At 42.7% G+C, this 72089-nt stretch overlaps 2 protein-coding genes and 2 long non-coding RNA genes across 5 annotated transcripts in view; 1 reads left to right on the top strand and 3 right to left on the bottom strand.

Annotated features, from left to right (window-relative positions):
• Positions 1-21670: 21670 nt before the first annotated feature.
• nppb (natriuretic peptide B) lies at positions 21671-23083 on the bottom strand. 2 transcript variants are annotated; one of them, XM_034590093.1, is made up of 3 exons: positions 22922-23083; positions 22253-22505; positions 21671-21965 (listed from the first exon to the last, which is right to left on the bottom strand). In XM_034590093.1, exons 1-3 carry the CDS (start codon positions 23024-23026, stop codon positions 21955-21957), a joined length of 369 nt encoding a protein of 122 aa, XP_034445984.1. In that variant the 5' UTR covers positions 23027-23083; the 3' UTR covers positions 21671-21954. The 2 variants fall into 2 exon arrangements, with proteins under 2 accessions (XP_034445984.1, XP_034445983.1); XM_034590092.1 differs by lacking the exon at positions 21671-21965 and having other exon boundaries at positions 22239-22505.
• Positions 23084-23593: 510 nt separating this feature from the next.
• Positions 23594-41632, top strand: LOC117764386. The gene is made up of 3 exons (XR_004614383.1): positions 23594-23606; positions 28554-28557; positions 41379-41632. It is a non-coding gene; the product is annotated as an uncharacterized LOC117764386 (long non-coding RNA).
• Positions 30455-41478, bottom strand: LOC117764385. Its single transcript, XR_004614382.1, has 4 exons — positions 41369-41478; positions 36491-36493; positions 32599-32604; positions 30455-30465 (listed from the first exon to the last, which is right to left on the bottom strand). It is a non-coding gene; the product is annotated as an uncharacterized LOC117764385 (long non-coding RNA).
• Positions 41633-69221: 27589 nt separating the features above from the next.
• LOC117764737 overlaps positions 69222-72089 on the bottom strand; it is a 4174-nt gene continuing 1306 nt past the window's right edge. Inside the window, exon 3 of the mRNA XM_034590776.1 lies at positions 69222-69584. Within this exon, the coding sequence (XP_034446667.1) occupies positions 69222-69584 (363 nt within the window). The remainder of the gene's footprint in view (positions 69585-72089) is intronic.

The raw sequence follows: 72089 nt of genomic DNA, 5'->3' as shown, positions 1-72089 counted from the left end.
CTCTCCATCATCAATGCTAATCATGCTATGTCAGACACAACAAGAAGGAATATTGACTCTCAAACATCATCAGTTGCTGCACCCTTGATGTTTTAATATGTACTCTCCGCTGCCTGATTCCATTGTTGCATGCCAGATCTCGGAGACCATCGCGTCTCCGCGGCTGGGGCAGTCGTGTTGTAGCTGATTTCTCATGAAGGCGTGCAGTTCGAAAAGGGTCTGTTTATTTCAGCATCTGCACAAGTATTTATGTCCTTTTATGTGAAGTGCGTCTCATCCTCACATTGTGTGTGTGTGTGTGTTTGCTTCCTGAAGCTCCAATCTCCCCAGCATGCTCTTATATGGAGTGTGTTTTTAGGTATGTTGTTTCGGTGGAATCACGATGCAAGAGGAAGTTGATCCTCCCCACACTACTGCCAAGTTTGGTCAAAACAAGGTACCCAATACTGTTTCTTCAGAGGTCAAGTTTGCCCCAATATAATCCCCCCTTTTGGGGTCCCTAGACCTCAAACTATTCTTAGCAAATCATATCCCAGCACTGACAACAAAACAACAACATTTCACTTAACAACTCAAATCTTACATATAGCTTAAACCTCTCTTAACACCAAGTGTGCAAATATATAATGTGCACATATCAAAACTTCAACATTACATTAACACAGGTGCATTATTAAAAGTAGGCAACACATAACCACAAACCCATAGAGATTATGTCTGTCCACCGTCCCATTAAATTATGTAAATCAAACAATAACAGAGGGAGAATTCTACACAAAAAACTAATGCAAATTAACACAACCTCTGCTACAACTAAAGTAACAAAGACTTTTAAATGTGGACTTTTAAACATAAGATCATTATCATCAAAGGCTATTTTAGTTAATGAACTAGTCTCAGATCAAAAAATGTATTTATTGTCCCTCACTGAGACGTGGCTGCATCCCGATTAATATTTCAGCCTAAATGAATCTACTCCCCCCAGTCATGTAAATTCATACGTTCCCTGAGAATTTGGCAGAGGAGGTGGAGTTGCTGCTATTTTTAACTCCAGTCTATCAATTAATCCTAAACCTAAACTAAGCTACAACTCATTTGAAAGTCTTGTTCTTAGTCTTCCACACCCATCCAAGAAATACCAACAACAATAGAGTTTTAGTCCTAAAAACTGATAAAATTATTATTGTCGGTGACTTTAATATTCATGTTGACAATAATAATGACAGCCTTAGCATAGCATTTATTTCAGTACTAGACTCAATTGATTTCAGTCAGTGTGTACACCTACCTACTCATTGTTGTAACCATACACTTGACCTTGTATTATCATACGGTGTCAAAATTGAACATCTAATAGTACTTCCACATAATCCAATTCTATCATATCATAATTTAATAACCTTCGATTTTTCATTAGTTGAGGGTTAAGGGCAGAGGATGTCACACCATGTCAAAGCCCTATGAGACAAATTGTGATTTGTGAATATGGGCTATACAAATAAAATTTGATTGATTGATTGATTAGCAGAATATATGCCACTAATAAAAAACTCCTTTTCTAGATGTCTACCTGAAAGTGCTGTAGCTAAATTTAAGGAAATAATTCCAATTACATTTAAACCCGTATTATCCGTCGATATAACCAACAAATTCTTTAAAAACCCTAGCTCCACTGAGATTGACCATCTTGTCGATAGCTCTGTAAAGTCATTACGATTAACATTAGACTCAATAGCGCCTCTAAAAAAGAAATGTGTAAAACATAGTAAATTAGCTCCGTGGTATAACTCTAAGACACATGAATTAAAATAAGCGTCAAGAAAACTAGAAAGGAAGTGGTGCTCCAGCAACCGTGTTGAAAATCTCCTAGCCTGGAAGAATAGTGTTAAAGCATATAAGAAGGCCCTCCACAAAGCAAGAGCTGCCTACTACTCCAAATTAATAGAAGAAAATAAAACCAACCCCAGGTTTCTCTTCAGCACTGTAGCCAGGCTGACAGAGAGTCACACCTCCACCGAACCCAGTATTCCTCAATCCCTAAATAGCAATATCAATACCATCTCCTGCCCTCAATTGGCACTAATACACCAAGAATAGAAATCTCAGAAACTGCTGAGAATCTTATCAATTATTAAGACAGCTTCTCTCTGATCACCCTTGATCAGCTGACCAAAATAATCTCATGTTCTAAACCAACAACTTGTATTTTAGATCCCATTCCTACAAAATTACTTAAAGAAATTCTGCCCCTAATTGATAGTACATTACTGAACACAATCAATCTGTCATTATCATCAGGATATGTACCACAGTCCTTTAAAATAGCTGTAATCAAACCCCTTCTCAAAAAACCCACCCTGGACCTGGAGGTTTTAGCCAACAACAGACCGATATCCAACCTCCCCTTCCTGTCTATAATCCTTGAAAAAGTTGTAGCCAATCAGCTGTTCGAGTTTCTCCAGGAACATAATGTATATGAAGACTTTCAGTCGGGGTTTAGAGCTAATCACAGCACGGAGACAGCCTTGGCAAAAGTCACTAATGACCTTCTAATAGCTTCAGATCAGGGATTTGTGTCTGTCCTCGTTCTGTTAGATCTTAGTGCAGCATTCAACACTATTGACCATCAAATTTTATTACAGAGACTAGAACAGTTAATTAGCATTAAAGGAACCACCCTAAACTGGTTTAAATCATATTTTTCAGATCGATTCCAATTTGTGCAAATTAATGATGAGTCATATGTGCGCACCAAAGTTAACCACGGTGTTCCACAGGGTTCTGTGCTCGGCCCAATTTTATTTTCATTATATATGCTTCCACTAGGAAACATTATCAGGACACACTCGGTAAATTTCCACTGCTATGCGGATGACACCCAGTTATACTTGTCAATAAAACCTGAACAATTTAATCAATTAACTAAACTCCAAGCATGTCTCAAGGACATAAAAACCTGGATGACCCGCAATTTTCTCTTGTTAAACTCAGATAAAACAGAGGTCTTAATACTTGGCCCTAAACACCTTAGAGATACATTATCTAATGATATAGCTGCGCTAGACGACATTGCCCTTGCTTCCAATGAAACAGTCAGGAACTTGGGAGTGATATTCGATCCTAATTTGTCCTTTAATTCTAACTTAAAACTAATTTCTAGGACCGCCTTCTTCCACTTGCGTAATATCTCAAAAATCAGACATGTTGTTTCTCAAAAAGATGCAGAAAAACTAATCCACGCCTTTGTTACATCCAGACTTGATTTTTGTAATTCCTTATTATCAGGCTCCAGCAGTAAGTCGTTAAAGACTCTGCAGTTTGTCCAAAATGCTGCAGCATGTGTCCTGACAAGAACTAAGAAAAGAGACCACATTTCTCCAGTATTAGCTTCGCTACACTGGCTTCCAGTTAACTCTAGAATAGGATTAAAAATTATCCTCCTCACCTTCAAGGCCCTTAATAATATGGCACCATTATACCTCAAAGAGCTGATAGTACCTTACCAGCTTCTCCTTCCTCTTCTCAATCCTGATCACATCAAAGAAATTAATATCTCATCAATACATGTTACTGACTTGACTTCTTCCCCGGAGTCCCTTTGCCTTATCGTCCGCTGCGGCCACATCGTGGATTATGATCTGTGGACCGCGTATCAGAGATCGTGATCGTAATGATGGATCCAATATGGCGGATCCTGTATTGTGTTGGCATCTGATAATGGTGGTGGACCACGATTGAGGTGGCAGCTGATGGTGGATCCGAATGGCGGCAGTGGACAATGACTGTGGACTATAGTGGCATCCGATCTTGATGGTGGATCATGATCTTGCTGGCTGCTGACCATAGACTATGATTGCAGCAGGACTGCTTGATATATAATATGTCTCCTCAGATACTCGACCATTACTGACAATAATCCATCAACTCATTGACCTTCAGTTATGCTTCAAAATGTTTATTCTTAGCAATGCTGCTAATACCCTTATCTTTCTGATGTTCTCCTTTACACGTGACATCTATTGTACTTCTGTCCGTCCTGGGAGAGGGATCCCTCACATGTGGCTCTCTCTGAGGTTTCTACGTTCTTTTTACCCTGTTAAAAGGGTTTTTTAGTAGTTTTTCCTTACTGTTGTTGAGGGTTAAGGGCAGAGGATGTCACACCTTGTTAAAGCCCTATGAGACAAATTGTGATTTGTGAATATGGGCTATAAAAATAAAATTGTATTGATTGATTGTTTGACTCAAGACCACCAGTGTAATTATTGTTATTGGGTATGTAAATGCCACATTGATCTCCAATCATGTGACTAAGGTAATCACTTCTGCAGGTTTAAGAGTAATTAACATAACTGGATCCACACGGTTCAAGGTAAAACTGTTGTAGTGGAAAATTCAACTGACCAGTGTCTAACTGCTGTGATACTGTCTACCTGACAGGATGGAACCCTTATTTGACGTTGTCTCACTGCTATGACCTTGATAAACAGGGTGCATGCCCTTATTTGGTGATGTTTTTCTTCCAACTGCTACAGCGGACGGACAGACACAGATGATCTCATGTCTTTCATGTCTTTTTTCATATTATGTTTTATGAAACGCCTCTTTGTATAAGTTCTGGCTTTTGTGAACTTGCGGCCAGTTCCATTTTGAGCACCCGTGCTTGTTGTGTAACCTCTGCAGAGCTTACTATTATAAAGACTCAAAGGCAACTCCAGTCTGAGAATTTCATTATTTCAAATCTCAAGATGAATTTCCATCACAAACTTGGCGTCACGAACAGGATCCCTTGAAAGATCGTCTGGACCTGAGAAGTCTTCGGTGGTTGGCCACCCAGGAGAAAAAAAAATCTTATGCCTCTACCTCCAACAGTGAAGAGAATAGAGGGCCGAAATAACTGGGGTTCCGGACCTTCTTCACAGGGATCCAAAGACCTCTCTTTGGTCATCTTATATCTGGTGAGATGTTAAAATTCTGATTTTCATGACTGTTTAGATGATTTCTCAAATACGAAATCAAACATAAGAAATAATACATTTAAAGGGTTTTATTTGGAACGGGTGTATTAGTCATTCTCTCTGGATTATTGTGGATTATTAATGTTAATCTGACCCATCTTGTGGCAATCATCCTTGTTGAAGGCATTTTTTCCTGTTTTTTGCTGTAAAGAGAAACAAGGATTCGTGGAAACATCCACGTCTTAAATTGAGTGTTCAAGGGAAATTGTGGACGTGCACAATTTCATACACTTAATTGATAAAGATGGGTAACAAGGGAAGTCAGGGACTTCAAAACCCAGAAAGTCCAAATGGTGGGCTTTATGGTTGCAAGAGTGAGGACGGGAAAGTGTGACATTTTCTTCCAATATGGTCCAGAGACTTTGCTTTTCCTCATAACGGGTCATTCATTGTCGAAAAAATTTAACTTTTAAGAGAGAAACTCCTCGAGAAAGAGGAAGAATTAAAAAAACAGCAAAAAATTAAAATTTAAGAAAAAAGAGAAAAAAATAAAAATAAATAAATCAAGGTTGCAATGTGGAAAGACAGAAGATAATAAGAAAGTGTCTTGAAATGTGGGAAAAAGAGGCAGAGTGTAGGGACAGAAAACAAACATTTAAACAGATGGCTAAGGTTGATAAGAAGGAAACTGAGAAAGTTGAAAAGAAATCATATAGATCTCTGTATTCTCCATTACAGGGTGTGGCAGTCCTCGCCTCGACGCCTGCCTTCCTCCTCACCTACGACAAAACCCTCCTCCATATGATGTGCAGAGACCAGACTCCACCAATCAACGATCAGGCCCATCTCAGACTCCACCCACCACTCTCCCAGTCTATGGAGACGGGGCAGCGGGAGGACTGAATGATGACGCCACCTCTTCCTCATCTTTAGGCCCCACTGACTTTGCAAAGATATGTCCGCACTGTGGGGGAGACCTCCGTCTGACTTCACCAGACTGGGATGATGCGGTTAATGCAGCATACGTCAACGCTCTCAACACACTCCTCAACGCCCTGAGGACCGCCTTCCCCAATAAAATTGACATGTCCAAAATAACGGGGTGCAAACAACAACCAGGCAAAACCGTAGGAGATTTCCTCACACGTCTGACCGTCCTGTTTAATCAACACAGAGGCATCCCCATACCTGACAACCTTGGCAACGAGCCAGGGGCTTATGAAACACATCTGAAACAGGCCTTCCTGAATGGTCTGCTCCCCCCACTACGGGCAGACGCAGGCCACACCTGCATTGGGCTTGAGGATGCTCGCTTGACAGAGGTCAGATGTCATGCTGAACATGCTGAACGTCAACACAAAGAAACCAAAGACAAAATTCACAGAAAAAGAATCAACAACTCCAGAAAGCACAGCTAACCATGATGCAGGCTGTGTCAGCCCTGTCAAGGCCACGCAGACAAGATAACGCTGAGAGCGGAGGGGGAGACGACCAATCTTCCCGCCGAGGATCAGAGAAAGGGAAGTGAAACACACACACAGAAGCTAAAGCAATGAAGAAAACGCTTGCAATTCTAACCGCACACACACACACACCAGAGCAAACACAACTTTGTGGTTCTTATGTTAAGTACAATAGTGATGCTTTTAAGAAAATGCCTCAACTCGAACTGTGTGTTAACGGTCACAAACTTAATTTCATGGTCGACTCTGGTGCAGGTTATTCTGTGGTTAGGATGTCAGATTTGCCCACATCTCCTGAGATGAGTGGTCGCTTTATATTCTCTCAAGGTGTCAGTGGTGCCAATGTAAAAGAAAATTTCACAAAACCTCTCAAATGTGCCGCTCAGTTTGACAAACATCCCATAAGGTTTGAACATGATTTTCTGTTGTCTCCCTGTTGCCCAATTAATCTATTAGGAAGAGATTTGATGATTGTGTTAGGCTTCAATTTAGTATCCTCCCCTGATGGAGTGACAGTTACGCACAATTCTTCTTCACAATGTCACAGACCACACATGAGCAGCTGTTTGTATATCAGTGGCAACTTCCTATAAATAACTCCACTGATCTGCTCTCCACGTCACACTCTTTCGTCACCCCTTTTTCTGATTTTATGCACATTGATTCATTGCACTGCACTTCACATGTGACAGACACAGCAGATCACATTTATGAATCTCTGTTTTTGCCTTTTCCTGATGATTCTCTGAAAGTGTCCAATATTTTTTGGTCTGTTTCCAGAAGTGCAGCTTCCGTCTCACTCACTGACCAACAGATGGCACTGTTTCGCGTCTCGAATTCCAGCCCTCACATCTCGCTCTCCAAGTCCCATGATGACCAGTGGCAAGGCTTAGGCCCATTTGTCAGATCATGCCAGGCTGCCGTTGATTGGCAACCCACAACCATGCCTGACGTAATGTATTCACCCAGTCTGAGTGCATTTGATCTAAAAATGTCTCCAACCTTCTGTTCTCCAGCCACACGCTCATTTGTTGTGACTGAAAATCACCTTCATTCTTATGCAATGTTGTCCAACCCCTCTGATGTTTCTCCTTTACTTTCAGATCTGCCTGAAACACTGTGGGCAAAGGACAAATATGATGTGGGCCTCATCAGAAACTGTGATCCACTCAAAATCACTCCAAAATCTGATTATAGGCCATGTAAACAACAATATCCACTCAAACAGGAATCAGTGGAGGGGATACGTCCTGTTTTTGAATCCTTTTTGCAGGCTGGTGTAATTGTCCCCTGCCCTGATTCATCGGTCCGCACTCCACTGTTCCCAGTTAAGAAGATCAGAGACAAAGGTCAACCTACTGAGTGGCGGTTTGTGCAGGATCTGAAGGTTGTGAATGATGCTGTAATTTCTCGATCGCCTATTGTTCCCAACCCATACACGCTGCTTTCCCAAATTCCGCCTAATGCAGCGTGGTTTTCGGTTGTAGACTTATCCAATGCTTTTTTTAGTGTTCCTGTCCACGTTAGCTTTTAATTTTGAAAACAAGGCCTACACGTTCACACGCCTGTGTCAAGGCTACTGTGAGTCTCCATCATTATACAATCAGGCTCTCAGGAACAGTCTTGAACCCCTCATCCTCACTCCGGGTTCAGCTCTCTTGCAGTATGTTGACAATCTACTAATTGCCAGTCCCACACAGGAGCAATGTGAAACAAATACGATCGCTTTGCTGAGACATCTGGCTCGTGAGGGCCATAATGTCAGCCTCAGCAAACTAGTTTGTTCAACAAACTGTCACGTTTCTGGGTCATGTCATCACCAAAGATCCCTGTCTGATAAGAGAGTAGAAGCTATTGTTAACATGCCTAAACCCTTGACGAAGAAACAACTCATGTCATTCATCGTAGAACGTTCATTCCTGACTTTGCTCTTCTTGAAGCCCCTTTAACGTGTCATTTGGACTCACGAGGCAGACGAGGCATATGTCACACTGAAGAAGATGCTGCAGCAATCTCCCACTCTTGCTCTCCCTAACCCTGACAAACCTTTTGTTCAGGCTGTGGATGAGAGAGACCGCTGCATGACTTCTGTCCTCCTTCAGTCTCATGGTGACAAATATCGCCCTGTTGCCTACTTCTCCGCCGAACTTGATCCGGTGGCAGCTGGCCTTCCACGTTGTTTGCGTGCAGTGGCCGCCTGTGAAAAAAGCCGTCCTTGCCTCACGAGACATAGTAGGTTACTCTGACTTGACACTCCTTGTTCCTCATGCTGTGTCTCTCATTCTTACAGAACAGAAGACCTCACATCTCTCTGCTGCTCGCTGGTTGAGGTATCACACTGTTCTTCTTGACATGCCCAACATCACAGTGAAACGCTGTTCAACTTTGAACCCAGCCACGCTTCTTCCGCTTCCGGATGACGGGGAAGAACACAACTGTGTGGCTGAACTTCAAGTCCAGTGTTCCCCACGACCTGACCTCTCTGACGAACCTCTTTCTAACTCTGACTTGATTCTGTATGTCGATGGGTCCGCCTCACGTGACCCTGTCTCTGGTACTAACTGTGTTGGTTTTTCTGTTTGTTCAGATAATGAAGTTCTCCTCTAGAGTTCTCTTTCTCATCACCAGAGCTCATTGCACTCATGGAAGCATGCAAATTGGCTACTGGTAAAACACTCACAGTCTACACTGACTCCAGATATGCGCTCGGTGTAACTCATGATTTTGGCACCCTTTGGCAACACAGAAACTTCCTCACATCTTCTGGTAAAAAGATAGCACACCACGGTCTCATCACAGATCTTCTGTCTGCCATTTTGCATTGTTAAGAGACATTATTCCACAATGGGGAATTCCTAGTAGAATTTCCAGTGACAACAGCAGACATTTCGTAAACGAAGCTGTCAAACAACTCGGTTCTCATCTAACTATGGATGTGCGAACACACTGTGCATATCATCCAGCCAGTGGTGGAGCTGTGGAACGAGAGAACGGCACACTCAAAACTAAACTTGCAAAGTGCTGTGAAGGCACAGGTCTTGCATCGACAAAAGTCCTGCCTCTGGTGCTGATGTACATGATGAGAAAACGAACCCCACATTGGTGTGGATCCTGCGTCTTCTCCGCTTCCATCCACAGACTTGTGTGATCATGATATGTTGTCCTATTGCTCTAACCTGACTTCTTCTCTTTCAGACATCAGGAAACAGGTGGCAAGGGCCCTAGCAGGTACTGGTCACAACCCACACAGCAGTGAAAGTTGCTGAAAGAGCCACCTGGATCCACGCCAGCCACTGCAAATGAGTACCAGCTCCATCTGACCAGCTGACGCCTTCAACTGAAAGCACACACACTGATACTTCCACAGGTTGAGAAGCACCGAGAGTGTTGTATGATTAACCACACGAGCGTTCTGCCACAACACAGAAGAAATCTGCCTGACAACTGAGACCATGGACAGGCCATGGCATCCATTTCGACATCCAGGGTTGTGTGGCCTGAGAGGCTCGCTATACGTGTTACTCATGATCTCCTCTATTATTGTTTTGCACATTATTCTGTCTAGATGCACTCCTGTAAAAGTCTCTGATGATCTAACGAACTGTCTTTTCCTATGGTGTCCTCTCAGAACCATCCAGCACATGCAAATTTGACTAGACACAAGAGAAGTGATTCAGGTCCCCTTGATCCGTAACTTATTCCCCATCCCTCCCTACCTGGACACTGACAGCACAGATGGTTCTGATGACGATACTCAATTTTAGGTTTTTTTATGTTATTTTCTCCCCCCAGATTGCTTATGTGTTTCTTAATGATTTCACTAGACAAAAACAGCTACTGCAATTATCCTTTCAACTTCATATTTTATGATGCTTTAATTTGAAGCTCTGTGAATTTTTAAGGTTGATGTGAGTTACTTTATGAAGTTTGTACATACTGTTGTGCCATAATGCATCAAACGTGATACCATAAAATGGTGTGCCTTTCGGCATTCAATAAATTTGGTTATCAAGATAAAAAATATTAAATATTAATATTTTATTATTAATATTAAATAATAACTTTAATTGATTAAAGTTACCTCGGGGCACCACCCTTCAAAGGAAGGGAAAAGATAGCCAATTTATTGATTAAGTCTCATAGATAAAGGTTCTAACTACAAATTTGGAACTCTGATTAACAATTAAATTAATAACTATAACCAAAATTACCATATAGATAGTTAGCTAAGTTGAAAGATATGGGGTTCTTGACAGTGTAGAGGTTGGCGAAATTCACTTATGCAACATTAATGGAAAAACATTTGTGAAAGAAAAACATTTATTATGAATATAATAAAGTATAAAAACACAAATTACTAACGGTCTAATTGCTAAACAAAGATAGGTATGTGTGTATACATGTGTGTGTGTCTGTGTGAGTCAGCGTGCTTTCAAGATGGTCGCTGGCCAAAGAGATAACACCCTTCCCCCACCTATTGGAATGTTTACGACCTGTAGAGATAATGAGGTGAAGAGTTATGCGTGTGTCTGTGTGTGCCAAATTAGAGGAATTTACTAGATTGGATACAACGAAAGACTGTGAAGAGCATAACAGACTAACATTACTTTCTCAATAACTTGTACCCAAAATATCACAACACCACAAATCAAACGTATAAACCTCACACAGAATCGAATAAACAGTCTTGCTTAGCCTAGTATAATTATTAAGCCCAGTTGTGTTACCAGTCCGTGGAAAGGGGAAACACGGAAGTTGCTGTGCAGTTCGCAGTTTTGTGTCGTCTTGCTGGTTTCGGTTGAGCGGTGTAGCTCAGTTGCTGGCTGAAGTTTGCAAGCAGGACATCGAGTCGCTGCTAGGACGTTGGTAGAGCTTGGAGGGCGAGGAGGTTTCCTTGGTGAGATGAGCTGGAAGCTGCACCTTTGTGCTCCTCTCAAAGAGTTGGATGGGAAGAGAAGATGTGAGCTGGAGAAGAGGCTCCACAGCCTTCCCTCCTCTGAGGGAGTGTAGCAAGAGAGGCTCCACAGCCCTCCCTCCTGTGGAAGGATTGTAGGAAGAGGCAGGAACTGGCTCGACAGCCTTCTCTCCTTGGAGGGAGTGTAGAAAGAGAGAGAAGAAGCTGGAGAACCTAGCTTATATTGACCCGGTGACCTCACAGGTCATGGGGTCCAGAGTGACCAATGGGAGTTGAAACCTGTGTCCCTGGGGGGGGTTTCCACCCCTCTGTGTGAAGTTGATGCCCTCTGGGACATTGAGTTCCTTGCTCTGGTTTTTAATGGCCCCTGGGAGACGGAGTCCTGGAGGGACATGCTGCTTCAGGCTTTGATGGCACATGTAGGCCGAAGTGTGGTTTCACACAAAACCATGGCCCGACAATACTTAATCAATTTTTACTTCCTAGCAAGAATTAAAAAAGTTTTTACTGCATATTTTCAACCTTAGATATACTGTATGTTGACATTTAACATTTTATTACATTTTAATATGAGTTACTTTTGCCAATCAATACAGTATGTTAAATTTTGATAATGGTTAATGAGTTGATGTTGTTTGACCTGATTTCCTTCCATTTTCATTTTAAATGCTTGCTCAATTACAGGAAAATAACTTTTTTCTTTCCACAAAAACAGCAGCGGCTACCTATTGCACCTCCCTGCCATGCATCGATGTTCTAGAACCTCTCCATGGTGGATGTGACCCTGTACGTACGCAAAGTACCAGGGTTGAAGACTCGTCGATATTCTTCTATGATTATGATGTTGATTATGATGTTTCTTGATTATTTTTCGTTAGTGATCATATTTTTATTGATGATCAAAGGGGGAAGTGTTGTGGAAAATTCAACTGACCAGTGTCTAAGGTATTGGAAATCCCCCTGACCAGGTGTCTAACTGCTGTGATACTGTCTACCTGACAGGATGGAACCCTTATTTGGCGGTGTCTCACTGCTATGACCTTGATCAACAGGGTGCATGCCCTTATTTGGTGATGTTTTTCTTCCAACTGCTACAGCGGACGGACAGACACAGATGATCTCATGTCTTTCATGTCTTTTTTCATATTATGTTTTATGAAACGCCTCTTTGTATAAGTTCTGGCTTTTGTGAACTTTTGCGGCCAGTTCCATTTTGAGCACCCGTGCTTGTTGTGTAACCTCTGCAGAGCTTACTATTATAAAGACTCAAAGGCAACTCCAGTCTGAGAATTTCATTATTTCAAATCTCAAGATGAATTTCCATCACACTGTCAACGTTGGATATCTTACCATTATAGTTAACCCAATGTCAAGATAAAATCATATTATGCTACTTGCCACTGAAGTTCTGATCTTGTCCAGACAATCCACTTGTCAGGTTTTTTCTGGAAAGTAACTGTACATTGGTCAGCCCCCATAATTCATCTCTTTCTGGAGCCTGATTTAAGAAAATACCAAACAACCTTCTAGAAAATTTAGCAACTGTAATGAAACTAAGGTTTTACCTTACCATCTGTAAATCCACCTTCTTGAGTGGAATAATAGCTTTCCATTATTCAGCACTGTTCCTGTCTCTCTTTTTACGTCTAGAATTTTGTGCCATATTGGTCTTAATCACTCTAGCTGGTGGAGTTGAAACCCGATCTGTTTGGCTGTTTGTCTGGTCTGTAATTGCATCATACTTATCTGATTCATGTCTCTCAGCCTTTCCTTGGAACATTCGTTTTATCAGCTGTTCCTCCTGGGTTTGTCCTGGCAGTATCCACACCAGACAGCCCATCACCATTAGCAGGTGAATCAATGACATCTTGTTCGTCCTTCTCCTCCGTTGGCACCGGCTGGCTTTGGTGCAATGGTTCAGTTGGTACCACGTGGTGCTTCCATCCACTTGGATGGCCTTGGGCGTCGCTCGGACCACCTTTCATGGACCTTCCCGTCCTGGCTGGTGTCACTTCCTTAATGTAGATCTCGTCCCCTGGTCCCACCGGGCTCTCCGCCACTTAGCTGGAGTCTGGAACTCTGCTCCTCTCCTGAGGATAAATAACTTTTGTACGGCAATTCATTTTCAGCTCCATATGCAATAAATCGAGGGTCCTTTGTATGGGCCCCTTAAATTCGGTGCAAGCATAGGTCGACCTGTAGACATTTCATGCGGAGTTCAATGCATGGTTCTGTTCGTGCAAGTGGTAGAGCATCTACCCAGTTAAGCTTTGTGCTAGCACAGAAATAACTTAGCTTGAGGGTTCTGTTAACCTTTTCTACCATCCCTTGTGATTGAGGATGATAAACACTCCCCAATCTCTATTTAAACCTTAGTTGTTTCAGGATTCCTTTTTCTATTTTTAATTTAAATCTTATTTCATCTTTTGATGGTACTGCCTCACTAATTTTATCCTGTCAACATAATCTATTTCAAGGTGTTTGAATTGTCCCTCTGACACTAGAATATGACCTACTGGTGTCTTTACGCCTTTTCTCACATTGTTTTGTGCACAATTTGACAAAATTGCTAATACAAATACAAATTTAACACCTTATCAACCATTGATTGCAAATATGGCGACCAACATCCCTGTTGTCTTATTTTCTTATCACCTCTCCTCTCGTACTGTGTCCAACACTGAGCGATCCAGATACCAACAAAGTCAACAATGCCACAGTTTCAAACACCAGACCTTGTGGGACCTCAAAAGTCCCTTCTTGTCCCTGGTTGCCCCCCTTTGCTGCCAAACACTGTGTTTACTAGTTCCTGCATCCTCGTATATTTGTAATGTTCACCTTTGTGTGTACCCTTGAGGCTTCAGCTCATGGAATGCTAAAAGATGGAACAAAATCATTATGAAAAAATAGCTTCAGGTGGCATATTACTGAGAAGCGTATGAGGGTTTGGAACAAAGTTTTAAGCTGGTACATAAAAAAAAACATCTTAAATGCTGGTGGAACCAAAAACAAAGATGCCAATCCTATATGTTAAGTGACGTGTTTTGTTTTTCTCTCTCTCTCTCTCCTCCTCCAGGTGGGTGCTCTTGAAGCACCTCCACTGGCACAGCTGAGGCCACTCTGGAATCAGGGTGTGGCCAATAAAACCCTGATCAGAGCGTCAGCTGTCGCCAGTGGGCCAAACGGCAGTTTGGAGAAGTCACGTGTGGACGTACTGGTATTCCGGTGTGGAGTTGTTTACAAAGTTCTTTTCGAAGTCGTGGATATTGTGCATAGTTAGGTGTTCTTCTGTGTTTCTTTTTCCCCTTCCGTTTTGGGAAGGGCGTTTTGTATTAACCCTATAGTTGGTTAATAAAATACTTGTTTCATTTAAAACGCATCCTACTGTTTTTTTTGTTTTTGGCCCGATTTATTTTCTAATTGTTTGTCCCTCATACCCTAGACGTCTTAGGGACGTAACACTATACTACTTCATTTACGGAACATAATCCATGTACCAACTGATATTTCGACTTTTAACACAGGTAGCAGGGGAGTGTTACAGTAGCTTTTGGTCTCAATTAGCACCACTGCTTTTATTAACCCTTCGATTGTTTTACTTATCCCTTGCTCTGCTTCAGGTTTTAGTGGATATTGAGCACGTCGCGGAAGATTCATATTTGGTTTTAACTCTATTTTAACTGGGTTAGCTGATTTTACTAACCCTAAATCAGTTTCATGTTTTGCCCACAAACAATCAGGCACATGTTTAAGCATGTCTTGCTTCAATGTGTTTTCTCCTTCTTTAACTAGTTGTGCTGCATTTGGAACTGCAGTTTTTACTTCCTGAGGTGTTGCAAGCATATACAGTATCAATCAATCAATCAAATTTTATTTGTATAGCCCATATTCACAAATCACAATTTGTCTCATAGGGCTTTAACATGGTGTGACATCCTCTGCCCTTAACCCTCAACAAGAGTAAGGAAAAACTACTAAAAAACCCTTTTAACAGGGTAAAAAGAATGTAGAAACCTCAGAGAGAGCCACATGTGAGGGATCCCTCTCCCAGGACGGACAGAAGTGCAATGGATGTCAAGTGTAAAGGAGAACATCAAGATAAAGGTTTTAGCAGCATTGATAAGGGTAAACATTTTGAAGTATAACTGAAGGTCAGTGAATTGGTGGATTAATGTCATTAATGGTCAAGTGTCTGAGGAGAAATACTATGTATCAAGCAGTCCTGCTGCAATCATAGTCTATGGTCAGCAGCCAGCAAGATCATGATCCACCATCAAGATCGGATGCCACTATAGTCCACAGTCATTGTCCACTGCCGCCATTAGGATCCATCATCAGCTGCCACCTCGGTCGTGGTCCACCACCATTATCTGATGCCAACACGATACAGGATCTGCCTTTATTATTAGTATGTTCCACACAAGCTTTTAATCATGTTCTCATCAAGGGGAACTGAAAATCAGATTATCTGTTTCTTTCCATTCAACATTTGTTGCAATTTTCATCATTGGTCCCAAATTTTTTTATTTAAATTTTTCATTCACCAGTAGCGCTATATGCGGACCTGATTCTGGTACATTAAACCAGACTGACAGGAAAGAGTTGGGATTAAGGTTTAGTGCTGCTCCCTCTTTTCCTATTATTATGTATCCTGTTGTTAGTTCCACATTCAAATTCTTGGTCGATGTTTCTCATTTTTCTTCCAAAATTTCACTTTGGGATCAATCATAATACATTGTACAATGATAGTCAGTGTATGGTTTCTTTGCTTCTGGGATCTGAGCATGAATGTATTTTTCCCAATTCCTGTACATCTCATTTACTGGTTCGGATATGTTCCCCAGCCAATAAATGTTAGCCCTCTCACCTGATGTACTCATCTGGAAGCCAGGTCCAGAGCTATCAGTGTCAACAAATGTTCATATTTAGTTTACACAAGGCATCTCTTCCTAACAAATTTATTGGAGTTTGATCAGATACCAAAATAGTATCGCCTTGATAGCCGAACTGGAGCTGTCATTGGAATCATCTCTCTTTGTCCCGAGAATCCTACTGTCTTTACAAATTTATCAAACATGGGGAGGTGTGTGGCATATTTGTAAGTAGGTCCAGTATCAACCATCATCAATGTTGGTTTATTTTCTACCAGAACCTCAATGGGTCATCTCCTTTGGCTCCTTCTCTGTGATATTGAAGGTGGCCTTCTCGATGCTGGAGCCTGCTGTGTTTTTGGCTGTTGGTTATAACCATTAGCAATGGGTGGTGCTTGGAGAGGTGGAACTTTAAGTGTGGGAGAGGAGCACTAATTTGAGTAGCAAATGCTTCCCCTTGCTCCTGCTCTCTCAGCGTCAGTTCATCTCAGAGATACACACAGTCCCGTCTGCCTGTGAGTTCATTCTATTTTCACTCATGCGCAGAATAGCCTCCATTTTTGGCACCCCCACGACTTTGGCCCATAGAGCTTTGATGTCACTAAGCGCCAAGATTTTTCTCATTGTCGCCTCCTCAAATGCTTTTATCCACTTATTAGCCCCCTCATGGAGGTCAGGCAGTCTGGAGATCAGCCCCTCAAGGTCAGGTGTTTGCCATGGAATATACTGTCCCTGTGACTCTTTAATTAATATTGGAAAGTGACCAGCAGTGTCATTTTTGACTCAGATCCCATTCCTCTCTTTTTATTTTTTATTTTTTAATTTTAAGATTTGTTGTTCTTTTTCTCTTTTTTGTTGTCTCTTTTTGCTCTTATCTTTTGGTTTATAGTCCTTTATTCCGAGTTCCATATACTCAAACACGCTCACATCAAATGCACCCCCCTTTGTCCAGGCTGGGTTTAACCCTTTAGTTTGTTTCTCCCATTTTCCAGACATTTTTTTTTTATGTCTCTTCTTTGATGGGTATTCTATGTTCAGGACGATTATTATTGGTGTACCCATATTTTTGCTGTGCTGTTTAGACTTAGCTTATAGTTTCGGATTATAGCTTTTGTTACTTTTAGCAACTCTTGACTCTTCACAACGCGCTGATGTATGTGTTGAAATATGTTTTTATGTTATGTTTGCAGTAGACTAACTACAATTTCTTTTTCTTAGATGTGAACACAGGGTCTAAGCAACAGAGTTGAACAATCAAACAACACCGGATGATACAAAACAAGGACAATACTATGTTTTTCTAGATCATTGATATAAAAACTCTTTCAGCAATATATTTTGGGTTTATTATGTGTATCAGCTGATTGTATCCCAAATAAATGTAACTGCAGCTCCACAGGCAGCTCAAAATAGAATCGCATGCAGGCTCACAGAAACTTGAAGGAGCAAGAAGGGAGTCTAGTCTAGTCTAGTCTAGTTTTGACCAGCAACGAATGCACATTTCTCCGTATCAGCAATGTATCTCGCCCTGCTCACTGACGCGCAATGTCACACAGCAGTCTGTCCAAACTTATAACAGAATTTCTTCAGTTTAACATAAAAAGGAATACACTCACTTAATACAAATATGAAGGGAACAGGATTTCTCTGTCAACCAACCTTTAATTATAGAGTTGCATCAGCCTGCACTTTGACTTTATTTGTCCCGACGACAGAGGCTACGAACAACAGTCTCAACTTTGACGCTATACTTAATCTCAAGTAGAATGATACAAAATCAATGTATTCTTTGGCCACACCCAATGGTGATCTGTGCAACAATGTAATTTTCTGAAAAAACAATATGACAACCGATCTAATCTTTAGATTCCAAGCAAACATTATCACAGCCAATCTATAGGCATTCACAACTTTGACAAAATTTAAGCAGCATATGACGTTACAAATTACAACCTCAGAGCAGCATCAAGTGTTACAGTTCAGCAAAAACCCTTGAACAAAATTCTCTTGAAAATTACAACATCCAGCAATTTGCTTCAAATGTTTGTATTACCAGAAGGACATTCAAACACCGTATTATTATTTTTGTTATGACAATTTTGACTGTAACTTTAAGAGAAGTGATTTTAATAACTTATTATTCTTCTCTTAGTTCGGATTTTACTGATTCTAATTTGCGTTTAGTTTTTAATATTATGAACTGCTTATTCAAACTTTACACCTTTGAAAAATCTGTTTTTTCATCTCACTCCTCAACTTCGTCACACTCTCACAAACACAGACACACATAGACGCACACAGTCAGCTGACTTTACACAAATATTTTTAACTCACCGACACAATAGCGATGTATATTTGGTATTAATATTTTTGTGTGCCCTCTTGGCTTCAACACTTCGGGTTTTTTAAACGTAGCCCTCTTGGCTTAAACCCTAATTTGGCGCCTTCTTGGCTTCAACAGTTCGGGTTTTTTTAAACGTAGCCCTCTTGGCCTAAACCCTAATTTGGCGCCTTCTTGGCTTGAACACTTCAGGTTTTTTAAACTCAGCCCTCTTGGCCTAAACCCTAATTTGGTGCCTTCTTGGCTTAAACACTTAGGGTTTTTTAAACACAGCCCTCTTGGCCTAAACCCTAATTTGGCACCTTCTTGGCTTGAACACTTAGGGTTTTTAAAACTCAGCCCTCTTGGCCTAAACCCTAATTTGGTGCCTTCTTGGCTTCAACAGTTCGGGTTTTTTAAACGCAGCCCTCTTGGCCTAAACCCTAATTTGCCGCCTTCTTGGCTTGAACACTTCGGGTTTTTAAAACTGAGCCCTCTCGGCCTAAACCCTAATTTGGTGCCTTCTTGGCTTCAACAGTTCAGGTTTTTTAAACGCAGCCCTCTTGGCCTAAACCCTAATTTGGTGCCTTCTTGGCTTACACTGTGTGGATTTTTGATTGTTGCCCTCTTGGCATAAATCCTACAGTACAAATTTTATGAGGTCAGATTCACTTCGCAAAACTCAAGTTAAATTAGCTAAAACACACAAACGAATCCTCCCCTTTTTATTTTTTTGGGGTTTAGGGCCTGTTGCCCCGTTTGGGGACTGGTTTGTGTGAGTGGACCCCCCCTGCAAGCCTCTCTCAGTTCTCGATCAGTTCTTTATCACATTGCACAAAGTGTTAAGGTTCTTTTCTGGATAGTGTTAGATGCTACTTACTGCTCTTGGGTCTGGGTGAGACTGTAAATTTAATAATGGTAAGAATTTTTTTACCTTTTTTGTTGACCCAGCCCAAGATGCAGTCTGCAGGCGTCCCTCTACCACAACTGGACTGGCTTGCCAAATGTCATGAAGAACACACAGATGCAGGCTTGCAGTTTGAAAAGGGTCTGTTTATTTCAACATCTGCACCAGTAATTATGTCCCTCGATCTGAGGCTTGTTGCCAGTGCTGACGTGGGCGCTTGCATGTTTTCCCGGAAATCTCTTCCCAGAGTGTATGTGAAGTGCGTCTCATCCTCACATTGTGTGTTTGCTTCCTGAAGCTCCAATCTCCCAAGCATGCTCTTATATGGAGAGTGTTTTTAGGTATGTTGTTTCGGTGGAATCACGATAAAAGATGAAGTTGATCCTTCCCACACTGCTGCCAAGTTTGGTCAAAACATGTTACCCAACACTGTTTCTTCAGAGGTTGAGTTTTCCCCAATAGTCGCAGGCATGCTTTGGCGCGCCTTCGTCCCCCCAAGTGCAGACTTTTTTTCTGAAACCCATCTTCTGGTGCGGGTCTTCCTTCCCACTTCCCCACACTTCCACTCCTTCCACCCGGAAGGGTCGCCTCCCGTTGGGCCCCGCATGAGCAGGGCGCGGCTGCCAGTGGACAAACTCCTGGCTCCGCGCTGCCCGTGTTACGCGTGTGTCAGGCTCCGGCGCAGGGGATGAGCGTCGTGTGATGGCTGTGTGTGGTCGAGGGGGCTCCGTCCTGGGAGAGGGATCCCTCACATGTGGCTCTTTCTGAGGTTTCTACGTTTTCCCCCTGTTAATGGGGTTTTTTGTTAGTTTTTCCTTACTCTCGGTTAAGGACAGATGATGTCCTACTCGTTAAGCCCTATGAAACAAATCTTGTTTTGCGAATATGGGCTATACAAGCAAAACATTTGATTGAATAATATGTATGTGCTTTGCAGCCTGATTATATTGTTGCATATCAGGTGGTTTGCTGGGCTTAAAGTGTTCAAATTTTATTTTGATTTATTTGTTGCCATGTGCCAAGTTCACTAGGGAAATTTTCCTACAGCCAGGGCGCATTTGGGGGGAACCTTACTCTGTAGTATATTCTCCCGCAGGCCAATGTGCCTAAAGCGAATGACCACAGCGTGGCAGCGAATGGCGCACACATAGCAGATACCGATCCATACGTCAGGCTCCGAATTTGTGCAGTTTCGGGGGGTTACAAGTATTTGCTCATCACTCCCATTATTCCTGTGTAATCATGTGGGGGAGTGATTAAGTTAGAGCCTAGACTCCAAACACTAAACCTGTTCTACTGTTTGAACGTGAGTTGTCTGACTGAAATGGAGTGATGCCTGCGAGCTAGTTCAGGCAGCCAACTTGAGCTGCGCTGCTCCAATCATGTGACATACCTCATGTGATATACCTCACTCTCCACAACCATCTATAATACACACCCACCTTATCAGGTGGTCTATTTAAGCAGAGAGAAATTTCCCATCATCCCCTTTGCTCGCACTGCTGCTGCAGTATTGCTACCAGTTGCTTCAGCCCCTCCACCACCCCAGCATCCACCTGTAGGCTCCGACGGGGGGGTTACAATTATTTCATCACTCACATCATTCCTTTGTAATCCTTAATGGGGGAGTGATTAAGTTGGAGCCTGGACGCCAAACATTAAACCTGTTCTATTGTTGCAATAAATGTTTGAACGTGAGTTGAAATGCAATCATATGTGAAAGCTGGGGTAAAGGTTTTCTCATGGCGCTTGAAATAGTCATTTGGATCTTTACATCAGGGGAACGTTAAATTTCACTGGTGTGAGTCAACCAGTATAGTTTTCCTGCTGTGTCAGGTAATGTATTTTGTAATATAATGTAATGTATATAAGCTATGAAAACAGAAATCACTTCAGTGCTGACCCCAGATGCAGACCTTTCAGTTTTCTGTCCTGTAAATAGAAATGATGTGTGTTACAGTAACTTTCAGGAAGTGTACATGTGTACGCATGGGCAAAAATAAACAAATTAAATAAAGACTGTTTATGTATACATGCACAACATGTGGAAATTGGACAGGCTCTCCTGTGCTGTGCCATCCTCTGTTGAGAAACAGGTTTCAACAACCACTCACACTTTAACTCAGGGGACTTCAATGACCCACTAGTTGGAAAGGGGGTCAGCAACGTATATGTTTAACTTAACAACTCTCATGAACTCCTGCAGATACCACGACCTGGATGACTGAGAATCCTCACAGATGTATGTTTATTTCCTTATAGAGCAGGGAAATGAGATACCATCACAAATGGTCACTGGAAATCACTCCAGATAGATATTAATCAGGTCTGCTTTACTGTTAAATTTAAGAAGACATTTATTAAAACATTCATAATACAGAGCAATCTTACATTTAATTCAAGTAAATATGCCTCAAGCCACAAACAATGTCAATAAATATTAGTTAATAAATAGCAATCAGATAAAAATATCTTTTGGTAGATGCGTTGCAGTTCCAGAATGTAGATGGTAAGACTTCATCTTTACTTTGAACCTGCAAGAGAAAAAGATTCTTTTAGAAATATATATATTTTTTTCATTAATTTAATTAATGGAACAAATATGTGTGGACACTATACTTAATGGTATAATACTGAACACATTTAAAAACAGCATGAAGGGAAAAATGAACATGGAGCTATTTTGGTGCTTTCAGTGGATGTGGATTATGACTGTTACAATTTTAATTTTATTAGATTAATGGATACACAAAGGTTACACTAGTTTGGCCCGGAGCTGCTGGGTTGCTGTGCTTGTTGAAGTGGGGTTACTGTATCTTACTGTATCTGCCAACAGTGTTGCACCCCAGGGAGCTCATAGATCCTATTCTGTCCATCCGTCGACCAAAGCAGCCCGAGGATCTCCTTGATGAATCGTTGCGGAGGCTCTTCAGGTTCTTAGCTGAGAAAAATTCCTTGATTGCAGCCTCATCCAGTCCAGTTTGGGGCGGCCGTCCATCTCCTCCCTTCTCTGTATACAGGCTATCCAGGCCATCTTGCTCGGAAAATGACTCCTGTAGTCTGTGAAGCAGCAGCTGCAACACCAAGACATAAATTGGTTAAGATTTTAAGATTAAAAGAAGCATTTGTAATATTTTCATAGTTCATTTTGTGGGTTATACAGTTGCGGCCTTAATTATCATACATTTGTTATTTGCTTATAGCCCCAATTCAATTTCAGATGGCACATAATAAGATCACCAAGCCACATTAAATCGCATGTGGTTGCAGAAGCCCACATTGAAAGTTGCTGTTAATGAAACAATAATAGGTTCAAAAACAGTCATCTTCATGTAATACATTGTTTTAATCTCTTATCTTTTCTCTAGGATAGCTGAAGTTTGATACTTCACATGACATTAAGCTGTTTGTCCCTTCTTGATTTCCTTACGTTCACATGGCACAGCCGTAAAAGTCCAACTTTCCAAAAGCAGGTTTCTGAATCACTCACGTTTAAGATGTCCATGTCAGTGTCAGTCAAACCGGTGCTGATGGGATACGTGCTGAGCAGCTGCAGGTTTAAGATGATGCAGAGTGAAATGAGAGACAAATGCATATTTCTCTGTGAGTTCCTCTTTATCGTATCAAATGATGGATGGATGATCTGGGTATTTTTTTCTGGTAGCTTTGGATGCTGGAACCCACAGCAACACCCTTTTATACTTAAGCCTGACACACATAGTTATGCCAGGAATTGTACTGGCATTCCTGACACCTCATTCTGATAACAGGAGCTGTCGGAAACGGCTCCTTTTAAAGTGTTGTCTCTTAGATATAGGACATTCGTATGACACATGTCTGCTTCCATTTGGTATTTAGTTTCGCAAACATACTCAACCCCCCCCCCCCCCTGCACACGGGACAGTGTTGTCACTGAGCTACGGGAAGTAGTAAACTCATACACACCATGACAGTGTTTCTAAATTGAGTAGTGTACGTGATTGTGGCAGGGTAGCCTGCTGGTTTGAGAGATCAGCCACTCTGCTAAAGGGTCCTTGATAAAGTCACTATTCTCATACCAGCTAGAGAAAACACTATGAAACATCACATGGATATTTCTGACTTATATAATGGCTCAAATGCAGAATTACTGGTCAACAATTCTAATCTCCTTTCAGAGCAGTTTTGTTTTTACAGTGTTGCTGTTTTGGTTCAGAGTCTGGTTTAGAGTGCGGCTCAGGCCAGTTTTCTGTCTGAAACTGAAGGAGCCCAACAGAAAATTATCCGAGACCTACCTTAACCCAACAGGCATTCTGTTTTTTGTGTCTCAACCTGACCTGGTGTTTTCCCAGATAACACGCATGTGATGTTTGTCTGAACCCAGCCTGACTCAGGCTCAGATTGGGTATCCACTTTTCTATCCTGACAGATTTCTTTCAGTGAAAAGGGCTGCAATAAACCCAGCTGCTCAGCTTGTTGGCACATTCAAGTTTTCAGTTGCAAAAAGCTAGATATTTTTCTCAGAAGTTTGTTAAAGTAAAACTACAGGTAATATTAGATGGACAGAGCCATGATATTGTTGTTTAAAAAATGTTTGTTCACATATTTACCACTGCAGGTTTATAGTAAATGGCAAATTTACTGTATTTATATTGCTCTTTTCCAGTCTTTTCAACCACTAAAAGCGCTTTACAGTACAAGTTGCATTTACCCATTCACACATAAATACAGTGCTTCAATATGCGGTGCTTTTTTCTATCACACACCATTCATAAGCAATTTGGAGCCCAAGCATGATTCTATCCCTAACCAACTGCTGACTTTCTATACTGCCTCAGCCACAGCTGCTCATCAGGTGATTATATGTGCATCGTACAACTTCTCCTGCTATTCAAGTGATGGCAACAAACTTTATTAATGTTAAGTAGCAAAACACTCAACGCACTTGCAACGTTGCTCCAAGGATGTCATAGTGAGTGAAGAGTAAAATATCAGAATAAAATACCATCAGATTGCTATGAAGTTTGACTCTTGTGGCCGCAGGCATTATGTTTTTGGGTTGTTCGTCCATCCAATTCTTGTGAACTCCATATCTCAAGAACACCGTGAAGGAATCTTTTCACATTTGGCACAAACATTCACTTCGAGTCAAGGATGAAATGATTGGATTTTGGTGGTCAAACATCAATGTCATGATGGCCTCACAAATGACATTTTTGCCTTTTGAATGTGATATCTCTGGAAAGCCGTGAAGGAATCCTTTCACATTTGGCACAAACATTCACTTTGACTCATGGATTAACTGATTTGATTTTGGCAAAGGCAAAGGTCACTGTGGCTACAAAAAGTATGTTTGTTTTGTTTTTTTCGATATCAATCAATCAATCAAATTTGATTTATATAGCACATTTCAAACAAATCAATAGCAGTTCAAAGTAATTGACAAAATGTTTAAAATGTATTAATTATAATATTAATAATTAATAAAAACTCTAAGTCCTATCTGTGAAATAAAGAGACCATGAGAATCCCAAGACTTTGCTGAACACACAGATATCTTTTTTTTTATATGTTAGAGTTAAGAAATGAGACCGTGGGAGTGAGTTACAAAAATTTGACTGCTTGGCTCCTTCCAGAAATTTCCTCTCAAAATAACATTAGACCAATGGCGACGGGCAACGGAGAACTAAAGTAAAAAAAAATGGATACACCCAAAAGTTTAGCTCTGATAGATTTCATAGTGATATTCCTGCGAAGCTAAAGTGTTTGCCTACGTTTTGATCTAACAATCATGTATGATAACCTCCATTTGTGGCTTTGAGAGCAGTTTTATCACACAAGAAGTAGCTGAAAATCTGTCTTTTTCTCACTCTCGCTCTTTTGATAGATAGACCTTAAGTCCCATTCATCGTTTTGGGCAGTTTTTTTGCGATTATTGAGCGAACCATTTGACGACAGTCTTAGAAAAGTCATAGCATACCATTTGACGTAATTCCGCTTTTTTTAAATTTCTTGTGTATGTGCGACAAAAATTGCGGGAGGAGTAGCGGGACAAACATTTTTATGGAAGAAGTCACAATAATTATAACTAGAAAATTCCTCCCGAGAAATTTTGAATAAGTGCCTAATGCTTGCTGCCGGCTTGAGAGAGACATTTTATAAAAGCTGCTTGTTTATAACATGATTGAGGTTGGTGAATTAGAGAGAGAGAGAGACTGTTTAAGTTTGAACCTTCATTCGGGTTTCCTGGTAACATCCTGTAACCATCCGAAGGCTTTAATTTAGAAAATCCAGCTTCCTTCAAGCTTCATGGAAAGGTCTTATCACCATCCAGTGGGTTTTATTTAAAAAATCCAGCCTCCCTCAGGCTTCCTGGTAAGGTCTTATTACCATCCAGGACTTTTATTTTTAAGATCCAGCCTCCTTCAGGCTTCCTGGTAAGGTCTTATTACCATCCCGGGCTTTTATTTTGAAAATACAGCCTCTATTCAGGTTTCCTGGTAACTTCCTGTTACTATCTGGGGGGGGGGGTTATTTTGAAAATCCAGGCTCCTTTCGGGTTTCCGGGTAATTTACTGTAACTATCTGGGGGGTTTTATTTTGAAAATCAAGGCTCCTTTCGGGTTTCCGGGTAATTTACTGTAACTATCTGGGGGTTTTTATTTAGAAAATCAAGGCTCCTTTCAGGTTTCCTGGTAACTTCCTGTTACTATCTGGGGGGGGGGGGTTATTTTGAAAATCCAGGCTCCTTTCGGGTTTCCGGGTAATTTACTGTAACTATCTGGGGGGTTATATTTTGAAAATCAAGGCTCCTTTCAGGTTTCCTGGTAACTTCCTGTTACTATCTGGGGGGTTTTATTTTGAAAATCCAGCCTCCTTTCAGGCTTCCTGGTAACTTCCTGTAACTATCTGGGGGGTTTTATTTTGAAACTCCACGCTCCTTTCAGGTTTCCTAGTAACTTCCTGTTAATATCTGGGGGTTTATTTGGAAAATCCAGCAGGTGGCGCTGTAACGATGAGTCAATATTGACATATGGATCTGATCAGGGCGGGACTGTGATTGTGTGAAAGATGTTTGAGGCTGATTCGACAATGCACAGAGGAGTTAAAAATAACTTAATTTTCACGCTGATCATTAGGTGGCGCTATCACTGTCACTACATACAGACAAATAGATCTGTTCAGGTCGGGGCTCTGATGAAGTCTGAGCAATTTGGGATGATTGGATGATGCCCAGTGGAGTTACAACAACTTCATTTTCACGCTGATCAGTAGGTGGCACTATCACTATCACTACATACAGACTATTAGATCTGTTCATGTCGGGGGCTCTGATGAAGTGTGAGCAATTTTGGGCTGAATGGACGATGCACAGTGGAGTTACAACAACGCTGATCAGTAGGTGGCACTATGACCATGGGGCGCTGTGACAAATAAAGTATATTTGCATATAGAACTCTTTAGGGCAGATTCTTTACCACAAAAATCAAGTTTGACAGTGATTGGAGCGAAAACATGAAAGTTACAGCTACTTGAAGGCTCTTGGCGAGTCATCAAGATTCGCCGCCATGCCAAGACCCCTAATGAAAACTCACAAGTTTGATTCTATGGCATTAGCAACTCAACTCATTAGACTCTCCTGAACAAATTTCACATGAATCGGGTGAACGGGCTAGCTGCAGGATGCTTAAATTAAAACATGACATTTCCAGTTACAGCTGGGGGGGCGCTATGACTATTATCAAATATTTTCATATGGAGCTGTTGAGCACTTAATTGTTTTCTGGCGAATCATCGAAATTCGCCGCCACGGCCACTCCCCTGATGAAAACTCATAACAGATAATTAATCAGAAAGTCTCCAACATTAAAATTATTCAAAAGCAAAATAACCCACATCCACTGATTCACTATCCAAGTGATCTCTGAACTAAACACAATGCTGACAAACAGTTGTGAAAGTTGTTTCTTTGAATAGTTCAGATGTCCCCCTCTGGCCCCCTTCCTCTGCGTGTGTAACACGTTGCCATGGAAACTTACTGATTACATGCACCTGTTCAGAGAGAGAGACAGAGACAGACAGATAGAGACAGACAGAGAGAGAGAGAGACAGATAGAGACACAGAGAAAGACAGATAGAGAGACAGCCAGAGAGAGAGAGACAGAGAGAGACAGAGAGACAGACAGAGAGAGAGACAGGCAGAGAGAGATTAACAAGGGACCCGCAGTAGACAGAGCAACAGTTACACAGGGGGAAAAAACATAGAAACTCCCAGAAGTGCATAGATGCCACGTGTAATGGAGAACATTAGAAAAATAAGAGTATTTACAGCATTGATTAGAATAAACAGTTTGTAGCATAATGGGAGGTAAATGAATTGAGGAGTTATTGTTAGTAATGGTAGAGTATCTGAGTAGATATTGTATATCAAGCAGTCTTGTTGTAATCATAGTCCACGATCAGCAGCCACCATAATCAGGATCCAACACCACAATCAGAGGCCACAATCCATCATCAGGATCGACTGCCACCATCAGGATCCACCATCAGCTGCCAAAACAATCATGGTCCACCACCACTATCCAAGATCAGATGCCAAAACGAGACAGGATCCACCAATATGATCACGATCAGCCAGCACGATACAGGTTCTGCCATTACTATCATGATCAGCCAGCACAATACAGGATCCGCCATTAAGATCACGATCTCTGATTCGCAATCCACCATGACAATCCATGATGTGGCCGCAGCTGCGGCCCTGGATCTGCAAGCGATAAAGCATAGGGACTCCGGGGGAAAAGTCGAGTCAGTACCATGTATTGATGAGATATTAATTTCTTTAATGTGATAAGGAGGGAGAAGAGGAAAGAGAAGCTCTGAGTGTCATGTGTCCCCCGACCTTCTAGATCTATAGCAGCATAACTAAGAGCAGGTCTAAGACAAGCCTGGACCGGCTTAAACGATAAGCTTTATCGTAAAGGAAGGTTTTAAGCCTACTCTTAAACGTACAGATGGCGTCTGCCTCCCGAACTGAAAGTGGGAGATGATTCCACAGGAGAGGAGCTTGATAGCTGAAAGCTCTGGCTCCTACTCTACTTTTAGAGACTTTAAGGACGACAAGTAAGCCTGAATTCCGGGAGCGCAGTGCTATAGTGGGGTGATATGATACCATGAGCTCTTTAAGGTATGATGGTGCCATATTATTAAGGGCCTTGTATGTGAGGAGGAGAATTATAAATTCTATTCTACATTTAATCAATCAATCAATCAATCAAATTTTATTTGTATAGCCCATATTCACATATCACAATTTAACCGTAAGCCAGTGTAGTGAAGCTAATACTGGAGAAATGTGGTCTCTTTTCTTGGTTCTTGTCAGGACACGTGCTGCAGCATTTTGGACAAGCTGCAGAGTCTTTCACGACCTACTGCTGGAGCCTGATAATAAGGAATTACAATAATCAAGTCTTGATGTCACAAAGGCCTGGACTAATTTTGTTTTCATCTTTTTGAGACAGGACATGTCTGATTTTTGACATGTTACGCAAGTGGAAGAAGGCGGTCCAAGAAATTTGTTTTAAGTGAGAATTAAAGGACAAATCAGGATCGAATATCACTCCCAAGTTCCTGACTGTTTCATTGGAAGCAAGGGCAATGTCTTCTAGCGCAGCTATATCATTAGATAATGTATCTCTAAGGTGTTTAGGGCCAAGTATTAGAACCTCTGTCTTATCTGAGTTTAATAAGAGAAAATTGCGGGTCATCCAGGATTTTATGTCCTTGAGACATGGTTGGAGTTTAGTTAATTGATTACATTGTTCAGGTTTTATTGACAAGTATAACTGTGTGTCATCCGCATAGCAGTGGAAATTTACCGAGTGTGTCCTGATAATGTTTCCTAGTGGAAGCATATATAATGACAATAAAATTGGGCCGAGCACAGAACCCTGAGAAACACCGTGGTTAACTTTGGTGCACACAGATGACTCATCATTAATTTGCACAAATTGGAATCGATCTGAAAAATAGGATTTAACCCAGTTGAGGGCGGTTCCTTTAATGCTAATTAACTGTTCTAGTCTCTGTAATAAAATGTGATGATCAATAGTGTTGGATGCTGCACTAAGATCTAACAGAACGAGGACAGACGCAAATCCCTGATCTGAAGCTATTAGAAGGTCATTTGTGACTTTATTTTTATTAAGATTTTAGACCGGAAGGGGAGGTTGGATATTGGTCTGTAGTTGGCTAAAACATCCGGGTCCAGGGTGGGTTTTTTGAGAAGGGGTTTGATCACAGCTAGCTTAAAGCAGGGGTCTTCAACGTTTTTCAAGCCAAGGACCCCCAAACTGATGGAGAGATGGAGCAGGGACCCCCTACTATATATATTGTATAAAATTGTGTTTTATATTAAACTGGGCCTAGTGCCATGTATAAACATAGCTACCCTGTTATTGTGCATTCAATACTAAGCTATTCAAATAAGACACAGGTTCATATATTCATGTTTTTATAATATTGTGTCGCTGAATGTGTGCATTGCTGACTGAAAGATAACGTCTTCTGCCTCCATTTATCAGTTCGCTACAATATGTCGGATTCATGTTAATGTGTATTTAAAGACATTTCAATTTGTGGGGAAAAAATTGGTTGAAAAAAAAAAATTTTAATTAAGAAAATATAAAAAATGTAATCAACCAAACATTTCGCGACCCCCCCTGCAGTACCTCCGCGGACCTCCTAGGGGTCGCAGACCCCCTGTTGAAGACCTCTGGCTTACAGGACTGTGGTACATATCCTGATGATAATTATATATTGATTGTATTCAGTAAAGTACTATTAATTAGGGGCAGAATTAATTAAAGTAAGTTTGTAGGAATGGGACTTAAGATACAAGTTGTGGGTTTATATGATGAGATTATTGTGGTCTGATCAAGGGTGATCAAAGAGAAGCTGTCTAAACAATAGGTAGGATTCTCAGCTGTTTCTGAGATATTGGTGCTTGATGGTGTATTAGTGTCAACTGAGGGCCGAAGATGGTAGATTTTATTTCTAATAGTTTGAATTTGATCATTAAAGAACTACATAAAGACATTGCTATTCAGGAAGGAGGGGTTGTTTTCCGGGTTGGCTTCGGGCTGCACTTGACACAGAGGGACCAACCTGAGGTTTAAACTACAGAAAAGAGGCTTTTGAAGTTGTGCGAAGGGGCCCATTTTGTTTGAATCAATAACGGGGTATACAGTATCTACTCTGTGTCCTTTGGGAAAAGTGGAAGCTCCGTTCGGATATCTGATCCCGGAGTTTAGGCACTGATAGTTTTAAGAGTGTGTACACAAGGCAGAGTTTTCGTTTTAAATCCTTTAAGTTTGCCCCCACTGATGAGGTAAAGCAAAATGTAACTTTGTAAGTTCTGATGCTGCAGCAGGGTTAAATAAATGAATGAGTCATTTTTCAAATTGATGTGAAAAGGCCAACAAGGGAAATAATCAGTCCACAGCAGAGGTTAAAACTAAACTGTCTACAATAAAAAATAAATAAATAAAATAGGCAAATCAGAAAGCAAAGCAGAAGTGTCAAGTAAATTTGGGGTGCCTTGTCCGAAGCAATGTTTTCTCCAGAATGCCAGCTGGAGTCAAAGGCAGATAAAAAAGATAGACTTACAGCATGTTATGCCCTTTTACTGCGCTCATGTGTGAGTGGACTGAAGGTGAATGGCCAGTTGCTGGGTCATTTGCCCCAGCAAGTAAAAAAGAAAAATATAACAGATCAAAATCAGAGAAGATAAAAAGAAACTAGAGCAGATGAATGCTACCAAATTTTCAAAAATTGCGACAAATATAAAATGTTTCTGATGATATGATTAAATGATGATTAATGTGCTAAATAGGAAGTAAAGTTTGAATGTGTATGTGCTGACATTCCTGTATGTGAGTGAGTGATATCTGAAGTGATCACTGTTTCCCTGAGACAGAGCTTAGTCTCTTGACCAAATGAACAACATCCATCAAGGAGTTTAGATACATTAGATAATGTGTGATATGCTTGAGGGAGTGAATGAAATGTGCTATGAAGTGTTGAATAAAGTATTTAGATCCTTTAAATTTGTAAAAGTACATAAGCATCAACAAGACATAAGTCTAAGTAAATTCATTGTATGAAATCTTTATCTTGATCTTAACAGCACAAGCGCTGTAAAATAAATGTAGGATGAAAGTAAAATAATTAAAATGAAAATACTGTCGAGCAACTGTACGGAACTACTGTACCACTCAGTTAAGTTTCATTGTATCAAAACACTATACTGCCAAAAAAAGATAGATGACCTTCGAGTTCAGATCCAAAGGAGAGCAGGAAGAGGCAGTCTCTATAAGTCTCCTCTTCTATTTGGAATATATGATGAAAATATGAAAATAGAGAATAATAATTACTACTATTAAAAAAATCAACAAAATGTTAAACACACATTACGACATGAAATTTAAAATAGATAAAACTAATTTATTTAGAGTAATGCAGATGAACGAGCACTCGCTGGAGGTTGGTGTGCCTCATGTTATATTGTATGAAAGGTTTAAAGCCTAAGAAGTGTAATGACATGAGAGGTCACATCATTAGGTGGCTTAAACTCCTACACCTGGGTGAGTGGTGAGGCATTCTGTGCATCGGTGGCCATTTTGTGATCCGGCAGCTGATCCTGTATGGTAATGTAGCACCCCTCTAATACATGGCCCCTTGTGATGCCACAGAAGTTAATCTCACTGTGTTTTGTATGGAACTGAGGAAACGGGAAGAAGCGACCACTTCCAGTGGGCGGTACTTAAGCCTACAACGTCGATGTAGATCCCCTCCCATTCCTCTCCTCCAGTTGAATCATAAAAACAAAAACACACAACATAAAACTTGTCTCCATATTATGGGCGATTTGGTAAACTGAGTTTGAGAGTTGGAATATTCAGACTTGAAGTCTGTGGATGGAACAATTTGAAATATAATGCAGATAACTTTGCAGAAAGAAAAAAATTATAATCATTTTCAAATCAATCCTACAATAGAATTTGTATGACTCAATAATTTACGTTATCAACAACTAATCCTAAAGTTTGGTTTACACATCATTTAAAATAAAACAATTTATATATAATCCTTTCACTGTGCTTTCTACAAAATAGATACCAATTCTACATTTATCTTACATAACTTTCAGAAAATGTATTATCAACACTATTTAAATTGGAAATGACAAATTTGACCATATCTCTCTTTGAACTAAATTATAATGGGTGTTTTTCGCCATTACAGTTTTCTTTACTGTTTTATCCATCACCTTAATACAAACATTGCCAGCTTGAGTGGCACTGATCTTTGCAATGAGACCTGTCTTGCAGTGTTACTGCACAGGAGTATTAAATTCTACAGATAAATACGATCAATAAGCTAATGCATTTTTGGATACAAAACATTTGTTGAAATGTGAACAAATTTTGTTGGTCCACACCAACCAAACCTTGCAAACCTTGTGGCACGCGTTAAAACATATTGAAGAGATGGTGGCAACATGCCAGCCAAAGAGAGAAGTTGTATGCAGCTTCTGCATTCACACCCAACCAATAAAAAGTATTTTAGCCAAGATCTCTACATAGTGCATCTTAATGTAGAATTTTCTCGCCTCACAGGAAGGTCACTGGTGTTTTCGAGGTTCGAGGCCATGGACTAACAAAAACATACCTGGACCGGAGGATGGACCAGACCTGGATCTGTTCAAGTCCATGAGGACTGTGCCTCTGAGCAAGGCACCTTACTCCCCCAACATCTGCTCCCCGGGCGCTGTCGATGACTGCTCCGTGTGTTCACTGTGTGTTGTGTCCTGTGTGCTGTGTTCACACGAATGGGTCAAAAGCAGAGGACAAATTTCCCTAATTGCATGTAGTGTGTGTGCATGTGTGTGGGACCAATAAAGGAATCTTAATTGTTCAGATACCAATTACATTTTGGCTTCATTGCAGCCGATTCAAAGTATTATCCAGTTGTCGGTTTTAGCACAGATTTCTCTTAATTCTACTACACCCAGACAGCCTGTACTTGTTCAGGGAGGTACTGGCGGTGTGTGCAGCAGTGGTAAAGCATGACCTGATGACCTGCGCCTGCCTGGTGGCAGCATAGTCCTGCCGTATGCTAATGACCTGTTGATAGTCTCCCTGTTGAAAGACGCTTGTCGCTCTTACTCTATTTTGCTGTTGCAGAAACTTCCTGAATGTTGTCACAGAGCATCCGTGGCTAAGGTAGATATTTGGGAAACATGCTGAGAGATGGACAGCGCCTTTTGTTGCCTTTGAGAGTATGAGTCTTGAACAATGTGCCTCCACTTAAGACAAAAAAGGAAATGCTCTCTTTCTTGGGAATGGCAAACTATTCTAGTCACTGAATCTACCAGTAAGCTGCCATGGACTTAATCGTGTGCACTGCCATGCTGCAGGCTGTGCCAACCATAGCACAATGGACAGAGGAGATGGACAGAGGTTCAGTGTCTAAGATTTAGGTGAAAGAGATCTATTGGCAGAAATTGAATATAAAATAAACCTAGTGATGATTTCACTGTTCCATCTAAATTGTACAAATTGTTGTTTTCCTAACCGTAGAATGGGCCTTTTATATTTACATACTTTATATTTACATCGGGAGCTACTCAGCACATGACGGCAGCTTGTGGCTTCGGCTATTAGGTGATCATTCTCAAGCCCCCACTAAAATGAAAGCGCTCACCCAGACAATCTTCTTCCTATGATGGATTAAGATGGTAAACATGACCGTGTTGTGGTTATTGAAACCCGAGACAAGACTTGTTGCAGACACTAATACCAAATCCTGATTTGATTCTGTGCTTGAGGACGAATCAGGAAAAAGACCGTCTAACACAAAATATCTTGCTGGCTTCGCTGTAATAACTGATTAAGAAGTGTTGGAAGCATGAGCATTACCTTCTGGTACCTCTGCTCAAGCCGCAGAATTGACACCCCATTAAAAAAAAAAACTCTCCAATGTTTAATCAAATATATATTTGAATTAAGAGGTTCCCCAATCTAATCTATCTTGTTCATTTAATTTCCTCAGAAAAAAAAACTTATTTAAGTTGTGCCCTAAAAAGAAATTCAATCTGACTCAGTTATTATGCAAAATTTATTTTACTAGAATATTATCAGGCAAATCTGTTTTGTCAAACAAGAAAATAACAAAAATAAATACATTTACAATAATATGTTCCATGGAGCGAAGAGGCTGGATTACTGCCCTTTAAAGAGTCAGTCACAGCAGGAGAGTAGCTCTGGTGTTAGTTATGGGCACACAGATTTGGAGATGGTTGAACCCAGAGCGATTCACACCTGTTGACAGAAGAAAAACATATTACTTCACCAGAGGAAAAAGCAGTTTGTTACTTTTTAATGTCTAAAATTGGTATATCTGTCTGACCTGCAGTCAAATGTACCTGAAACCATGAGTGTGAAGGAGCTGGTGCAATTAAATGAATCGTCTATGTACAGTATAATAAATGTTATTTACTTACATATTTACAAATATACTGTTTTTCTTAATTCCCCTGAAAAACACCACCGACAGAATATTAATGGTGGATTTGGACATTAAAAAACATTTGCTTAATATGTGGTGTTCAATACTGCTAAGGATTTTAAAATCTTTGTATTGTTCTGCTGTGGGCATGTATGTGCTCCATTATGCTGACTCTGAAAATATGTACTAAAATATGTTAATAAATCTATGCAATCAAATGTACAAATTTCTGTGTTTTTAGTTATGTAAGATATTATTTTAACAAATAAACTAGGGTTTTATTCTTTCTTGGTTGCGATCGGCAAAAATGAATAAATCCATGACACTGAAATCATACAGTTTTCCCCAAGTTACCCGACTCCTACTTTCAGCATCCCAGTCCGCTGAAAGAGCCGATCCTCTCTAACCGGACGCCGAAGCAGCTCCTCAGGCCACCCTTCTTGTAGCGGCTCGATGAACGTTTGGAGGTCCTCATGAGGTCTTTAAAGAGACGAGCCAGGATGCTTTGTTTGTCGGGCTTCAAGGACTCTCGAGGATGCTTCTCTGGAGCGCTCCCTCTGATCTCCGACTTGTTTCCATCCGTCGCCACTGCCTCCATCTCTGTGTTGACCTTCTCCTCTAATATCTGCTTCAAACTCTGGAACATATAAACAAAGAGTTTAACTAATATTAACACACAGCAATATGCAGACTGTTTCCAGAAAATCCATTGCATATTTCATCTTCAGTGTCTCTGAAATGTTACAGTCATCCGCATCATTATCATCAGTCAAAGGACAGGTCATTCACCTGTAGATCAAAAACGGATTTGGCTCCAACGAAATGAATCAATAGAAGCAGAGAGAAACAGTAAACGGAGACACTTGGGTTCAATTTCTTCTGCATGTTTTATCTTTCTATAGGTTTCAGATCAGCCCGGTCAGTCCTGCTCCTCTGACTCTGCAGCGGTGAGCAGGTGCTGTGTTTATAGGCTCCACGACCTGATTCCGTCACAGGGTCTGAGAAAATTAATGAGGCGTGATTATTGCTTCACCACGTGACTGTTGAAAATTGGGACTGGAAGTGTTCACAGGTTAATACTTCTCTGAAGCTGTCAGGCGACATGACTGATTTGCTTGAAATTTTGCTTTGTAGCCTATAATTATCACAGGCTACTTGTCAAGTAACTGTAGCCTTTCAGCACTCAGGTCTCTTTGCAAGATTTACACAGGGTTTTTTCCAGAGGGGAAAATAAGTCCAACTTTTGTCTTTATTCTTCTTTTTGCTCCATAAACTAAATGAAACTAAGCACCAAACTGCTAATTTTGAGGCTGTATTTCATTAACCATTTACAAGTGTGTCACTAAACAGAATCTTGATATTCAAGATCCTAAGACCCACATTATGTTTAATAACAAGGTTTTTAAAACAAAATGAAAACCCTTTCTTTCCTTTCCACAACCCTAACCATAGAGGCTCTAGTTATAAGACATTAATCCTAATTATTGATCTGTAATGACGCATTAACTACTATCTGCTGCATGAGGCTTGAATGAGTTACACAATAATATTCAATCCCAAAAAATCTTCCACATTCCATATTGCTACATAAAGGTAACTACATCTTGCAGAAATGTTAGCACTGACATCATCCATGTTGACTTTGAAAATTTGCAGAGGATACAAGCACAGGAAATTATTCTGTTATTTAGAAACAGTTGCTCACTGTTGTTCAGATGAGCTAATAACTATTTTTTTAGGGCTGGGCTCGCAGTTTCCCTATTTCTTTCTCTTGCCTAAAGTTAGCTTAGGCTGAGCATATACTGAATCCACAGTGTCTCTGCAGTACACAGTTAAGTGAGGGTCACACACTTGGCTACTTATTGTAAATATTGAAAAATAAGATTTATTTGAAAATGTGTGTGTGTGTGTGTGTGTGTTTTCGCATGTGCACAGATCTATGTGCTTGACTTATATTAGTATGCTTTCCCATCATGCCCTATCCCGTACTCCTCCCACAACTCAATTGCCCTGCTTCAATTCAGACAGTACGAAGGACAAACGATGAGCCATTAGCCCTAAACCCTGTGAAACTGACGGCACAGTATGTAGATGGATGACAGCTTATTGACCTTCTACCATCTTATCAATTGGAGGGTTCTCATGTGAAATTATCAAAGGCCTCAGGGGCAGCACTGAATGTTGCACAGGTTTTTTTGAGTAAAGAATCACAGCCTTCCTACTGTCATCTAATAAAGAGACAGATGATGATGAGTAGTGGAGGAGGAAGTATTTAGATCCATTACAATTGCCGTTAAAGCCAGATATGGTCCATTGTGTGTCAGTCAAATAATTAATGAACAAATATTTATTTGTTGAAAATTTCAGCTCGGTTTGATATGACATATGCTTTTAAAAATAAAAATATACACCAAATGTTGCACAAATATCTTTGCCTGACTTACTTGCTGATGTTTGGTTACAATGACAGTATTATTTCATTAGTTATACAATATATAGGTTATATAATAAATTGTAGTATAGGTCTCTAGCTTTACCTAAGGACTGAACTATGCAGTATGCTGATTTTCATGGCTGACATTTATGAACCTCTTAACTGTCACTGAGATGATGAACGTGGTATCCAACCTCACACTAGTTCCCCTCCATTAAAGGCCTTAATTAGAGCATAAGAGCCCCATCATCTCAACGATGGAGCTTGCTGAACTGAGACCAAGAACTCTGAAATGAGAGGCACACTTACTGATGTCAGCACTGCATGTCAGACAACAAAGCAACGGGTCCGGATGCTTGTCCTTCAAGAGGAACTCCCTGATAAATTGACTGCTAGAAACTGTAACCCATTTTTCTACATATATGCATTTACAAAATGTAAATGCCACTAATTATCTGGTATGTTGATAATTAAATGAGATTGGTCATGATCTGACTCAGCTCAGTGTGACTATGATTAAAGTAATTTGATCATCAGCCACTGGATAAATTATTTTTGTCTTTCTTTGTATATTTGTGAAGTTTGGGAGAAGTCAGAGTTGTCAGGTCCCTTGTTTCCATGCCTTCTAATGCATTCTTGACAGTAATTTCACAAGCTTTTATTAATAGTAATAACAATAATAATAATAATCCGTCACTCATGCACTGAAAAAAGGCAACATCCCTGATGTTAGTTGAACCTGTAGCTTCATTTTTACCTGAAATGTCTGAGCTGCTGTCACTTTGTTTAATTAAACATGACTGGATCCTCATAACTGGTGATTTTAATCTGTATATTGATGACACCTTGGACTGCAAGGCCATGGACTTGTGAACTCTTCTGATTTTACACAACATATTGCCGGGCCAACAAATAACCATGGACATACATTAGATTTAGTGTTCTCTAAAGGTTCAGATATTTTTGTTGACAAGGTTGTTGTTACTTACCTGTCAGATAAGACCAAACACAATTTTTTTATGTTTTTGATTGTTAGATTTTTTGTGATTGTACAAGAAAAAAGAATGCCTCATTAAGAGATCTATGTTATAGAAACTATTTTCTATGTTATCTATGTTTATCCTCGGATGCTGAGTTCTGTACATGCAAAATCAAGTTCTCTCCAAGGGTTTTAAATCAATCCGTTGAAAAGTACATAATTTTAACTCAGTGACCATGTTACAAAAACACGATAACCTTTTCGGCATTTCACAGGGTTCCATTCTTGGGTCTTTAATATTTGCTTATATATGTAACCACTGGGAAAATGATTAGTGATAATGGTGTGAACTATCATTGTTATGCTGATGACACTCTCCAGCGTGGAACAATGGATGAGCAACAATTTTCTTTAATTAAACGAAGATAAAATAAAAATTCTTGTAATTGGTACTGATGATTAGAGACAATAGTGTTAGGGTTTGTTTTTAGTTGGACCCCAAAGCAGAGACTGGAAACCAGATCGGAACCAAGGCAGAGTTTATTGAACAAAGAAGGCAGAGAAAGGCAGGCTGTGGAGGCAGGGTGCTGGCTGGCTGGAATATCCACGAGAAGACACGGACACTGAACACCAGGAACGGGAGACGCAGACGAGCAGCAAGGCACACGGGGGTCTGGGAACACGGAGGGAAAAAACACAGATTAGTAACTTACAAAAAAAAGGACGAGAGAACCGAGGGAATAACATGCAGATGCGCTACCGAACAAGACGGAATTATCTGGCAGCGTAGTGGAGTCAAGACCAGGCCTTTATTGAGAGGTGATGAGATGAATGAGAGCAGGTGTGCCTTGTCAGCTGCAGCGGGGACGCCAGCCACACCCCCTGCCACACACGACCTGCAGGGGAAGAACAGAAAGGGGAGGGGGAGAGAGAGAACACCAAAAACAACCAAACACAGAATCATCACAAATAGATTGTCTATGCACGCTTTTATACTTTCTCGTCTTGACTACTAATTTGTTGCTTGAATACATCACAAACATAATTTTAAAACAATTAGGAACATTGTCTTATTTATGACAGATTTATATCCTCAACATTAATCTGTCAGAATCCTGTCACTGATCTTGTCATGCAATTCGAAGAGGGAGCTTCTGATTGACATTTACCCCACCCCTTTCTGTGACATCGCCTCCATGAAGTTATGTGATTTCAGTTACATGATGTCCATAATAACCTAAAGTAAAAGTTCTGTTGACTAGATCTAGTTAGAACAGTAAATAAACAAACCAGAGATTAGGTGTACTACATTACCCAATGTCCCAGATTACCTGAATTCATCAGACAACAAATAAAATAAGTCAACATCATTCAAATTGAAGACAAGGTGAAATAGCACATAGCCTAAACAGTTAACATTATTGGCTAAATAAAATGATGAAATAAACATAAAAGTGAAAATCAATTATGTAAAAGCCATTCAGTAAGAGTTTCAAGAGACTGAGTTAGCCTGAGACTTAGGCTCTGGCCTAAAATAATAACAAAACAATGCTTTGAATATTAGGAACCACATGCTAAGCCAGAGAGCTAAGAGCAGGTAGAACTTGGCCGTGAATGTTAACAGGACCTGGAATAAGGGTTTCTGTTTTGGTGGAGTGAAATTGAAGAAAATGTGTTGTCTTCCAATCCTTGACCACACTGAAGTAATTATTCAGAAAAGCTGATTCAGATGGTTTTCAGGATTAAATACAGGTTTTCGATGGTAACTACTATTCTCATATGTGGACAGACAGCCGGGGCAGAGGGTGTTGTTTTTTGCACGTCTTGCACTTTGATGTACTCATCCTTGGCCATTGACTGCAACCATGTCAAACTTTTTCAGAAGGGCCTCAGGACATTGATGATCAAGTCATATGGAAACTGCTAGTTTTCGTCCAAGTGGCGTGGCGTGGCACCAAATTTCAAAAAGTCGCAGTGACAAACGAAATTGCTGTAACTTCAGTTCAATCAGGAGAGACTTGATTCACAATTTAACGATGTTTATTTGACAAATGCACAGAAGTAATGTGAATGTTTATAGTCTTTGGCATTTTAGACCCCTGTGTGATGTCATCAGGATTAGAAGGGGGTGGAGCAGAGCGTTGAACAGGAATACCCCCCGGGGTCTAGACACTGGTGGTGGTTCATCAGTCAATCGATTGTTTGGATGGCCCATATTATGAGCATTGTCCTATTGGACTTCCCTAGGTGTGACATCCTCTGCCCTTAACCCTCAACAAGAGTAAGGAAAAACTACAAAACCTTTTGACAGGAAAAACGTAGAAACCTCAGGAAGAGCCGCATGCGAGGGATCCCTCTCCCAGGACGGACAGAAGTGCAATGGATGCCACAAGTAACAGGTATATTGTCAGGCAGTCTTGTAGATTTTTAAGTCCGCAATCAGCTGCCACCATGATCGGGTGTCGCCATAGTCCACGATCCGTTGTCATGATCCACTGATACTATTGGGATCCATCATCATGGTCCATGATTGCTGCCAATACGATGTGGGATTTAACCAGTATATACGATCAGATGAGGTCAGGATCCGGAAGAGGTGATAAATATCCTTCTCAAGACTGGAGGAGATTGGGGTGGAGGAGGGGTTGTGAGAGTCACTGAATGACGGCTGACTGCGGAAGAGAGGAGAAGGGATTTTTAAAGTTTGACAGCTTGCTGAATGATTGGCTAGAAGAGACTGCACAGACCCGATTGGATATTTAGGAACGCCCACGATCAGCTGATCAGTATGCAGGTTAAGCCCACGATCAGCTGATCAGTATGCAGGTTAAGCCCACGATCAGCTGATCAGTATGCAGGTTAAGCCCACGATCAGCTGATCAGCATGCAGTTTAAGCCTTCCTGACTGAACTTACGCTTGAGCTTCATTTCAATCAGGAGAGACTTGATTCACTATTTAACGATGTTTATTTGACAAATGCACAGAAGTAATGTGAATGTTTATAGTCTTTGGCATTTTAGACCCCTGTGTGATGTCATCAGGATTAGAAGGGGGTGGAGCAGAGCGTTGAACAGGAATACCCCCAAAAGAAGGAAGCGAAGAAGGTAGATCAGGGGAAGTGAGATAATGATGAGTCTTACCTCGTGTTGTAGTATCCTAGCAAAATAATACATGCTTTGGTAAAACAGACGATCGTTATAAAATTTATCGGAAAGAAATATAGAGATGACTCGTTAGAGTGCATCTGCAGCCCGAGTGAACATGTAATGAGATAAAGGTCTGGAGACCAACAAGTAAAAGATCATATGTGCAGGTACGATATGGGATCTAAAATGTAGAACATAACTAAAGGTTATCAGACATAAATAAAGTTAGGTCTAAGACTAAATAACAAAATGCTAACGAAATTATATATCGGTAAAGTAACCGCAACAAAATTTAGGTTGCTTGATACCCACAATTAAGGTCCGCTGGACCGAAGTGAATGTCGTGGTGAGTGCAGGATCTAAATGTAGAACTTAATAAATGGTCAGCAAGGACTGAACTTAAATAAAAGGTCATTTGACCAAACTGAAATTAAGGTCCAAGACCAAATAAAATAAAATGTCAACAGAAATGCAAATCGGTACAGCAACCGCAACAGAAATTAAGTCGCATGACAAACAGAAATTAAGGTCCGCTGGACCGAAAGTAAATACAGTGTGCAATACGTCGCACGTATGGGTCCTTCCGACCAAGCAGGGTCACAAAGACCGCGTAGGCAATGAGTGAGGAGAGTGCCCGGGTGTGTGTTTAATGAGGAGTTATCGTATAACTAGCATGACTCAAAAGAGTGAGCAGATAATACAAAACCACCACCAGTTATATGCATGACTTACCGACATCAGGGTTTTAGAGATCTTTGATTCGAAAGGACGGTGTTTATATCAGGGCGGATATAGGAGGCGAAAGCAAAAGAAGACCATCTCCCCATTTGTTGCAGCGAGGAAGAGGAAATACCTTGGTTGGCGGCAGAAGTTGCAGCGAGGAAGAGGAAATACCTTGGTTGGCGGCAGAAGTTGCAGCTCCTATCCTGAAGGAATGAGCTGAATACCGCTCGGGCGATAGGTTACTTTTAATGAGGATTTGTTTAAGATGATGATTGAACCAGGTTTTTGATAAAGGAAGTTTCCCAGGATTGAGAAATAGGGGACAACGGGGGCTAGTAGAAGGTCTGATTTTTAGAAAATTAATCATGGATTTAAATGGGCAGAAAAGTGAATCGATGCGAGCCACTATGATTGAACAAGTGCCGTTGCATTTAGAATGTTTAAGCTGGAGACTATAGTGAGAGGAGTGGAAATTTAGGTCGTTGAAGGAAATGTCAACATCGGGATTAAATATTTGAGAGCATGTAGTAAACTCCCCAATTCTTAAAAATCCATAAAAAGCTAATAGGCATACAGCATCGAGAAGAGAATCTGTGTAAGGGGAAAACATGCCATTTCTAAGCACTGACAGCATCCTGTGCAGAACAGAGAGAGTGATTGGCTGTCTATGGTCTGGAAGGGGAGGAGAAACTTTTGAGATGCCTTTAAGTAGTAGTTTAACAGCCGGATTTGAAAATAGACTGGGAAAAGAAGGGTTGTGACATCTGGCGTTGAACTGTATTCCTGCTACTAGTCCTCGAATGTAAGTTGGTTTAAAGTGCCGGACGTCCATACAATAACAGATGAATGCACACACTAAGTTTATGTGAACAGGTTTGAGTGGTACATGAACTGAGATACAGAACAAAGCAAAAGTCCTCCAGGAAAAATCATACATTTTTAGGGTAGACGTTGCTAGTTCTTTCCTAATGTAGACCTTGGCTGATTCTAAGTATTTAGACAGGGGTTCATCCTTTAATAGAGAGTAAGAACATGGAGGGGAGGAACTTGAATCGGACTGGAGCAGGCTTCTGGACAGATACGTCGAAATGCCTGGAAATTAAAACGGGAGAGAGAATCAGCTAAAGTGTTGTAATGCCCTGGTACATGACGTGCTGTGATAATGAAGTTGTGTTTAATAGCAGACCACGTGATACTTCTCATAAACGGCATGATAATCTTACATGAGGAACGCCCTTTGTTGATTATATTAACTACTGTTTGGTTGTCGCAAAGGACCGAGATGCGTTTGCGTTCCCAATGCTGTCCCCAGATATGACATGCTACGGCAATGGGGTAAATTTCAAATAGAGCGGACGACAAGTTGTGTCTTGGGAAGGAGGGAGGAAACCCCCAAAACCCACGGATGGGGCAGCATCCGTGAAGAACTGCAAGGAATCAGAGGAATGAACCAGGTCTTCGTAGAAGAAAGTGACGCCGTTCCAGTGATCGAGCAGATGAGACCAGAAACGCAGGTCGGATTGGCACCCTTCATCAAGCGATATTTTATCGTGTAAATTTGGAACGGAGGTTGCTGTCTCCAAAAGACGGGAGATAAAAGAGCGTCCTTGAGGAATGACGCGCATTGCGAAGTTAAGGTGACCGAGGAGAGAGAGTAGCTGCTGCTTGGTGATGTTTTTGAAGGCGCAGTATGTTTTTGCGATGTCGCGGATGCGCTGTAATTTTTCTAATGGGAGGGACGCTTTCATTTGGATGGAATTTAGCGTGATGCCAAGGAATTCCAGACTTGTGTCTGGGCCTATTGTTTTTTCCTCTGACAGAGGAACGCCGAGGGATTGAAAGCAGCATTTAAGTTTGAAGAGGGACGCGCCTGAGCTGTCTTGAGGAGGATCTATAAGAAGGAAATCATCCAGTAGATGGAGAACAGTTGGAACTCTGACTCTGTTAAGCAGAATCCAGCACAATGCCTCAGACAGTTGGTTAAAGATGCTTGGGCTACTCCTACCACCAAAAGTTAGGCGTACCGCAAAGTAAAACTTGGATTTCCATCGGATGCCAAGCAGGTTCCACTGCGAGGGATGTATGGGGATGATTTTGAAAGCGTCAATGATGTCTGCTTTGGAAAGCCAGGCTCCTTTCCCTGCGAACTTTATTAATTTTATTGCGTTGTCGACTGTGGCGTAATTGAGAGAAAATGGCTCTGGTGGAATGAGACTATTTACGCTTGCGAAGGGGCCGGAGCGGGGAGCTGAGAGATCAAAAATTAATCTCTTTTTTCCCGAATATTTTCTTGTGGCTATGCCTATGGGGTTTGAGCGAAACACGGAGAATGGAGATGACTGAAAGGGACCGATAATGTAGCCCTTTTTCACTTCTTTCTCGAGCAACTGAGAAACTATTTCTGGTTCATTTACGGCGAACTGGAGATTTTTTTTTGCCACGTATGTAACTGTGGGAGAAGACAGGACCCCCACTCGGAAGCCCTGACAAAGTCCTGTGATTAAATAATTTACAAATACAGAGTCGGGGTGAGAAGACAATTCTGCTGCTAGATATTGGATGTTAATTGGTGTGGAGGGATGAGTGTTCAAAAGAGCTTTGAACCACGACGTTTCTGCATCTGAGGTGGGTTCCGGAATGAGTTCGGGCGTCTGGGACAGACGGACTTGGGATGAGCGTCTTTGCAGTAGCTGCAAATGTGGAGAAAGTGGCAGTTGGGAAATGTACACACACTTAAGTTGAATTTATGGCAAATTGGTGGCTGGTTGAATTGATGCACCTGGTGGCCTGGGCTGTCGGTACGCTGAGAGGAGGATGGAAGGGGAATGTTGTTTTGGAACGGCACAGAAGGACATAAGAGGTATGTGTGACCCGTATTGCAGCAGGAATTACATGCAATTGCTTGAGCGCCTCCATGAGGAGTAATTCTGTATCTAATTCGGACCAATTAAGACGAACATTATATTGCGCTATATACAGCGCGGCTTTGCTGGAGAAGGCTTTGTGGTAATTATAAAATATGTTCTTCCCATATCTTAAATTTAAATCGCCGATTAACATCAGGTACGCGTCTAGTTCTTGTCTCCTTTCGGGGTAGACGGAGCAGATGGTGTCGCGGTAGATGCTAAAGGCAATGAGAAATTGTCAGATTGTTAAGTCTCTGATTAGACGCGGATCCGTGGTTTTGAAAACGGCGGTGATGTTTTCTCCTGTGGCAATGGTTTTATCGCACTCCGGCGATGGCAGAATGAGGCTGACTAAATTGATGTCTTTTCCTTGTAATATTTTTAATCTGAGACGTGCCGAAATATTAGCTGACTGAGGAATGTATGGCCTACCTACAGACGGTGCCGGGACGGCTGAGGCCAGAGTGTGTTGAATGGTTTCGCTGGGCAGAAAGGACGTGTGCGTGGCTAGTTGCGCTAAAGAGACTTGCGGGGCGCTGATGTTTGCTGAGTAGGAAGCGAGGTTTGAGGTGTTTTCGAGGGTCTCCAGCCGGGTATCGATGTTCTGCAAGGTGGTGGCCAGGGACTGCAAGGTGGTTGTCAGAATGTTACCTGGAGCTGGAATGGGTGCAGAAGCGCAAGATCGGGTAGATATGTTACTTATCTTTATGGCAGGGGCCTTGGATGAAGCCGCTTTCCTGGTTCTTTTGCGGCCACGAACAGGCGCGGCAGAGAAATCGGCTGGGGTAGTTGGATCGTGCCCTGGGTGGGAACTGGGACCGGGTTGGAGAGAAGCGCAGTCTGCTAGCTCGCGAAGCTGAGATGGAACCAGGCCTGGAGCTGGCATGATGCCGTGATCTTGTAGCTGAGCGATGAGAAGGTCAGCCTCGTCTGTGAGGGATTCGTTGCGTCTGGCTAGACGAAGGCTCTTGCGCCGACTGCCCGAGGAGTTGGAGGCGATCTCCTGGAGCAGATCCGTGTTAGGATCAAAAACCTCCTGGGGATCGTCGTTGTCGGAGTCCGACATGAAGATGATCAACAAGTATATAGTGAGGAATTTAGCGTGCTATAAGCGATCACTGAATGCTGTTGTGAGAGTCACTGAATGACGGCTGACTGCGGAAGAGAGGAGAAGGGATTTTTAAAGTTTGACAGCTTGCTGAATGATTGGCTAGAAGAGACTGCACAGACCCAATTGGATATTTAGGAACGCCCACGATCAGCTGATCAGTATGCAGGTTAAGCCCACGATCAGCTGATCAGTATGCAGGTTAAGCCCACGATCAGCTGATCAGCATGCAGTTTAAGTCTTCCTGACTGAACTTACGCTTGAGCTTCATTATACATTGTTCAATCTCCCTCAAACTACATATGTGTAACAACAGCCCCCCCCCCCCCCCCCCCCCCCCCCCCCCAAAGACATTCATTCAGGGATGGGCATGACAAAATAGCCGAATAGCGCCCCCTAAAGAGCAGCCCTCGCACCACGATTGACCGACATGTACAAAAATCGGTAGTGACATGTTACTTTTCATAACGAACAAAATACTCACTTAGATCAAACAGGAAATTGGCCATTTTGAATTAAGTGGCCATTTTTGACCATTTACACATTTGCACAAACTCCTACAGCTTTCATCAGATCAACTTTAAATTCTGGGAGTGTCATCTCAACTCCATGGAGATTAAAACTAACTCAAAGTTTTAGTGTATTGACTCAGTCACAGCGTCACCTACTGCTGAAAGGGAATGACATGTTTTACACATGCTTTACAATATACAGCTCAAATGAGCTCAGACAAGTCATATGACCATGGTCAGAATTGTGACATTTCCTCAAACCGTGTAAACATTGAGGTCCGGCGAAGGTTTATTCTTCACCAAAGGAGACGAAGTTGTCATAACTCCACTGTGCATTGTCCAATCAGCACCAAACCTCTTTCACATGATCAGAGTCTTGCCCTGATCAGAGAACAAGAACATGGCTGCCATGAATATTGCTGTCACCACCCATAAACCCATCCAGATTCCAGACAGCAGTCCCACATCCCTTGCTAACATTCTCAACTCCTTTTACACCAGGTTTGAGACAGACAACTCCGCCCAGCTTGAGGTGGCAACAGCCTCACTCAAACCTGTTGACCCTGATCTTCAACACAGCAGATGTGGTGAGAGCCCACAAGAGAACCAGAGAGAACAGCTCCACTGGCCCAGAAAACATCAGTGGTCGTGCCCTGAGGTATTGTGCTGAGCAGCTAGGGTGCTTGTTTCAGATCCTGTTCCAGAGCTCTATGGACAGCAGCACAGTCCCCCAGCTATGGAAACACTCCACTGTCATCCTGATCCCCAAGAAAAGCACCAACAAAGCTCTGAATGACCTCAGACCTCTGGCTCTCACTTCCCTCATGATGAAGGCCATAGAGCAGGGGTCGGCAACCTTTTTGACAATAAGTGCCAATGTGAAATTTTCTTGTTAATTAGTGTGCCATATCAACATTTTTTTATATTAAGTTTTATTATTGAACCACATTAATATTTCCAACAGACATGTCATTTTATTCCATCCATATTGGCTATATATAGAACAACACTTTAAAGAAACATGTTTATCTCATTATGATTGCAATAATAAGTTTGTCATTATCCCCACCAACCACACTCATATTCAGAATTGCGAAAGCTTGCTTCAGTCGCATGGTTTTTGGCAGTGGCAAAGACTTTGAGAGTTTGCTTCTCATACCTGGACACTGCACGTTTGATTGATTCTCCCTTGTCTGCCTGATCCTTGAAACTTCTTTCTCAAAGTGGCGCTTAACACCAGACGTTCGGCACACAACATTTTCAAAACATAACGTGCACACAGCATGGTCCTTAAGAAAAACAAAGCCATAGTCTTCTGCCCATGAGGGCTGAAATGCCCGTGTCTTCGTTTTTTTAGCTAGCGGGCATGCCATCACCAATACACATGAACGGCTGCACTTCATGGAGATTCATGTGGGGAAATGCGAGCAGCGCCGGCTGGGAGGCTTCTTTGCATAATTTGAATAATTTGCATACCGACCAGACACAGGCGTCGTCAATGCTAAATATTACATCATGGACACCTCCGTCAGACTCCTACTTGCAGATGTCTCCTCTGCATTTAACACCCTGCAGCTTCACATCCTGGCTGACAACCAACTTATCCTGTGGATACTGGACTTTCTCACCAACAGATAAAAGAGAGTCCTGGTCAACAACATCCTATCCAATCTCCATTTCAACTCCACTGGCTCCCCTCAAGGCTGTGTGCTCTCCCCACTGCTCTTCATCCTCTACACAGACGACTGCAGATCCACACAGACCAACTGTCACCTGGTTTAGTATGCCGACAACACAGTTCTCGTCTCTGCTATCACAGCACCACGGACCAGGGGTCTCATTTATAACCGTTGCGTACAAGCAAAAAGGGGCCTGAAACGTGCGTAAGCCACTTCTCACGCAAACGTTGGGATTTATAAAAACAAACTTGACGGGAAAATTTGCGTATTTCCACGCAAATTCTGACCCATGCGTACGAACGTTTCGGAGACGGGAAAGTGGCGATGCAGACGTGAGGTGGTGAATTGAAGCCAGATTATTGATCCACTTCATCATTACCATTAAAATAAATAAGTTATTTGTGCTGGCGCAACATAAGCACCCTTTAATCTTAAAAGATATAAAACAACTTCAAGCAGATTACGCATGCACATGTACTACAATAAAATAGCATTACAGTGTTGCTGAATATTTAAAATTTATAGTTTTATGGTTTAGTAGGACTGTAGTTTACTATTTTTATTTTAATATTTTTTTGTGTATAAAATCGCTGGAGTGAACATGACTGTGCTCCCAGGCGCACGGAGCGCAGGGATCGCACAGACAAACTTGGCAAGGTGTGATCAATTTGTCAGATTGTAAACCTATAAATACTGCAGTCACAGTCGTGTGTGATGATGGATGATGGATGCACTGGCTCTATTGGAGGCTAACAGGCGAATTAGGAGGGAACGTGTGTTTAGGAACCACACAGATCTCTTGGCCCATGATGATGACTGGCTAATCAGCCGATTTAGATTCCCGAGAGCTGTGCCCTTGGATCTATGTGCTGAGCTGGGTCCAGCATTAGAGAGACCGACCCGACGTACCCGTGCCATCCCGGTGCCAACACAACTATTAACCACTCTGGGGTTTCTGGCAACTGGCTCTTATCAGCGGGAATTAGCCGACAGGTATGTGTTTGATATGATAGAAAATATATAATATTTTCCTTTCCGCCAAAGCCCCTTTTGAGAATAATATAATTATGTTAAATTCTATAGGTCGGGGATATCACAGTCATCCCTGAGTGTTGTGATGTCTGCAGTTTTGGATGGCATTATTAAATCAACTGCTCAATACATCAAGTTCCCTTACACTGTGGGAGAACAGGCAAACATTAAAAGGCAATTTGCAGCACTGTCTGGTTTCCCAAATGTAATCGGCGCAATTGACTGCACTAATATTGCTATAAGGGCTCCATCAGAGAACGAGTATGTGTATGTAAACAGAAAATAAGTGCACACAATAAACATTCAAATGATATGTGACTCAGACTTGGTCCTGACAAATGTGGTGGTACGGTGGCCTGGCTATACACATGATTCGTTTATCCTGGCACATAGCAGTGTGGGGAGAAGACTGCAGACAGGTGCAGTGCGTGATGGCTGGCTTCTTGGTAATGTTAACAACGTATTGTATTAAATGTTACCTTTTAACCCTGTTGTATAATGATTCTCCACTATTACCTGCAGGTGACAGTGGCTATCCCCTCAGGCGCTGGCTCCTCACTCCCTTTCAAAATCCTCAGAGCGCAGAGGAAATGCACTACAATGAGGCACACACGCGAGCGCGTTCAGTTGTGGAGCGTGCCATCGGACTCCTGAAGTGCCGATGGTGGTGCCTTGATGCCTCAGGTGGCAGGCTTCTGTACAACCCCCCCAAAGTGTGCAACATAATCAGGGCATGTGCAGTTCTGCACAACATATCCCAAATAGTTGGTCCTCCCCTTAATCCTGACCTCAAACCCCCCCCCCCCCCCCCCCCCCCCCCCACCAAATGATGACCCTGTCCCACTGCCCCCTCCCCGACAGGAAGCCTACCACTTGGGAGCGAGGATACGAGAGGATGTGATGCGGTGTTTGTGAAAATACAAACAAATGCAAAGGTTCACTTTTTTACAAGTTCTTTTAATGAAGTTGAAATGTCACACAACACCATTCTGATCTCTTTCAGCTCGTCTGTTACACAATTCATTGCACTAATTGTCTACCTGTGTCTGCAGCACAGCATCGGTCAGCACGTGCCCAGAGGTGCCATGCGCACAGGACACACTGTTGCCAGGGACTGGCTGCCGCTCTGCAGCTGCCTCCTCCCTGGGGGCTTCCAAGCCGGGGGCATCCTCTCCACCTACTGCCCCCATCGACTCTGGAGGAACAGAAACATAATTATCGTACTTTAACACAAGTGTAATTCCTCATTTAATAAAAAAATCGAATTGTTGTCTGAGATCCCAGCCATGTCGGTGTCACCCTCCTTTTCAGACACAATGCCACTCAAACTGGTTTCCCAGAGAATCAAGGCCATCCTTAGCTCCACCGGTGAAAGCTCGGGTGTGCCCTGGCCCCCACCAGTAGCAGTCACACTCAGGCGGTGTGAAGCGATTCTCCGCTTTGTCTCCACTTTGAAGTCAGACCACTTTTTTTTATTTCAGCCACCGTCCTGTCCGTGGAACTTACTGCATTTACAGCAGCAGTTACACAGTGCCACTCTGTGCATTTTCTTTTGTTAGTGATCCCGGTGCTGTGGCTTCCAAACAAAATGTTTTTTCGTACCGCTACCTCACACACAAGCACCTCTATTTCAGCGTCAGTAAAATTGCGTTTATTGGTTTTTCTCTGTAATACTTTACCTACCATGATTCTCCGTACAAATCCATCGATCAGCAGGTTAATTTATATGCTTCAGCATTCATGCCGTGCTTTGCATTGAACATTTATGGTTGACAGGCACTAATGTAGGCACTAATGTAGGCACTAATGTAGTGGTGACCTGACAGTCACCACTACATTAGTGCCTGGCAGCAGGTGGATCCTTTAGGGCCTGGTAAATCTCATCTCCTGGGCAAGGTTGAGCTTCAAACCAACGAAAGGAAGAAAGGGGAAGTGGTGAAGAAATTCAGCTTCTGTGTGCATGGCATTGCAATAGCATCTATCACTGAGAAACCAGTCACTAGCCTAGGTAAGGTCTTGACTGTAGGCTCAGGGACACAGCGTCAATCCAATCAACTATCACGAAGCTCGAAGGCTGTCTGCAGTAGACAAGTCTGGCTTAGCCGGCAGGTTAAAGGCTGGGGTGTACCAGCATGGTATCTTTCCCTGTATCCTCTGGCCTTTACTGGTGTACGAGGTTACAATGTCTATAATAGAGACCCTGGAGAGAAAGATCAGCTGCTACCTCCGCAGATGGCTGGGTCTGCCACACAGTCTCAGCAGTGCAGTGCTGTACGGCAGGAGCAACAAACTCCAGCTTCCCATCAGCAGCCTGGAGGAGGAGTTCAGGGTCTCCCGCACAAGAGAGGAACTAGTTTACAGAGACTCCAGAGTGGCATCGGTGGGCATTGTGGTGCGGACAGGCAGATAGTGGAGAGTTCAAGAGGGGCTGGAGCTGGCAGAGTCTCGGCTGAGACACAAAGCTCTGTTAGGCACGGTGGCAATGGGGCGTGCTGGGCTGGAAGCCATCCCACAGTCTCAATAAGACAAGGCCCACGGCAAGGAGAGATGCCATCTAGTCTTGGAGGAGGTGCAAGCAGCTGTCGAGGAGGTGACGACCAGTAGGATGCTGAGCATGCGGCACCAGGGGGCAGGGGCAAGGTGGGAAGGAGTGCTGGAGAGGAAGCTGACCTGGACCGACATCTGGCAGGCAGAACCAAAGCGAGTCAAGTTCATGGTCCAAGCTGCGAAAAGGAGAGCTATCAAGTCCACCACAGACGCTGCAGAGAGATGGATTTGGATTAAAAGGTCTGAAATGTGGGCCATTGCTGCTGGGACACAAGCCGGGGTCTGATCAAGCCTGGCTGGGTTGCCTGAGTGAGGGTGTCTGATGTTGTGAGACCCGAAACACCCGATGACCTCAGCAAACATCACTACAGTATTTATAGTTTTCACAGCCGTTTTCCTGTTCACCATCCTTTTACAGTCATATACACTACTCTCACTTTATAATTTTAGCAAAGCCCGGCTAGACACACACGGAACGAGCGCTCCTCGCCACTAGCCGAGTGAGAGCCAGGCGGAGTGCGGGGGCTCCACTGGCCAAGTGGTAGTCCGCAAAGGCCGGCTAGATGCACAAGGAGCAAGCGCTCCTCCTACTCTTAAACGTACAGATGGTGTCTGCCTCCCAAACTGAAAGTGGGAGATGATTCCACAGGAGAGGAGCTTGATAGCTAAAAGCTCTGGCTCCTACTCTACTTTTAGAGACTTTAGGGACGACAAGTAAGCCTGAATTCTGGGAGCGCAGTGCTCTAGTGGGGTGATAAGGTACTATCAGCTCTTTGAGGTGTAATGGCGCCATATTATTAAGGGCCTTGAAGGTGAGGAGGACAATTTTAAATTATATTGTAGATTTAACCGGAAGCCAGTGTAGCGAATCTAATACAGGAGAAATGTGGTCTCTTTTCTTGGTTCTTGTCAGGACACATGCTGCAGCATTTTGGAAAAGCTGCAGAGTCCTTAACGACTTACTGCTAGAGCCTGATAATAAGGAATTACAATAATCAAGTCTGGATGTAACAAAGGCGTGGACTAGCTTTTCTGCATCTTTTTGAGAAAGGACATGTCTGATTTTTTATATATTAAGCAAGTGGAAGAAAGTGGTCCTAGAAATTTGTTTTAAGTGAAAATTAAAGGACAAATCAGGATCGAAGATCACTCCCAAGTTCCTGACTGTTTCATTGGAAGCAAGGGCAATGTCGTCTAGCGCAGCTATATCGTTAGATAATGTATCTCTAAGGTGTTTAGGGCCAAGTATTAGAACCTCTGTTTTATCTGAGTTTAATAAGAGAAAATTGCGGGTCATCCAGGTTTTTATGTCCTTAAGACATGCTTGGATTTATTGACAAGTATAACTGGGTGTCATCCGCATAGCGGATGAAATTTACCGAGTGTGTCCTGATAATGTTTCTTAGTGGAAGCATATATAATGAGAATAAAATTGGGCCGAGCACAGAGCCCTGTGGAACACCGTGGTTAACTTTGGTGCGCACAGATGACTCATCATTAATTTTCACGAATTGGAATTGATCTGAAAAATATGATTTAAACCTGTTTAGGGCGGTTCCTTTAATGCTAATTAACTGTTCTAGTCTCTGTAATTTGATGATCAATTGTGTTGAATGCTGCACTAAGATCTAACAGAACGAGGACAGACACAAATCCCTGATCTGAAGCTATTAGAAGGTCATTAGTGACTTTTGCCAAGGCTGTCTCCGTGCTGTGATTGGCTCTAAACCCCGACTGAAAGTCTTCATATACATTATTTTCCTGGAGAAACTCACACAGCTGATTGGCTACAACTTTTTCAAGGATTTTAGACAGGAAGGGGAGGTTGGATATCGGTCTGTAGTTGGCTAAAACCTCCGGTCCCAGGGTTTTGATTACAGCTAGTTTAAAGGACTGTGGTACATATCCTGATGATAATGACAGATTGATTGTGTTCAGTAACGTACTATCAATTAGGGGCAGAATTTCTTTAAGTAATTTTGTAGGGATGGGATCTAAGATACAAGTTGTTGGTTTAGAACATGAGATTATTTGGTCAGCTGATCAAGGGTGATTAGAGAGAAGCTGTCTAAATAATTGGTAAGATTCTTCGCTGTTTCTGAGATTTCTGTTCTAATAGTTAGAATTTTATCATTAAAGAAGTTCATAAAGATATTGCTAGTTAGGGATCGGGGAATACTGGGTTCGGTGGAGGCGTGACTCTCTGTCAGCCTGGCTACAGTGCTGAAGAGAAACCTGGGGGTTTTATTTTCTTCTATTAATTTGGAGTAGTAAGCAGCTCTTGCTTTGTGGAGGGCCTTCTTATATGCTTTAACACTATTTTTCCAGGCTAGGAGATTCTCAACACGGTTGCTGGAGCGCCACTTCCTTTCTAGTTTTCTTGATGCTTGTTTTTAATTCATGTGTCCTGGAATTATACCACGGAGCTAATTTACTATGTTTTACATGTTTCTATTTTAGAGGCGCTATTGAGTCTAATGTTAATCGTAATGACTTTACAGAGCTATCGACAAGATGGTCAATCTCAGTGGAGCTAGGGTTTTTAAAGAATTTGTTGGTTATAGCGACGGATAATACGGGTTTAAATGTAATTGGAATTATTTCCTTAAATTTAGCTACAGCACTATCAGGTAGACATCTAGAAAAGGAGTTTTTTATTAGTGGCATATATTCTGATAATGAAAAATCAAAGGTTATTAAATTATTGTCTGATAGAATTGGATTATGTGGAAGTACTATTAGATGTTCAATTTTGACACTGTATGATAATACAAGGTCAAGTGTGTGGTTACAACAATGAGTAGGTTGGTGTACACACTGACTGAAACCAATTGAGTCTCGTACTGAAATAAATGCTACGCTAAGGCTTTCATTATTATTGTCAATATGAATATTAAGGTCACCGACAATATTAATTTTATCAGTTTTTAGGACTAGGTTTGATACAAATTTTGAATAAGCCCCAGGAGCACGGTAAACTACAGCAAATATGATTGGCTGTTGGTATTTCTTGGATGGGTGTGGAAGACTAAGAATAAAACTTTCAAATGAGTTGTAGCCTAGTTTAGGTTTCGGATTAATTGATAGACTGGAGTTATAAATCGCAGCAACTCCACCTCCTCGGCCAAATTCTGGGGGGAGTAGATTCATTTAGACTGACATATTCATCAGGATGCAGCCAGGTCTCAGTGAGGGACAATAAATCTATTCTTGATCTGAGATTAGTTCATTAACTAAAATAGCCTTTGATGATAATGATCTTATGTTTAAAAGTCCACATTTAAAAGTCTTTGTTTCTTGAGTTGTTGCAGAGGTTGTGTTAATTTGTATTAATTTGTATTAACACAACCTGTATTGTAGCAAGGTACTGAACCACAAATTGCCCCTTATCATAGAGAAAAGTGCTGCACATAGCTGCACTGCATGAATGTGTGCGTGAATGGGTGAATGTAAAACTGTACTGTAAAGTGCTTTGTGTGGTCATAAAAACTAGAAAAGCGCTATATAAATACAGACCATTTACCATTTACTGACAGAAAATTGCCACAACAGCTCAATTTGAAATCAATTTACTTACCAAAAAAATACAAAAGACAATCTTTCAAAAGGTGAAAGAAAATATACACATTTGTAAATTATTACTCACAGTAAACTTGAATAAAAAAGTACATAAATGTGATCACACTTTTGTGGGCATCATACTAATCTTGAGTGTTAAATCCCAAAAAGCATTTAGTTATGTATTGTGTATGTCTATTTATCACTTTGTTGTAGACATATGGTTGCGATTTGGATGATGGCGTAGGGGCAGTTTGGTTGTGGTGCATTGTGTGCAGTTTGGTTGTGGTGTGGGGTGTGTGTGCGTTGCGTGTATGGGGTGGGGGGCGGATCTGTGTGTTTCGTTGTAGTCCAGGGTGGTGTCAGGGCCAGTGAGTGTTTAACAGTCTGATGGCAGTTGGATAAAAGCTGTTCCTCAGTCTGGACGTCCTGCATTTCACACTTCTGTACCTTCTACCAGAGGGCAGAGGTGTGAACAGTCCGTGTTGGGGGTGGGTGGAGTCCTTTACAATGGAGAAGGCTCTTCTGTGGACTCTAGGGTGGTAGATGGCCTGCAGAGAGGGTAGTGATGTACTTGTAAGCCTCTCAGCGGTCTTTACCACTCTCTGCAGGGGCTTGCGGTCCATTGCAGTGGTGCTCCCATACCACACGGTGATGCAGCTGGTCAAGATGCTCTCAATGATGCAGCTCTAGAAGTTGATGAGGATCTTTGGTGACATGCTGAATTTTCTCAGCCTCCTCAGGAAGTACAGCCACTGTTGTGCTTTCTTGACCAGCTGGGTGGTGTTTAGTGTCCAGGTGAGGTCATCACTGATGTAGACGCCCAGGAATTTGAAGCTGTTGTAACTCTCCACCTCAAGCCCATGTAAGAACAGTGGCTGATGAGTTCTCCTGTCCTTTCTCATGTCCACGATCCTTTGGTCTTGTCCGTGTTGAGGGGGAGATTGTTCTCTTCACACCGTGTCACCAGACTTGCCACCTCACATATGCTGTTTCCACACCGCCAGTAAGTCCAATGACTGTGGTGTCGTCAGCAAATTTCAGGATGGTGTTATCCTTGTGAGAGGCGACGCAGTCGTATGTGAACAGTGTAGAGCATGGCTAAGAACACATCCTTGCAGGGTACCAGTGTTCATCACAAGGCTGTTTGATGTTATGTTTCCAATTCTGACAGACTGTGGCCTGCCAGTGAGGAAATCTGACAACCAGTCACAGAGTGTGGAGTTGAGTCGAAGGTTTTGCAGTTTGCTAGTGAGCTTGTGGGGGACAACTGTATTAAAAGCAGAGCTACATGTATAGTCTATGAAGAGCATCCTGATGTAGGCTTGTTTGTTTTCCAGGTGGGAGAGTGCTATGTGAAGGGCTGCAGAGATGGTGTCCGAGGTACTTCTGTTTGGACGCTAGGCATATTGCAAGGGGTCCAGTGTCTCGGGTATTCTGCTCTGAATGCGTTCCAGAACAACTCTCTCAAAGCACTTCATTATGATCGGTGTTAGTACGACTGGGCTGTAGTCATTCAGACAAGTCACTGGGCTCCTTTTGGGAGCTGGGATGATGGTGTGTGAGTGCCTCCCCTGTGTGTTGCTGCTGGAGTTCTTGAAGCGGGCGTAGAATTGGTTGAGCTGTTCGCGGCAGGGTGATGGTGGAGTTAGTGATCCCTGTGGCGGTGTCCTTATACTCTGTGATGTGCTGCAGGCCCAGCCACATCCGCCCGGCATCAGCAGTAGAGAAGAAGCCATCCAGTTTCTCTTTGTACTGCCTTTTTAGCATCTTTGATGGTTTTTCTCAGTCTGTACTTTGCTGTTTTGTACTCCGTCTCGTTCCCTGATTGAAATGCAAGAGACCGAGCACGCAGCATCTGACGTACCTGACTGTTCATCCAGGGCTTCTGGTTTGGAAACTTCCTTACTTGTATGGTGGGCACAATGTTATCAATGCAGGTGCTAATGTACCCAGTCACACATTCAGCGTACTCCTGTATGTTGATGGAAGAATCCTCCAGTGTGACTGCAGCTTTAAACACATCCCAGTCTGTGAGAAACAGTCCTGTATGATGCTCTCAGTTTCTGAAGACCAGAGTTTAATTTGTTTAATCACTGGGTTTGTTTGTTTGAGTCTTTGTCTGTAGGCCGGGTATAGGAACAAGGAAATGTGGTCTGAGAGTCCAAAGTGGGGGCGGGGGGCAGCTTTGTATAAACCACGCTGTAAACATGATCCACCATATTCCAATCTCGTTTGGGAATGTTTACATGCTGGTATTTCGGGAGTACAGTCCGTAGGTTGCAGTAGTTGAAGTCTCCCGCGACAATGAACGCAGCATCAGGATGAGCCGTTTCCATCGTCGTGATGACGTCATGGAGTTTGCAGAGTGCTGCTGATGAATTAGCTCGTGGAGGAATGTAAACAGCGGCCAAAAATACAGCATCGAATTCCCTTGGTAGATAATAGGGTCTAGTTTCAAGTTTCAAGTTTTATCTGTCATATGTATGTTAAGGCAAGGTCATCAGTAAAACGAAAAGTGAGGTCAGTTTAGCTCAGCAGTACAAATACATCAATAATTACATTTAAATAAACCTGAGTAAAATCAGCTAAAAAAAGAAAAGTCAAATACATTACTATAAAACTATATACATTTGAGGATGCATAGCAGAAGTGTAAAACCAAAGTGACTAGTGTTACCTGTATAGGAATATGTATGTATGAACTATTGCACATTTTCCAGAGGTGAGTAAACAAATGCAACCAGGTAAGTAAACAGATATGCAGAGGATTGTTGCACATGAATTGAATGAGTTTTGAAGAGAGAGAGACCAGGAACAGTTGTGAAACAATCATGTTTCAGCTCTGACAGAGCAGTCGTTATAATGAACACAATGATGAAAAATAGTGATATTTATAGATGTTGAGATGTTATTAAAGATAGGTTAATATAATAATAATAATGAATCTCAGCGTAAGTCAAATCTCTCACGCTCTCTATGGTTGTTGATCAGCTGATTGTTTGTGTTTCTAAATGGCCAATCAGATTCTGCCACAGTCTCTTCCAGCCAATCATGCGGCTGCTGCCAAACTATAAATCCCTTCTCCTCTCTTCAGCAGTCAACCGTCATTCAGTGACGCGCATAAGGCAAACCTTTTGTGCACCTTGCATATTTTCAAATGTAGGGTAGCCCGAGCATTTTAACCAACTGTCAGAGACGCTGTGTTCCTGAGAGTTCCTGCTGTTATCCATCTGTTGGATCATTTTCTCCGGATAGATTCCCCTCAAGACAGCTCAGGTGCGTCCCTCTCCAACTTAAACTCTTTCAATCCCTCGTTCTCCCTCCGTCATATGAGAAAAAGCCAAACAAAAAAACTATTCGCGACATCACAGAATCCTCCCGTGTAATTAAAAACATCACAAAGCAGCAGCTGCTCTCCCTCCTCAGCACCTTAACTTCGCGATGCGCATCACCCCTAATGGTGCTCCTTCATTTCCCGTCTATTAGACATGGCATCTTGTGCCAGATTTACATATATTATTGCTCAATGAAAGGTGCCAATACGACCTGCATTTCTGGTCCCATCTGCACGATCACTCGAATGATGTCACTTTCTTCTACTATTTCCAGACATTTCACCGCATCCGTCCAGAAGCCTGCCCCCTGTAGATCCAAGTTCCTCCTTTCCATGTTCTAGCGCTCTAATAAAACAAGACCCTCTGATTAAATATTTTGAATCAGCCAGGGTGTACTAGTGTGGAAAGGATGAGCAGCTTCAAACCTACGGTTTTGCCTGGAGCACATTTGTATTGTTTTCTGCTCCTCTCCACCAGCCGAGTGAGTGAGCGCTCCTCTCTCACTCACTCACACTCACACACACGCACACCACATAATTAACATTGTGTTTTACTATGTGTAGAAATGGAAAAAACAGCACCACAGGTAGTAAAAAAGCCCTGTGATCAGTCACACACACAAACATCACACTGTTTAAATGCAATTTTTAAAAAGTAAAAAAAAAAGAAATCAATAAAAAAGAAAACGTTGAGTATGTTGAGTATGAAAACCTGCATTTTACTTCATACTTGTTAATACTGCATGTGTTGTGTTCATTGATTCACTGAAGTTTATTCACTGAAGTTTATAAAAAACTTGTTCTGAATAGTTCTCTTACTCTTGTGATCAAAAACATTGATCTGAAGCTCAATTCTAAGGCTGTTCTGTAAATAGTTTTCTAATAAACAATAAATATAGCAACTTCTGATCAACCCATATCCATGGCAGGCTTAAAATACCAACTTCCGACTCAAGCCCGCCCCCTTCCGGTTGAAGTCCAAGTACGGATATGGATCATTTTGTTGGTTGAACAGATACAGATACAGTTAATGGTGTAATCGCTCAACCCTAATATGCTCCTCATTTTCCAACCCACCCTCTGAAATTACATTTCCATCAACTTCATATTCATCCCCTTCTCTTTCCTCTTTCACCCCTCTGTCTCCCAATCAAGTTCTTACCCTGGTAACTTCCGCCCGCCCAACCACCTGCCCCCTTGACCCAATTCCTTCTCACATTCTGCAGTCTATTGCTGCTGACCTTCTTCCTTTTCTCACCCATCTTATTAACAATTCCCTGCTAACTGGATGTTTCCCTAAATCTCTTAAGGAGGCAAAAGTAAACCCTCTCCTCAAGAAACCCACCCTCAACTTGTCTGAAGTGAACAACTACAGTCCTGTCTCTCTTCCCTTTCTTTCCAAAGCACCTGAGCGTGCTATCATTAATCAACTCTCCTCCTATCTTCACCAGAACAACCTTCTTGATCCTTATCAGTCTGGTTTCAAGGCAGGCCACTCAACTAAGACTGCCCTCCTTGCTGTCTCTCACTGCTAGAGCAGCCTCTCTCTCCTCTGTGGTCATCCTTCTAGACCTTTCTGCTGCATTTCACAAGGTGAACCACCAGATCCTTATTTCCTCCCTTCAGGATCTGGCTGTCTCAGGCTCTGCTCTCTCCCTGCTCTCAACCTACCTCAAAGACTGCACCTACTGGGTAACTTGGAGAGGATTTGTGTCCCTCAAGGTTCCGTCCTGGGTCCTTTCCTCTTCTCTCTGTTTACCAACTCTCTCGGCTCTGTCATTCACTCACATGGCTTTTCCTACCACAGTTACGCAGATGACACCCAACTAATTCTCTCTTTTCCCCAATCTGAAACACAGGTAGCAGCACGAATCTCTTCCTGTCTGACTGACGCCTCTCACGCCTAGAAAACTGCAACTCCCTCCTGGCTGGCCTGACTGCTATTGTCATCCGACTTCTGCAGCTGATCCAGAAGCTAGACTGGTCTTCAACCTACTTAAGTTCACTTCCTCCACACCGCTCCTCTGCTCCCTTCACTGGTCACCTGGGCTGCCTGCATCTGCTTCAAGACACTAGTACTTGCGTACAGTGCTGCAAACGGATTGGGCCCAGTCTACATCCAGGACATGGTTAAACCTTACACCCCAGCCCGTCCACTCCGCATTGCATCTACCAATCGGCTTGCTGCTCCCTCGCTGCGAGAGACAGTGGCTAGCTCAACAAGGCTAGCTGTCCCGGCTCCCAAATGGTGGAACGTTTGACATCAGGTTAAGAAGATGATGTCTAATAACCATCGTCAACTCTGGTGTTTATAGTTAAAAAATAAATGATCTCACGTTTAAGAGTCCACATTTAATTGTCTTGCTTTGTTGTGTTGTTGCAGAGGTTATGTAAATTTGTATCAGGTTTTTGTGAGGAATTCTCCCTCTGTTAATTTTTTATTTAAAAAATTTAATGGACCAGGGGGCAGACACAGTCTCTATGGGGTTGTGGTTGTGTGACTGATCTAAAGGGAGTGCAGAGAAGTGTATATGACTGCAGGTCTGCATCCTGGACCCAAGTCTGGGTTATGTTTTTGGGTTTATAAACTGAGTTATATTCCTAGATAAGAGAGCCGCTCCATCCCAAAAAGGATCAACGCTGTCTCTCCACACAAGACCAGGTTTGCTCCAAAAAGTTTGCCAATTGTCTAAAAAAAACAATTTGCAGGACACCACCTCAACAGCCAGCGGTTAAATTACATATCCAAAGTTTCTCCTCCCTGTCCTGCACAGGGTGCTGTCAGTTCTCACAAACAGCATCCTCTCCTCGATGCAGTATTCTTATTGGCTTTATGGACTTCTTCTGCCTTTACCTCCTATATTTACCCCGACATCAACACTGTCCATGCAAATCAAAGATTTCTGAAACCCTGATATCAGCAAATCATGCATATAACTGGTGGTGGTTTACTATATTATCTGCTCACTGGCTCTGGTTGTGGTAGTAATATAAGCAACCTTTCCATTTTCAATATGCACTTTCTTCAGATCTTCACATTTGGTCACCCCCCCACACTCATTGCATACACGGTCTTCGGACCCCATATGGAATTCGCGACGTATGCATTGCGCACTGTATTTTACTTTCGATCTTAAGGACCTTCTGTTCGTCAAGCTGACTATAATTTCTGTTCGGTCGGTATACCATTTTATAATTTCTGTTGGCACTTTTATAATTTGGTCCTTGGACCTTCATTTTCATTCAGTCAAATTATCTTTTATTTTAGTTCAGTCTTTGCTGACCATTTTTTATGTTGTACATTTTAGAACCCATATCACACATGCACCATATATTCTGTTTTCAAAAACTTTTATTTGGTTCTCTGTTCAACTCAATTTCTTTCAATTATGATCTTTACTTCGTTTGGTCTCCCAGAACTTTATCTCGTAGGCCTTTTTATCACTTGGGCTGCAGCTGCATTCTAACAAGAGCTACATCTATCTGATAAATACATATATTTGATAACTGTTCTAATTATCGTCTGTTCTTACTAAGTTATGAATTCTTTATTCTGTCATTGCTTAGAATATTACATTTACAATTTAAGAATCATTTATCAATTTCACTTCTCCTTCAAAGCCATCCACCATCTTCAATTTCTTTCCCTTCTCTTTTGTTTTGGGGGGGAATTCCTGTACAACATTTTGCTTCACCCCCATCTAATCCCGAAGACATCACATAGGGGTCTAAAATGCCAAAAGACTATAATTATAATCACTTTCTGTGCACATGTAAATAAATATTGTTAAAACGTTGAATCAAAGTCTCTCCTGATCGAAATGATCATGTATACGTCTTTACTCGACATAGTAATTTGTTGCACATATGTTAAGCATGTAAGAAATGTAATAATAAAAAAAAATGCAGTTAGACATCAACCGAATCTAATGGAGTTGAAATGAAACCTCTGGTAAGGTCTGAGAAAGCGGCCCTCTAGACTAATGGTGTCAAAGTTGGACCAATAATCATTACTTTATACACCATTAGAATCGACCCATGACATAAACTGTCGGGGGAGACAAAGTCAAATTGGTCGAGTATGACACTATTAGGGCGGCTGTGGCTGAGGGGTAGAGTGGTCGTCCTCCAACCTGAAGGTCGGCAGTTCGATCCACAATCTTCCCCATCTGCATGCCGAAGTGTCCTTGGGCAAGATGCTGAACCCTGAATTGCCCCTCATAGAACAACAAAGTGCTGCTAATAGATGCACTGTGTGTGAATGGGTGAATGTAAAACTGTACTGTAAAGAGCTTTGAGTGGTCATCAAGACTAGAAAAGCGCTATATAAATACAAAACCATTTACTATTATGTTCGGGATGAATAAGAAGCTTTTTGAACCAGAAAGAAGGTGGAGAAACCCACCTCCTGGTTGGTTGAATGGGCAACAGCAGAGACGAGGGTGGGCACTATGAGCAATATAAGCAGAGGGCTTGAAGCTCAGTTTTCAGTCAGGTTCAGGGAACCAGCTCGGGTTTACATCTTGCAAAAAGAATAAACTCTACTGCATTGAACCATCTCCAGTGAATTCTTTTGACCAACTATTGAGACTCCAGTAATAGCAAAGTACACATGTTGGAAAACAAGTCTAGACTTACTATCTGGCCCAGTGTTAGACCTTTTTATCTCCAACAGCGGCTTCTGTCAAACTATAAATCAATCAATCAATTAATCAAATACATTTTTTTCACAAATCACAATTTGTCTCATAGGGCTTAACAAGGTGTGACACCCTCTGCCCTAAAACCTCAACAAGGGTAAGGGAAAACTACAAAAAAAAAACATTTAACCAGGGAAAAAGAATGTAGAAACCTCAGAGAACCACATGTGAGGGATCCCTCTCCCAAGCTAAGAAAACAGGCTATGAAGTAATCTTGACAGCGCCTGAACTCACCATACAATGTTGTAACGCAGTAAATCTGGCAACTCATATGATATTACCTGTGGATGGTGCCCCACATGACTGTATCCAGGAGACAGATGCTGAAATGCGCGCCCGTGGAGACATGTATAATCAGCCAATTACTGCAGACCTCACACTGTTCGTGGATGGTTCCTGTTTTAGAGGCACTACAGGAAATCATGCAGGCTATGCTGTTGTTCAGTTAAATGGAGACAACACCTTTACAGAGGTTCAGGCAGCTCAGATAGCTCATCCATGTTGTGCCCAATTAGCTGAAATTCATGCATTAACAGCAGTGTGTAAGTTAGGGCAAGGGAAACGCCCTAATGTATACACAGACTCAGCCTATGCATACAGTGTGTGTAATGTAAATGGTAACGTCTAGAAGCAGAGAGTCTTCCTTACAGCCCATGGCACCCCAGTGACTCATGGGGAAGCTATATCTGAATTATTAGAATCAATGCACCTGCCGACAGCTCTTGCAATTATCAAATGCCCAGCTCAACCAAAAACAGATTCTCTCGAAGCCAAAGGCAATAATCTGGTGGATGAAGCAGCAAAAAGAGCGGCAGGGGGCCCCAGTATGGGTCCATTATTAGTAGCTGAGGATTATGCACCCATCACCACTATTTCCTCCCTGATAAGATAAGATAAGATAAGAAGTCCTTTATTGGTCCCGCAATGGGGAAATTTGCAATGTTACAGCAGCAGAAGACATCACATAAGTAGGATGCAGTACTTGGGTGAGGGAATATAAAGAAATAGAAATATACAACAATATATAGAAAAAATATAAATGTGATTAAACCGGTATATACAGTGTAAAGACATATATTATGTTTCAGAATATGTACAGTAAATGGATTGCATGTAACATTTTATATTGCACAGAATTTTTTTACAAATGAATATAGTACAGTGAATATTGCACAGTTGAAAATGTTAAAGTGACAGTCCATAGTGGTGGTGCATGTAGTTTTACTTTTACCTGGAGCAGAGCTGGTTGTACAGTCTTACTTCTGCAGGAAGGAATACCTCTCCTTCAGACACTTAGGGTCGATCAGTCTTGTGCTGAAGGAGCTGCCCAGTGCTGTGATGATGTCCTGCAGGGGGAGGGACTGGTTGTCCATAAGAGAAGACAGCTTCGCCATCATTCTCCTCTGTCCCACCACCTCCACTGGGTCAAGCGGGTATCCCAGGACTGAGCTGGCCCTCCTAATCAGTCGGCCTAGTTTCTTCCTGTCAGCAGTTGAAATGCTGCTGCCCCAGCAAACTATTCCAAAGAAGATGGCAGATGCCACCACAGAGTCATAAAAAGTCTTCAGGAGCGCCCCCTGCACTCCAAAAGATATCAGTCTCCTGAGCAGATACAGTCTGCTCTGGCCCTTCTTAAAGAGTGCACTGGCATGATCGGTCCAGTCCAGTTTATTGTTCAGGTGAACACCCAGGTACTTATATGAGGTCACTGACACTATGTCCCTTCCCTGGATGTTCACCGGTATCGAGGGGGAGTGTCTGTGTGGTGGATGTGTCATTTTCTAGTGTTGTTTGCAGGGGTTGAATTATCGGTGACGTCTGCGGTCTGTTGCTTTGGTCTTTGGGTTGTTATCACACTGGTGTTCCGGGTTTGGACAGTAGAGGGGGCGGCTCGTTCATTACACTTTGGACTTGAAGCCAGCAAACATTGTGTCCGTTTCATTTCTGTCTTTTCCCCTTTTCTAGGTAAGGACAGGTTTTGTAATGTTGGGGCTGCACGCTTGTGCTGTGTTTTTTAGGTCGTGGGTGGTGGGATATTTGTTTACAGGGGTTTTGCTAGGTAGGTTTAGAAAGTTTGAACATGAGGGAGCTGGCCCGATGCACCATGCTTGCTGGATGGACACACGCAGACGGCGCAGGGTCCAGATGTGCTGGCAGCGCCCGTGCCGCTGTGTGTGTTGTATGGTGGAGGTGTTACTGTTGGTTGGGTGAATGTTGCCAATGTGTGTATTATGTTATGTATTCAGGGATGCCACATATGTATTTTTTCTATTTTCTATATTTCATGTTCTGATTTTCCTGATGTGTTTGATATTTGCTGTAAAATTCAGAAAATGCAATGTCTCTATATTTGTTCATGCATTACACTTTGGACTTGAAGCCAGCAAACATCGTGTCCGTTTCATTTCTGTCTTTTCCCCTTTTCTAGGGGCGTAACATTTGGAGGCACCGCTGGGATGTGTGTGCGGTCTGGATCAGCTTCTACAGGAAGTAGATGTCCTCAACCGTCACGCTGCCCTCTATAAACTACACAGACATCAAGAGCAGGTGGTGAAGTGTCTACAGTGGGATCCTGACAACCTGAGGACGGAGTACATGTTATCTGAGGTGTTATTAAATACCAGGAGAGCTGCTACCAACCTACCTCTATAAAGAGTTTAAATGGACCACATCTCAACATTCATCCCCACGCTCTGCTAGAAAGATGAGTTTTTCAGAGATGGAACAGATCCAGCTGGAGATAATCAGAGAACTGTGTGTACTTCCCAGAGATATTTTGGTGGAATTATGTGACTTTCTAAACATCGCAGGGCCAGAGTTTGAATTTGTAACTGGCAAGAGTCGAACAGCTCTCATGACCCTCATTTCGAACCACATACAGAGGGAGGAGCTCGAAGAGCTGGAGGACAAGGGAATGTCTGATCTACTCCATCTTCAGGACAAAATTTCTGAGCTCCAGGTAGTTGCCTCAAGTGACACACAAGAACAAGTAAATTCACAGGGAGAAGCTGTGAATGAGGAACAGATTAGGAAGGATCAGAGTCAGGCCTTAAATATGACCCAAGCTTAGTACAGAACATGTTCCTGCACACTTTGTTAACTGGCCTACAGAGTGATAACGTGAAATGTGATCTCCAACCATATCTTGAACAGACTGACATCTCAGATGAGTTGTTACTTGAGCGGATGAATGCAGCTTGTGCCTGTGAGGCTGAGAGACAGAGTAAAAGAAATTTAATAGGACAACAATGTCCTGTCATGATTCATTCAGCCCAGTCCAAAGATACTCCTGTTGAAAAGGAAGAAAAATTGTCTGCCCAACAAAGCTCAGATAAAATTTTCCCTATGGTACTCTCCCAGCTTGAAGAGATGAGGTCTGAGATGGCTGTACTGAAAGATCTCAGAGAGTCTATGCAGCAGCCTCAGTACACACCTAGACAATATCCACCAGCAGGTGGGGCAGAGGGCACATCAGTTCAGCAATTTCCGGGCCAGCAGATGCAGGAACCGCCACAAGGATACTGGTCCACTCCTGGTCTTGGACAGCGAGGGGAGACTGCCCACTATCAGCAACGGTTTGCCCGTTGCTGATAGTGGGCAGTTTTCCTCCACCAAACCGTGGACGTATGAGGAGATGTTTCGGTTGTCAACAGCGGGGAACTGAAGACTATTGCACGCACTGTTACAGGTGTGGCAGCAGTGAGCACTTCCTGGCTGGCTGCCGGGCTCGAGGACCAAGACAGGTTGGAGGGAACTCTTTAAAACGGGGACGGGTTGCTTGCACGGGACAGGGAGTGACCAATTACACAGCAATGTCCCCACATTGTGCAAACTGTAGGAAAATGGGTGAAACAGTAACATTAAAGCAATGTGCCTCATGTAAAAAAGTGCTCTACTGTTCTAGACCATGTCAAGTTGATAATTGTCCTGTGCACCGAGAGAAATGTGCAGCACTTTTATGTATGAACATGAACCCTCCCCCTAGAAGAAAAAAACATTCTAACATGGCTCCACAGGTGGGGAGAAAGTATCTGTTTGACTGTTACATCCAAGATAAAAGGGTTCAAGCCTTGTGGGACTCAGGCTCCCAAGTGACAATAATTGATGAGCTATGGAAAGAAGCATACTTGCCTGACACAAGACTAAGAGACATTTCTGAAATACTGGACACAGCCGACACACTAGACATAGTGGCAGCAAACGGTGAGAACATGCCATATGCAGGGTGGGTAGAAGTCACTTCCAGACTAGCTGCAGGAGAAGCTCCAATGACAGAAGTCGTAGTCCCCACACTTGTAATGAGAGGAAATAAGCTTATTCGACCAATAATTGGCTCAAATGTTATTGAGCTCATTATAGACAGCGAACTGAAACAGTCCAACCTTGAACAGCTGGGTTATGCAGTGAGGGCAGTATTTCCTGACCTAGGGCCGACTCAAGCAAAAGCCTTTGTGGAACAAATCAGTGCTGAGCAGACAAATGAGTATGTTGTCAAGACAAAGAAGGAGAGGATCAACATACCCAAACACACTTCTATCCAGGTTGAGGGCCATGTGCACATGTGTTCACCACAAAATGACATCACACTAATCATGGAGCCCGATGTGAACCCCCGCTGGACAGAGGGGCTCGAATTCTGTGACACACTTGTAAAAGTGATTAAAGGTAACAAACCATCCATTATTGTGAGGGTGCAGAACCCCACAGACAATGACATAGTGTTGGCAGGGAGAACTGTGATTGGCACTGTCCAGCCCATTAAGGCAGTTTACCCAGCCTCCATACTAGAAGGATCCAGCCCCTCACATGATGGATCACATGAAAGTGGAAAGTAACCAAGCTGCTGACAATGGATGGGACCCACCTGTGAATCTGAGCCACCTTAGTGAGCGGGAGCGAGCAAGAGCTCACCAGATGTTGAGGGAGGAGTCTGCCTCCTTTTCACGAACAGATGACGACATTGGCTGCATAGAAAAACTGCAACTCAGAATATCACTGAAAGATACAGAACCTGTTGCAGAAACCTACCTTTCAGTGCCTAAGCCATTGTACCGGGAAATAAAAGACTATTTGCATGATCTCATCGCACAGGGCTGGGTTGAGAAGTCAAATTCACCATATGCATCACCAGTCGTCTGTGTTCGGAAAAAAGATGGGAGTTTAAGACTATGTCTCATTTGTCAAGTGTCAAACAAAAGGAGGAAGGCCATAAACATCTATTACCTTTAACCAACTCATAAAGTTAGTTAACCCACGAGAAAACACATCTGTTCATTCATCTCTCTACATACATGTCTGTTTCGTCTATTAATCATTACACAAGAATAAAAACACCAGACACGTCTCTTCTTTGCTGTGTGCTGGTTCCTGGGCGATCTCCCACGCCCCAGCGTGCTACTGCTGATAAAGGGGAGAGAGTCATTAGTTGAACTGGAACACCTGTGTACAATCAGACTCTCTCCCTGGCACCGATCCCAGAACCCCACCTCCACTTCCTCCCTCCTGCAGCCGACACTGACCACATACCACTACCACATACCTCCACCGCCCGACTTAGGCCGGGGAGCCGTCCGGCCTAACCTACTCCCCCCCCTCTAAACGGGAGAGGAAGTCGGCCACCGCCATCTGCGCCCCCGGCCTATGGATCACCTTGAATTTGAAGGGTTGTAATGCCAAATACCAACGAGTGATCCGCGCGTTGGCATCTTTCATGCGGTGGAGCCACTGGAGCGGAGCATGGTCTGAACAGAGGGTGAAAGGGCGTCCCAGGAGGTAATACCGTAGGGTGTCGACCGCCCACCGGATTGCCAGGCACTCTTTTTCGATCGTGCTGTACCTGGCCTCCCTCTCTGACAGTTTCCGGCTGATGTACAGCACCGGGTGGTCGACGCCCCCTACCTGCTGAGACAAAACCGCCCCCAGCCCCCTGTTCGATGCGTCGGTCTGCAAGAGAAAGGGGAGAGAGAAGTTAGGTGTGTGGAGAAGTGGTTCCCCGCAGAGGACCTGTTTTACCCTCTCAAATGCCTGCTGGCACTGCTCCGACCACTGGACCGGATCTGAGGCACCTTTTTGGGTCAGATCGGTCAGTGGGCTGGTCAGGTCAGCGAACGCGGGGATGAACCGCCTGTAGTATCCCGCCAGACCCAAGAACCGTCTCACCTCTTTTTTTAACTTGGGCCGCGGGCAGGCTGCGATAGCTGCCGTTTTATCCACCTGAGGGCGCACCTGCCCGCCGCCTAAGTGGTACCCCAGATACCGAACCTCCCTCCGTCCAACTGCACACTTCCTCGGGTTGGCCGTGAGCCCGGCCTGCCTCAAAGACTCCAGTACCGCGGCCACCCGCTGCACGTGCTCCGCCCAGGTGTCACTGTGAATGATGACGTCGTCTAGGTAGGCGGCGGCATATGCAGCGTGCGGGCGCAGCACACCGTCCATGAGGCGTTGAAAAGTGGCCGGAGCCCCGAACAACCCGAACGGAAGTGTGACAAATTGGTATAACCCACACGGAGTCGCAAAGGCCGTTTTCTCCTTGGACTCTGGAGACAGGGGAATTTGCCAGTAGCCCTTGGTCAAATCCAGTGTGGTAAAAAACCGTGCAGTGCCTAGCCGATCCAGGAGCTCGTCGACCCGGGGCATTGGATATGCATCAAACCGTGAGACATCGTTCACCTTGCGGTAGTCCACACAGAACCGTACAGACCCATCCTTCTTGGCGACAAGAAGGATGGGGCTGCACCAGGCGCTGTTGGACTCTTCTATTACCCCCATCTCAAGCATAGCTGCCAATTCTTCCTGAACAACTTTTCTTTTATGTTCAGGAAGCCGATAGGGTCGTGAACGTACAGTCACCCCAGGGGAAGTCTCAACGTGATGTTGTATGAGTTTTGTGCGTCCTGGCAAGGGGGAGAACACGTCAGCAAACTGCTGCTGCAACATGGCGATCTCTGCTCTCTGGGCCGGGGAGAGATGGTCATTGCAAGGGAGCAAGGTCGGATTGATAGAATTTGGTACCTCGGGCCCCAACTCATCTCTTTCGCTCACCAGCGACACCAGAGAAACAGGCTCTGCCTCTCTCCATGTTTTAAGGAGGTTGAGGTGGTATATTTGTGTGGCTCCACCCCTGTCAGAACGCACAACCTCATAATCGACATCCCCCACCCGCCGTGTGACCACGAAGGGTCCTTGCCACTTGGCGAGTAATTTAGAGCTAGAAGAGGGAAGCAATACAAGTACTTTTTCTCCCGGTGTGAATTGTCTAAGCTTGGCTCCTCTGTTGTACAGGCGCTGTTGACGTGCCTGGGCCTGGAGCAAATTCTCACGTGATAACTGCCCCAGTGTGTGGAGTTTCGCTCTCAGGTCCAGGACGTATTGAATTTCATTCTTACTGGGGCTTGGACCTTCCTCACAGTTTTCTCTAAATAGGTCCAGTATGCCCCGTGGTTTTCTGCCAAATAACCGTTCAAAGGGAGAGAATCCCGTGGAGGCCTGGGGCACCTCCCGCACTGCAAACAACAGAGGATCAAGCCATTTAGCCCAATTACACTCGTCTTCATGAATGAATTTACGGATCATGGATTTTAACGTCTTATTCAGCCGCTCGACCAGCCCATCAGTCTGTGGGTGGTACACGCTGGTCCGAATAGACTTAACTCCCAGTAATCCGTAGAGTTCCCTTAGTGTTCGTGACATAAACGAGGTGCCTTGGTCAGTCAGGATCTCTTTTGGGATCCCGACTCGGGAGATGACCTGAAACAGTGCCTGCGCAACACTCTTTGCAGAGATGGTGCGCAGCGGCACTGCCTCTGGATATCGCGTTGCATAATCCACCAGGACTAACACAAAGCGATACCCATGTGCAGTCCGGGGAAATGGCCCGATGAGGTCCATACCAATGCGCTCTAATGGAACCTCCATTAATGGTAATGGGCGCAATGGCGCTCTAGGAATGGCTGGTTGGTTCACCAGTTGACATTCACGGCAAGACGCGCACCAGCGGCGCACCTCCCCGCGAATGCCAGGCCAATAGAATCGGGTCATTATCCGGCTTAGTGTTTTATCATACCCCAGGTGACCAGCCATTGGGTTAAAATGAGCCGCCTGGAAAATCATTTCCCGACGGCTTTTAGGCACCAGCAACTGGGTGGTTTCTCCTCCTATCTGAGTGTCACGACTCACTCGGTATAGCCTGTCCCTGATCAATGAAAAATATGGGAACGTCTGCGCCGCGTCAGGGCGCACCATGTGACCATCAATTTGTATCACTTGATCAAAGGCTGAGCGTAGAGTGTCATCACGAGACTGTTAGAGTGGAAAATCTTCCATGGAGTGTAATTCAGGTACCAGCGGTGCCTCCTGGGGAGTCACCGCTGGTTCCTCCCCTGTCTGCAGTGTTGGATAACCTCGCGTCACCTCTGAGCGCAGCGCACACGTCAAACGTCCCTGTCTGTC

This window comes from Hippoglossus hippoglossus, chromosome 7 (genome assembly GCF_009819705.1).
Source record: "Hippoglossus hippoglossus isolate fHipHip1 chromosome 7, fHipHip1.pri, whole genome shotgun sequence".
NCBI lineage: Eukaryota > Metazoa > Chordata > Actinopteri > Pleuronectiformes > Pleuronectidae > Hippoglossus > Hippoglossus hippoglossus.
Note: the sequence above shows the minus strand (reverse complement) of the source record. Positions and strands in the feature narration are given on the sequence as shown.

Excerpts from the sequence above, each read along its gene's own strand:
- nppb (XM_034590092.1), bottom strand. The coding sequence starts at position 23,026 with ATGCATTTGTCTCTCATTTCACTCTGCATCATCTTAAACCTGCAGCTG. Across the intron at positions 22,506-22,921 it reads CTGACATGGACATCTTAAAC|CTGCTGCTTCACAGACTACA; the intron begins GTGAGTGATTCA and ends TTGGTGTTGCAG.